The sequence below is a fragment of the Salvelinus namaycush genome, unplaced genomic scaffold (assembly GCF_016432855.1).
Source record: "Salvelinus namaycush isolate Seneca unplaced genomic scaffold, SaNama_1.0 Scaffold195, whole genome shotgun sequence".
Taxonomy (NCBI): Eukaryota; Metazoa; Chordata; class Actinopteri; order Salmoniformes; family Salmonidae; genus Salvelinus; species Salvelinus namaycush.
Window position 1 is genome coordinate 47599 of NW_024058730.1, and position 72089 is coordinate 119687.

The window sequence follows — 72089 nt, forward strand, 5'->3', positions numbered from 1 at the left end:
TCTTTCACTTAGAGGTAGTGGTCTGTTCACATTATTAACAGAATATCTCTCTGAAACAGTTGTCAAATCAAATCAAATTGTATTTTTCACATGTGCCGAATACAACAGGTGTAGACCTTACAGTGAAATGCTTACTTACAACCCCTTAACCAACATTGCAGTTCAAGAAAAAGAGTTAATAAAATATATAACAAATAAACTAAAGTATAAAATCTAATCTAATCAATAAAAAGTAACACAAGAAATGTACATAACAATAACGAGGCTCTATACAGGGTGTACCGGTACCGAGTCAATGTGGCCCAGGGAAAAAGAATAGAAGACACCAAAAAAATTCCATCCCTAACTATAACATTTTCAGACAAGATAGAACTGCCAAAGGGGGTGGTGTTGCAATCTACTGCAGAGATAGCCTGCAGAGTTCTGTTTTACTATCCAGGTCTGTACCCAAACAATTCGAGCTTCTACTTTTAAAAATCCACCTTTCCACAAACAAGTCTCTCACCTTTGCCGCTTGCTATAGACCACCCTCTGCCCCCAGCTGTTCCCTGGACACCATATGTGAATTGATTGCCCCCCATCTATCTTCAGAGCTCGTGCTGCTAGGTGACCTAAACTGGGACATGCTTAACACCCCGGCCATCCTACAATCTAAGCTTGATGCCCTCAATCTCACACAAATTATCAATGACCCCACCAGGTACAACCCCAAATCGGGCACCCCCATAGATATCATCCTAACCAACTTGCCCTCCAGATACACCTCTGCTGTTTTCAACCAAGATCTCAGCGATCACTGCCTCATTGCCTGCATCCGTAATGGGTCTGCGGTCAAACGACCACCCCTCATCACTGTCAAACGCTCCCTAAAACACTTCAGCGAGCAGGCCTCTCTAATCGACCTGGCCCGGGTATCCTGGAAGGATATTGACCTCATCCCGTCAGTAGAGGATGCCTGGTTATTCTTTAAATGTGCCTTCCTCACCATCTTAAATAAGCATGCCCCATATTTTTTTTTTTTAACCAGGAACATATATAGCCCTTGGTTCTCTCCAGACCTGACTGCCCTTGACCAGCACAAAAACATCCTGTGGCGTTCTGCATTAGCACCGAATAGCCCCCGTGATATGCAACTTTTCAGGGAAATTAGGAACCAGTATACACAGGCAGTTAGGAAAGCTAAGGCTAGCTTTTTCAAGCAAATATTTGCATCCTGTAGCACAAACTCAAAAAAGTTCTGGGACACTGTAAAGTCCATGGAGAACAAGAGCACCTCCTCCCAGCTGCCCACTGCACTGAGGCTAGGAAACACTGTCACCATCGATAAATCGACTATAACTGAGAATTTCAATAAGCATTTTTCTACGGCTGGCTATGCTTTCAACCTGGCTACCCCTACCCCGGTCAACAGCACTGCACCCCCCACAGCAACTCGCCCAAGCCTCCCCCATTTCTCCTTCACCCAAATCCAGATAGCTGATGTTCTGAAAGAGCTGCAAAATCTGGACCCCTACAAATCAGCAGGGCTAGACAATCTGGACCCTCTCTTTCTCAAACGATCTGCCGAAATTATTGCAACCCCTATTACTAGCCTGTTCAACCTCTCTTTCGTATCGTCTAAGATTCCCATAGATTGGAAAGCTGCCGCAGTCATCCCCCTCTTCAAAAGGGGAGACACTCTAGACCCAAACTGCTACAGACCTATATCTATTCTACCCTGCCTTTCTAAGGACTTTGAAAGCCAAGTTAACAAACAGATTACCGACCATTTCGAATCCCACCGTACCTTCTCCGCTATGCAATCTGGTTTTAGAGCTGTTCATGGGTGCACCTCAGCCACGCTCAAGGTCCTAAACGATATCTTAACCGCCATCGATAAGAGACATTACTGTGCAGCCGTATTCATCGACCTGGCCAAGGCTTTTGACTGTCAATCACCACATTCTTATCGACAGACTCAACAGCCTTAGGTTTCTCAAACGATTTCCTCGCCTGGTTTACCAACTACTTCTCTGATAGAGGTGAGTCTGTCAAATCTGAGGGTCTGTTGTCCGGACCTCTGGCAGTCTCTATGGGGGTGCCACAGGGTTCAATTCGCGGGCCGACTCTCTTCTCTGTATACATCAATGATGTCGCTCTTGCTGCTGGTGATTCTCTGATCCACCTCTACGCAGACAACACCATTCTGTATACTTCTGGCCCTTCTTTGGACACTGTGTTAACTAACCTCCAGACTAGCTTCAATGCCATACAACTCTCTTTCCGTGGCCTCCAACTGCTCTTAAATGCAAGTAAAACTAAATCCATGCTCTTCAACCGATCGCTGCCCGCACCTGCCCGCCCGTTAATTACTTAAAAATCATACAATGTGATTTTCTGGATTTTTGTTTTAGATTCCGTCTCTCACAGTTGAAGTGTACCTATGATAAAAATTACAGACCTCTACATGCTTTGTAAGTAGGAAAACCTGCAAAATCGGCAGTGTTTCAAATACTTGTTCTCCCCACTGTATATACTGTACTCTATATCATCTACTGCATCTTGCCATCTTTATGTAATACATGTATCACTAGCCACTTTAAACTATGCCACTTTATGTTTATATACCCTACATTACTCATCTCAGATGTATATACTGTACTCCATACCATCTACTGCATCTTGCCTATGCCGTTCTGTACCATCACTCATTATATATCTTTATGTACATACTCTGTATCCCTTTACACTTGTGTGTATAAGGTAGTAGTTGTGGAATTGTTAGGTTAGATTACTCGTTGGTTATTACTGCATTGTCGGAACTAGAAGCACAAGCATTTCGCTACACTCGCATTAACATCTGCTAACCATGTGTATGTGACAAATAAAATTTGATTTGTGAAGTCTTAGTCCACATATGATGTACATGGAGGCCCTGTTGATAGTTCTGCACAGTGTTATTGTAGCTTTAGGCCTATGAGGCCCCAGTAAAAGCAGCAATGTTATGACACAGCTATGGCCAGGGGCCTAACTTTGGTTTCAGATCTGTTCTCCTGTCACTACAGTGGTTTCAGATGTGTTATCCTGTCACTACAGTGGGTTCAGATGTGTTATCCTGTCACTACAGTGGATTCAGATGTGTTATCCTGTCACTACAGTGGTTTCAGATGTGTTATCCTGTCACTACAGTGGATTCAGATGTGTTATCCTGTCACTAAAGTGGTTTCAGAGGTGTTATCCTGTCACTACAGTGGTTTCAGAGGTGTTATCCTGTCACTACAGTGGGTTCAGATGTGTTATCCTGTCACTACAGTGGTTTCAGATGTGTTATCCTGTCAGTACAGTGGGTTCAGAGGTGTTATCCTGTCACTACAGTGGTTTCAGATGTGTTATCCTGTCACTACAGTGGTTTCAGAGGTGTTATCCTGTCACTACAGTGGTTTCAGAGGTGTTATCCTGTCACTACAGTGGTTTCAGAGGTGTTATCATGTCACTGCAGTGGTTTCAGATGTGTTATCCTGTCAGATGTGTTATCCTGTCACTACAGTGGTATCAGATGTGTTATCCTGTCACTACAGTGGTTTCAGAGGTGTTATCCTGTCACTACAGTGGTTTCAGATGTGTTATCCTGTCACTACAGTGGTTTCAGAGGTGTTATCCTGTCACTACAGTGGTTTCAGAGATGGTATCCTGTCACTACAGCGGTTTCAGATGTGTTATCCTGTCACTACAGTGGTTTCGGAGGTGTTATCCTGTCAGATGTGTTATGCTGTCACTACAGTGGTTTCAGAGGTGTTATCCTGTCAGATGTGTTATGCTGTCAGTACAGTGGGCATTTCCTCTGTGGACCTCTCTTTGTTCAGAGATTGCAGGCAAATCACACTTCAGGCAAAATCCAACATTTACATATTTCCTGTAAACATTGTTTTTCTTCCTTCCCAAGGTTACATTATGCAAATGACCTTGACCCAGATGTTATAGGGCTACGAAAGCCCGAACTTCATTCAAAGCTTCAAAGACCATTAGGGAATTTAAAACGATTACATGTATGTAGTTCCTTTAATTAGTGACAGTATCTTCAACAGCAGCACTGAGCCCTGCACAGAACCACTGTGGAGAGATTTCCATCAACATGTTGGATGAAGTTTATTTTAGACTGTCAGGCCATGAGATCTTCATTGTGTCTTTAGTAGAACATTACAAAAAATTCAGTTTACTTTCCTAAAATTCAGTGTTCAAGGTTACACTGCTTCAATGTCTGTAAGGATTCTCTATTTGGTTCATTTGTGTGCAGGTAAAAACAGGAGATCTGTCTAATAACCAGCCAGTGTATACAGGTGGTGGGATGGGTATACAAGTGAGCTAAGGAAGCCTCTCTGATTGGTGGGCTGGCTGTAGAGTGGAGCTAAGGAAGCCTCTCTGATTGGTGGGCTGGGTGTACAGGTGAGCTAAGGAAGCCTTTCTGATTGGTGGGTTGGGTGTAGAGGTGAGGAGCCAGGATGAGGTAGTTTGTAGTAATAAGTGCAGCGACAGGCTCAGCTCCACTCCACACTGACTGAGTACTGGGACGTCATGCAGAGGAAGAGCAGCTTCACTGGGCTCCTCATCACTGCTCTGTTTGCAGTGGTCTCCTGTTGTCTGAACAAACAGTTCCACTATGTGGAGGAAGGAGAAAAGAACTGGGAAAAGGCTCAGCAGTACTGCAGAGAGAAGTACATTGACCTGGCCTTCATCAGCAACCAAGACGAAGTAGATGAGGTCAATCACATATCAAGAACGGATGATGTTTGGATTGGTCTGTACAGAGATCCCTCTCACCCAACAGAGTGGAAGTGGTCTGGAGGGTGGAACTCATCATTCAGGTTCTGGGAGCAAGACCAGCCAGACAATCACAATGGCAACCAGGACTGTGTCAGGTTGAGGAACCATGAGATGAATGATAAGCAATGCACTGAACAATATCCCTTCTTGTGCTTTGATCTGAACGTGGTCCTGGTGAAGGAGAAGAAGACATGGGAAGAGGCTCTGGAGCACTGCAGGGAGCACTACACTGACCTCACCGGCCTGCTCTCTGAGAATGAGCAGCTCCTCGTCCAGAGAATGATGAATTCAAAGGGGGCCCAGACAGACCATGTGTGGACGGGACTGCGCTTCCTGGCCAGCGCGTGGCTGTGGGTGAACGGGGACCCGCTGGAGTATCAGGCCTGGACCGGGGGGAGGCTGCCCCACTGCCCCGCCCAACACCTCCGCTGTGGGACCCTGCCCAGAGAGGGAGAGCTTTGGGGAACCAGGGGCTGTGAGGAGAGGAAGAACTTCCTCTGCTCCACATGAGGGACTCCTAGCGGAGCCAGGCATTTACACCTTTGGTGATAACTGAAGTAAAAACATATAAAAGATCAATATTTACTACGAGCAATAATTTCAATTTAAATGTTATTTAACCAGAAAGACCTCTTTCCCAAGGTGTGTTCTCTGTTTGACTATAGGTATAAACACCGCATTTAAAACTAAATGGTCATTAAACCTGTAGTGATTAAAATAATGGACATTTTACTCTATACTGTTGTAGCAAATGTAGAATACTTAGCAGGTACTGTACAACCAACTCTGTTCTACTGTAACACTGTAATAAACACTGTTAGGAAGAGCCCTCTTTCTGTCTTCATCATTTGATTCATAGCTAAGGAATACAAAACACTTTTTAGAATGTCTAAGGTATCTTTTTTGTCTGCATGTTCCTGTAAGAGATGATTTTAGGACAATGATAAAGGAGGAAAGTGGTACTAAGCCATGTCAGGCAGTTATACACAGAGTCCTTCTAAAACCAGGAGGAAATATTAGGCCTACATTATCGTTGCGTCTATTATAGGCATTAGTTGAAGCTCAGTGTTAAATTCAAATCTCCCTACAATCATACCTAAGCCAATATGACACCATTTTCGATTAAAATTCGCAAACAACTTGATTGGAGGTACACCCTCCGTCTCTTCTCGTCATGAGCAGTTTGTCCGTTACAGAGAACCACATACCGGATTTTTAACATTGTCTTTAGCATTAGGGTCTTCAGACAATTTTTTTGCCCAGAACTAGCTCAATATTTAGGCGTTGTTTAAGAACAAGACTACAGCGTCCACAAAGTGACCATTATACTTGCCACATTTCGGGCTCAATACGTTTGTAGGGTCAACCGTGTTGATTACATTTATGATTTATTGCTCTCACGTGAAAATTTTTGTCCGTTATGGATCAACGATGTGCTACCTTTTTGTAGCATTTCTGACAATGCTAACATCTTTTCAGCCAGAATCTGAAGAGTTCTGACACCGGGTCTGTTGCTCGGCAACAGCACAGCTGCTTGCACTATGCTGTCATAAGAAGTGTATGGAACAAACCTATATACACTGCTCAAAAAAATAAAGGGAACACTTAAACAACACAATGTAACTCCAAGTCAATCACACTTCTGTGAAATCAAACTGTCCACTTAGGAAGCAACACTGATTGACAATAAATTTCACATGCTGTTGTGCAAATGGAATAGACAACAGGTGGAAATTATAGGCAATTAGCAAGACACCCCCAATAAAGGAGTGGTTCTGCAGGTGGTGACCACAGACCACTTCTCAGTTCCTATGCTTCCTGGCTGATGTTTTGGTCACTTTTGAATGCTGGCGATGTTTTCACTCTAGTGGTAGCATGAGACGGAGTCTACAACCCACACAAATGGCTCAGGTAGTGCAGCTCATCCAGGATGGCACATCAATGCGAGCTGTGGCAAGAAGGTTTGCTGTGTCTGTCAGCGTAGTGTCCAGAGCATGGAGGCGCTACCAGGAGACAGGCCAGTACATCAGGAGACGTGGAGGAGGCCGTAGGAGGGCAACAACCCAGCAGCAGGACCGCTACCTCCGCCTTTGAACAGGAAGAGCACTGCCAGAGCCCTGCAAAATGACCTCCAGCAGGCCACAAATGTGCATGTGTCTGCTCAAACGGTCAGAAACAGACTCCATGAGGGTGGTATGAGGGCCCGACGTCCACAGGTGGGGGTTGTGCTTACAGCCCAACACCGTGCAGGACGTTTGGCATTTGCCAGAGAACACCAAGATTGGCAAATTCGCCACTGGCGCCCTGTGCTCTTCACAGATGAAAGCAGGTTCACACTGAGCACGTGACAGACGTGACAGAGTCTGGAGACGTCGTGGAGAACGTTCTGCTGCCTGCAACATCCTCCAGCATGACCGGTTTGGTGGTGGGTCAGTCATGGTGTGGGGTGGCATTTCTTTGTGGGGCCGCACAGCCCTCCATGTGCTCGCCAGAGGTAGCCTGACTGCCATTAGGTACCGAGATGGGATCCTCAGACCCCTTGTGAGACCATATGCTGGTGCGGTTGGCCCTGGGTTCCTCCTAATGCAAGACAATGCTAGACCTCATGTGGCTGGTGTGTGTCAGCAGTTCCTGCAAGAGGAAGGCATTGATGCTATGGACTGGCCCGCCCGTTCCCCAGACCTGAATCCAATTGAGCACATCTGGGACATCATGTCTCGGTCCATCCACCAACGCCACGTTGCACCACAGACTGTCCAGGAGTTGGCGGATGCTTTAGTCCAGGTCTGGGAGGATATGCCTCAGGAGACCATCCGCCACCTCATCAGGAGCATGCCCAGGCGTTGTAGGGAGGTCATACAGGCACGTGGAGGCCACACACACTACTGAGCCTCATTTTGATTTGTTTTAAGGACATTACATCAAAGTTGGATCAGCCTGTAGTGTGGTTTTCCACTTTAATTTTGAGTGTGACTCCAAATCCAGACCTCCATGGGTTGATACATTTGATTTCCATTGATCATTTTTGTGTGATTTTGTTGTCAGCACATTCAACTATGTAAAGAAAAAAGTATTTAATAAGAATATTTCATTCATTCAGATCTAGGATGTGTTATTTTAGTGTTCCCTTTATTTTTTTGAGCAGTGTATATAACTAGCTCTATGGTGATATTCAAGTTGAGGTTAATCAATAAATGCAAGATATATTGATTAGCTAGGTAGCTAACGTTAGCTTTCTTGTACAAAGTCCAGTGGTTAGCCTCAGTAGCTAGCTAATACCAGTCAGCTGAAAGCTAGCTAGCTATCAAACAGGCAAATAAAGGTAGCTAGACAATAAAATGTACATTTGTTTTTATTAATTAGGTAGCATGCTAACTAGTTAGTAATGTTATACCAGTCAGGTGAGAACTAACGTTGGCTAGGTAGCTAACCAACAAACAAGGAAAGCTAGCTATATTTTTCCAATTAATGTTTTTCATATTAGGCTGAAGTCATCATGTGTAAGCTGTTGATGTAGACACATGCATGTAATTGGAGCACAAATAAGATAGCAAACATCCTTGGCTGCTATGATAGCCAGTTAACGTAGACTAGCTAGGTAACGTTAGCTAACGTAACATTGTCATTATTATGAAACACATTTGTGCTGACGGATTAACACAGTGGCAAATTACTTTTCAGTGTGTGCACCCAGGTAAAACCACATTAGAATCATTAAGGGGGGTTAGATTAATCTGGCCCAGGTACCGTGTCGGCATGTTTTGCACTAGCTAAAAATGTATCGCATTCGATTTGGAACTGGGCTGCCACCGGAAGTGAGCCTGGTGCCCGCTCTGTCTGGTGGCGAAGTCGGCTCAAAACAAAAGTGACGTAATAAACACGTGTAGTAATGAGCAGTGGTGTAAGGTAGTAACGTAAAAAATACTTTAAAGTACTACTTAAGTCTTTTTTTTGGGGGGGGGGGGGGGTATCTGTTCTTTATTATTTATATTTTTGACAACTTTTACTTTTACTTCACTACATTCCTAAAGAAAATAATGTACTTTTTACTCCATAGATTTTCCCTGACACCCAAAAGTACTCCTCTCCTTTCCAAAATTACATTTTGAAAGCTTAGCAGGACAGGAAAATGGTCCAATTTACAAACTTATCAAGAAAAACAGGAAAATGGTCTAATTTACAAACTTATCAAGAAAACAAATCAAATCCCTTGTCATCCCTACTGCCTCTGATCTGGCAGACTCACTAAACAAAAAAGTGTGCCCCTGGCTATCTGTAAATTAAAAACAAAAAATGGTGTCTTCTGGTTTGCTTAATATAACGATTTTTAAATATTTTTTTACTTTTGATACTTAAGTATATTTAAAACTAAATACTTTTAGACTTTTACTCAAGTAGTATTTTACTGGGTGACTTTCACTTTTTGTGGAGTCATTTTCTATTAAGCCATCTTATGACAATTGGGTACTTTTCCCACCACTGGTAGTGAGTAGAATTCTGTGTTTTCATATGGAAAAGGGATTGCTTTTGATGAAAATGCTTTATCTACCTTCTCTCCCCACTTTCGCCCGATTGTGTACCACGTGCCAGATTAATCGAATCACCTCTCTACTTGCTTATTGTGCAACCATGCTGTGCGCAGTCAAAAGAAAATGACATGATCGCTAACGTGATTAATTTGGTCTGTTTTCAACAAATCAACTGCTTTAGACTTTAGTTTTTTTTAACCAAGCAAGATAAATAAACGAACAAATCTTTGAACTAACGCTTCAAGACTGTCCATTTTAAATGGTCTGTCGAAATCAGTGTTTTATTTGTGGTTTTAACAGCCCCCTTCCAACACACACAAACACTTATTTTCATTTATTAGGTGGCTCTTAAAATAGCCTTTGGGTTCGTGGAGAGGCAGGCAAGTGGCAGCGTTGTTCAGGCAAGACACATGCAGTAGTTCACACCACCACGCTGGTGGTGTGAACTACTGCATGTGTCTTGCTAGAACAGAGGAGAGACCAGCTCTCAGACTCTCAAGGAAAGACGTTGTTGCCCTCATCCGTGAGATACACGCCCTCGCTACGGTACTGCCTAGGGACACAGTGCTTTATGGCAGAGTGGGGGATTGTGGGAATGAGCCTGTCACTGAGAAATGCAAACTGGCTCATGCGGAACTGACAAATGGACGTATGCCAATTCAAATGCACGCAGTAAACACGGTACATTGTACACCATCAGTACTTAAAATGTATGTTCTGTTTCCAAATCTGTGAGTTCTCCCACTTGTTTTCATATTTATACTGCCATTTATAAATGAGGACACGTGTTTTACTGGAGTTGGAAAGTTGTGTACAGCATCACTTAGGACATGTGTGCTGTTTTACTGGAGTTGGAAAGTTGTGTACAGCATCACTTAGACCATGTGTAGCTGAAGTGTGTAGGGTTTAGAGCACCTATCCAATTTCACATGTGTAAATATGTCTATCATTTTTCTTAAGAGTTTTGTACTTGTCTAATGATTTTGTATTTTGCAGGTGTTTCTCAGCAGTTTGTCATTTGTTGCAGCGTTTGTTTCAGGAGTTATAAAAAATTGCTCTTGACGTTCCACAGGGTTATGCAGGATGTTCTGTTCATACCCAGTTCTACCACACCTGATTCTACTACTCAGCTGTTCATCAAGACCTCAGCTGTTCATCAATACCTCAGATGTTCATCAAGACCTCAGCTGTTAATCAAGACCTCAGATGTTCATCAAAGACCTCAGATGTTCATCAAAGACCTCCGATGTTCATCAAAGACCTCCGATGTTCATCAAGACCTCTGATGTTCATCAAGACCTCAGATGTTCATCAAAGACCTCAGATGATCATCAAAGACCTCAGATGTTCATCAAAGACCTCCGATATTCATCAAGACCTCAGATGTTCATCAAAGACCTCAGATGTTCATCAAAGACCTCAGATGTTCATCAAAGACCTCAGATGTTCATCAAAGACCTCCGATGTTCACCAAGACCTCAGGTGTTTATCAAGACCTCTGATGTTCATCAAGACCTCTGATGTTCATCAAGACCCCAGCTGTTCATCAAGACCTCAGCTGTTCATCAAGACCTCAGCTGTTCATCAAGACCTCAGCTGTTCATCAAGACCTCAGCTGTTCATCGAGACAATGACTAGTAGAATCAGGTGTGGTAGAACTGGGCTTGAATATGAAAGCCTACATAAACCTGTATCTTGTCAAGAGCAGTTGTGGCCATCCCTGAATTGTATTTACAAAGTTGACTATATCTGATGAATGTACATTTGTTAGTGATAACTCACTTTTGTTTACAGGTGTAGTACTAGGCCTTTCTTCAGTAAACTTTAAGGTACATTTTCATGTTGATTATTTGTGTATTATCCAGGAGCTTGCTCGATTGTCTTAACGTAGGTAAGGGACTATTTTTCCAGTTTATTACATATTAGCTTTAATTGGTTTCTCTCTTCTCTATGGAAAATCAGCTGTTAATATTAAATAAATACTGAGAACTACATTATGTATCAGGTTTGAAGGTAATACCCAAATGCAGACTGTGTTGAAGCAACAATGTCTATTACAGCAACAGGGGACGCCAAACGACAGGTCAAGGCAGGCAGGGGTCGATAATCCAGAGTGGTGGAGCAAAGGTACAGGATGGCAGGCAGGCTCAGGGTCAGGCAAAGGTAGGTAATCCAGAGTAGGGGCGAAGGTATAGGACGGCAGGCAGGGGCAGGCAGGCGGGCTCAGAGTCATGACAGGCAAGGGTCAAAACCAGGAGAGCGAGAAAAAAGAGAGACTGAAAAAGCAGGAGCTGAGACAAAACACTGGTTGACTTGATAAACAAGACCAACTGTCAACAGACAAACAGAGAACACAGGTATAAGTACCCAGGGGATAATTGGGAAGATGGGCGACACCTGGACGGGGGTGGTGAAACAAGGACAGGTGAAACAGATCAGGGAGTGACATTATGTCTGTTGTCATTATTGTGTACTTTTACTTAACGTTTACTGCTGTGTTAAGCTGTATTATAATGCTGTATTATAATGTTGGATAATCATCTTCCGGTGAAAAAAACAAGGAAATTAAAAACCAAAAACTACATTTTAAGTGACAATAGGCATTGGTCTGATGCCGAAAAATAAAGGAAATTCACATGGGGACAACAATGCCTTTTCCACCCATGCTCTACCAAGGTTTTCCATGAAATAGGCTGTTTGAGGGGTTTGAATCCTAAGCAACCTGCCTACACATCGCTGGAAGTACAATACCAACATAGTAGGTCAAAGCTGTGGGCTGGAAAACCTTGGTAGAGCATGGGTGGAATAGGCATTGTGGTGCTCATGTGAATTTCCTTACTTTTTCGGCTTCAGACCGATGCCTATTCTCACTTAAAATGTTGTTTTTGTTTTTTGATCTTGGACTTCTTTCTTCAATTACTGACAGTATCTTCAACATCAACACAGCAGCACTGAGCCCTGCACAGATCCACTGTGGAGCGATATCCATCAACATTTTAGATACAATTTATTTTGGACCATTGGACTGTGATAGATTGTCCATGTATCTAGGGCAACACTTTACTTTTTAGATACAGGCCTTACTTTACAGCAGTATTCCAGGTTGGGAAAGAACAGTGTGTGTTTTTTTAATGTGTTTTTAAGGAAGATTTATTTGGTTGTTTATTTGTGTACAACAACATAAAAGCTATCTAATTGGTTGCCCATCTGTAGGTGAGCTAAGGAAGCGTTCTAATTGGTCAGTTTGGTGAACAGGTGAGTTAAGGAATCCACTCTGATTAGTGGGCTGGGATCAGTATAAAGTATATATGGTGGTCATAAGAGCAGCAGCAGGCTCAGCTCCACTCCACACTGACTGAGTACTGGGACATCATGCAGAGGAAGAGCAGCTCCACTCCACACTGACTGAGTACTGGGACATCATGCAGAGGAAGAGCAGCTCCACTCCACACTGACTGAGTACTGGGACGTCATGCAGAGGAAGAGCAGCTCCACTCCACACTGACTGAGTACTGGGACATCATGCAGAGGAAGAGCAGCTTCACTCCACACTGACTGAGTACTGGTACATCATTCAGAGGAAGAGCAGCTCCACTCCACACTGACTGAGTACTGGGACATCATGCAGAGGAAGAGCAGCTCCACTCCACACTGACTGAGTACTGGGACATCATGCAGAGGAAGAGCAGCTCCACTCCACACTGACTGAGTACTGGTACATCATTCAGAGGAAGAGCAGCTCCACTCCACACTGACTGAGTACTGGGACATCATGCAGAGGAAGAGCAGCTCCACTCCACACTGACTGAGTACTGGGACATCATGCAGAGGAAGAGCAGCTTCACTCCACACTGACTGAGTACTGGTACATCATTCAGAGGAAGAGCAGCTCCACTCCACACTGACTGAGTACTGGGACATCATGCAGAGGAAGAGCAGCTCCACTCCACACTGACTGAGTACTGGGATGTCATTCAGAGGAAGAGCAGCTCCACTCCACACTGACTGAGTACTGGGACATCATGCAGAGGAAGAGCAGCTTCACTGGGCTCCTCATCACTGCTCTGTGTGCAGAGGTCTCTGATCTGCTGGTAGAAGACAGGTACTCTATAGTGCTGACTGCTGGAAGAAGACAGGTACTCTATAGTGCTGACAGAAGACAGGTGCTCTATAGTGCTGACTGCTGGAAGAAGACAGGTACTCTATAGTGCTGACTGCTGGAAGAAGACAGGTGCTCTATAGTGCTGACAGAAGACAGGTGCTCTATAGTGCTGACTGCTGGCAGAAGACAGGTGCTCTATAGGGCTGACTGCTGGAAGAAGACAGGTGCTCTATAGGGCTGACTGCTGGAAGAAGACAGGTGCTCTATAGTGCTGACAGAAGACAGGTGCTCTATAGGGCTGACTGCTGGCAGGAGACAGGTACTCTATAGTGCTGACAGAAGACAGGTGCTCTATAGGGCTGACTGCTGGCAGGAGACAGGTACTCTATAGTGCTGACAGAAGACAGGTACTCTATAGTGCTGACAGAAGACAGGTGCTCTATAGGGCTGACAGAAGACAGGTGCTCTATAGGGCTGACTGCTGGAGGGAGACAGGTGCTCTATAGTGCTGACTGCTGGCAGAAGACAGGTACTCTATAGTGCTGGCAGAAGACAGGTGCTCTATAGGGCTGACTGCTGGAAGAAGACAGGTGCTCTATAGGGCTGACTGCTGGAAGAAGACAGGTACTCTATAGTGCTGACAGAAGACAGGTGCTCTATAGTGCTGACAGAAGACAGGTGCTCTATAGGGCTGACTGCTGGCAGGAGACAGGTGCTCTATAGGGCTGACTGCTGGCAGGAGACAGGTACTCTATAGTGCTGACAGAAGACAGGTACTCTATAGTGCTGACAGAAGACAGGTGCTCTATAGGGCTGACAGAAGACAGGTGCTCTATAGGGCTGACTGCTGGAGGGAGACAGGTGCTCTATAGTGCTGACTGCTGGCAGAAGACAGGTACTCTATAGTGACTGCTGGCAGAAGACAGGTGCTCTATAGTGATGACTGCTGGCAGAAGACAGGTGCTCTATAGTGCTGACTGCTGGCAGGAGACAGGTACTCTATAGTGCTGACTGCTGGCAGAAGACAGGTGCTCTATACTGCAGACTGCTGGTAGAAGACAGGTGCTCTATAGTGCTGACTGCTGGCAGAAGACAGGTGCTCTATAGGGCTGACTGCTGGAAGAAGACAGGTGCTCTATAGGGCTGACTGCTGGAAGAAGACAGGTGCTCTATAGTGCTGACTGCTGGCAGAAGACAGGTGCTCTATAGGGCTGACTGCTGGAAGAAGACAGGTGCTCTATAGGGCTGACTGCTGGCAGAAGACAGGTGCTCTATAGTGCTGACTGCTGCCAGAAGACAGGTACTCTATAGTGCTGACTGATGGCAGGAGACAGGTGCTCTATAGTGCTGACTGCTGGCAGAAGACAGGTGCTCTATAGTGCTGACTGCTGGCAGAAGACAGGTGCTCTATAGGGCTGACTGCTGGAAGAAGACAGGTAATCTATAGTGCTGACTGCTGGTAGAAGACAGGTGCTCTATAGTGCTGACTGCTGTCAGAAGATAGGTGCTCTATAGTGCTGACTGCTGGCGGGAGACAGGTACTCTATAGTGCTGACTGCTGGTAGAAGACAGGTGCTCTATAGTGCTGACTGCTGGAGGGAGACAGGTGCTCTATAGTGCTGACTGCTGGCAGAAGACAGGTGCTCTATAGTGCTGACTGCTGGCGGAAGACAGGTGCTCTATAGTGCTGACTGCTGGCGGGAGACAGGTACTCTATAGTGCTGACTGCTGGTAGAAGACAGGTACTCTATAGTGCTGACTGCTGGCGGGAGACAGGTACTCTATAGTGCTGACTGCTGGCGGGAGACAGGTACTCTATAGTGCTGACTGCTGGCGGGAGACAGGTACTCTATAGTGCTGACTGCTGGCGGGAGACAGGTACTCTATAGTGCTGACTGCTGGAGGGAGACAGGTACTCTATAGTGCTGACTGCTGGAGGGAGACAGGTACTCTATAGTGCTGACTGCTGGAGGGAGACAGGTACTCTATAGTGCTGACTGCTGGCGGGAGACAGGTACTCTATAGTGCTGACTGCTGGAGGGAGACAGGTACTCTATAGTGCTGACTGCTGGAGGGAGACAGGTACTCTATAGTGCTGACTGCTGGCGGGAGACAGGTACTCTATAGTGCTGACTGCTGGCGGGAGACAGGTACTCTATAGTGCTGACTGCTGGCGGGAGACAGGTACTCTATAGTGACGACTGCTGGCGGGAGACAGGAGCTCTATAGTGACGACTGCTGGAGGGAGACAGGTACTCTATAGTGCTGACTGCTGGAGGGAGACAGGAGCTCTATAGTGACGACTGCTGGAGGGAGACAGGAGCTCTATAGTGACGACTGCTGGAGGGAGACAGGAGCTCTATAGTGACGACTGCTGGAGGTTGACAGGTACTCTATAGTGCTGACTGCTGGAGGGAGACAGGAGCTCTATAGTGACGACTGCTGGAAGGAGACAGGAGCTCTATAGTGACGACTGCTGGAGGGAGACAGGTACTCTATAGTGCTGACTGCTGGCAGAAGACAGGTACTCTATAGTGCTGACTGCTGGCGGGAGACAGGAGCTCTATAGTGACGACTGCTGGAGGGAGACAGGAGCTCTATAGTGCCGACTGCTGGCGGGAGACAGGCCCTCTATAGTGACTGCTGGAGGGAGACAGGCCCTCTATCGTGACGACTGCTGGAGGGAGACAGGAGCTCTATAGTGACTGCTGCTGGAGGGAGACAGGAGCTCTATAGTGACTGCTGCTGGAGGGAGACAGGAGCTCTATAGTGACGACTGCTGGAGGGAGACAGGAGCTCTATAGTGACTGCTGGAGGGAGACAGGAGCTCTATAGTGACTGCTGGAGGGAGACAGGAGCTCTATAGTGACTGCTGGAGGGAGACAGGCCCTCTATAGTGACTGCTGGAGGGAGACAGGCCCTCTATCGTGACGACTGCTGGAGGGAGACAGGAGCTCTATAGTGACTGCTGCTGGAGGGCGACAGGAGCTCTATAGTGACTGCTGCTGGAGGGCGACAGGAGCTCTATAGTGACGACTGCTGGAGGGAGACAGGAGCTCTATAGTGACGACTGCTGGAGGGAGACAGGAGCTCTATAGTGACGACTGCTGGAGGGAGACAGGAGCTCTATAGTGACTGCTGGAGGGAGACAGGAGCTCTATAGTGACTGCTGGAGGGAGACAGGAGCTCTATAGTGACTGCTGGAGGGTGACAGGAGCTCTATAGTGACTGCTGGAGGGAGACAGGCCCTCTATCGTGACGACTGCTGGAGGGAGACAGGCCCTCTATCGTGACGACTGCTGGAGGGAGACAGGAGCTCTATAGTGACTGCTGGAGGGAGACAGGAGCTCTATAGTGACTGCTGGAGGGAGACAGGAGCTCTATAGTGACTGCTGGAGGGAGACAGGAGCTCTATAGTGACTGCTGGAGGGAGACAGGCCCTCTATAGTGACTGCTGGAGGGAGACAGGCCCTCTATAGTGACTGCTGGAGGGAGACAGGCCCTCTATAGTGACTGCTGGAGGGAGACAGGCCCTCTATCGTGACGACTGCTGGAGGGAGACAGGAGCTCTATAGTGACTGCTGGAGGGAGACAGGCCCTCTATAGTGACTGCTGGAGGGAGACAGGCCCTCTATAGTGACTGCTGGAAGAAGACAGGTGCTCTATAGTGACTGCTGGAAGAAGACAGGTACTCTATAGTGACTGCTGGAGGGAGACAGGAGCTCTATAGTGACTGCTGGAAGAAGACAGGCCCTCTATAGTGCTGACTGCTGGCGGGAGACAGGAGCTCTATAGTGACGACTGCTGGAGGGAGACAGGAGCTCTATAGTGACGACTGCTGGAGGTTGACAGGTACTCTATAGTGCTGACTGCTGGAGGGAGACAGGAGCTCTATAGTGACGACTGCTGGAAGGAGACAGGAGCTCTATAGTGACGACTGCTGGAGGGAGACAGGTACTCTATAGTGCTGACTGCTGGCAGAAGACAGGTACTCTATAGTGCTGACTGCTGGCGGGAGACAGGAGCTCTATAGTGACGACTGCTGGAGGGAGACAGGAGCTCTATAGTGCCGACTGCTGGCGGGAGACAGGCCCTCTATAGTGACTGCTGGAGGGAGACAGGCCCTCTATCGTGACGACTGCTGGAGGGAGACAGGAGCTCTATAGTGACTGCTGCTGGAGGGAGACAGGAGCTCTATAGTGACTGCTGCTGGAGGGAGACAGGAGCTCTATAGTGACGACTGCTGGAGGGAGACAGGAGCTCTATAGTGACTGCTGGAGGGAGACAGGAGCTCTATAGTGACTGCTGGAGGGAGACAGGAGCTCTATAGTGACTGCTGGAGGGAGACAGGCCCTCTATAGTGACTGCTGGAGGGAGACAGGCCCTCTATCGTGACGACTGCTGGAGGGAGACAGGAGCTCTATAGTGACTGCTGCTGGAGGGCGACAGGAGCTCTATAGTGACTGCTGCTGGAGGGCGACAGGAGCTCTATAGTGACGACTGCTGGAGGGAGACAGGAGCTCTATAGTGACGACTGCTGGAGGGAGACAGGAGCTCTATAGTGACGACTGCTGGAGGGAGACAGGAGCTCTATAGTGACTGCTGGAGGGAGACAGGAGCTCTATAGTGACTGCTGGAGGGAGACAGGAGCTCTATAGTGACTGCTGGAGGGTGACAGGAGCTCTATAGTGACTGCTGGAGGGAGACAGGCCCTCTATCGTGACGACTGCTGGAGGGAGACAGGCCCTCTATCGTGACGACTGCTGGAGGGAGACAGGAGCTCTATAGTGACTGCTGGAGGGAGACAGGAGCTCTATAGTGACTGCTGGAGGGAGACAGGAGCTCTATAGTGACTGCTGGAGGGAGACAGGAGCTCTATAGTGACTGCTGGAGGGAGACAGGCCCTCTATAGTGACTGCTGGAGGGAGACAGGCCCTCTATAGTGACTGCTGGAGGGAGACAGGCCCTCTATAGTGACTGCTGGAGGGAGACAGGCCCTCTATCGTGACGACTGCTGGAGGGAGACAGGAGCTCTATAGTGACTGCTGGAGGGAGACAGGCCCTCTATAGTGACTGCTGGAGGGAGACAGGCCCTCTATAGTGACTGCTGGAAGAAGACAGGTGCTCTATAGTGACTGCTGGAAGAAGACAGGTACTCTATAGTGACTGCTGGAGGGAGACAGGAGCTCTATAGTGACTGCTGGAAGAAGACAGGCCCTCTATAGTGCTGACTGATGGCAGAAGAGAGAGCAGCACCTTGATCAATGGTATGATCCTCTTGTCCAGTAACTATCTCTCAGCTCCACATTGTACTCTGGTAAGCTTGGTGGCATGTCCACCGTATTTCTTTAAAAAACCTACCCATTCCTTTTAGAAGTGTCTTGGTCGGGAGAAAGAGCAATGGAGTTCAATCAAGCATCCATCCAAATGTCAAGGGTCTATTAATTTTCTCTCTGAATAATAAACAACATCCTGTAATAGATAGGAGAGCAGGAACATGTCTACATACAGCAACAGTTTGTGACAATAATGCTAATCTGAACTCGGACCCAGAGACACACAGCAAGCAGAGGTAAAGGTAAATCCAGAACATTTACTTAGGTCTTCACAGAAAACAAGGCAGCAGCACCATAATCAAACATGAGCCCTATAAGCAACGATGCAGGCCAACAGAGGAACCTAAATAGCAAGGCAACCAGGTGAACAGAGAGGGTAATTAAACACAGGTGAAACCAATAAGAAATAATCACTGTAACCCTGGAAACTAGAAAACAAGGTAAGGGTGCCCTCTAGTGATAGCCTAAGGAAACAACACTCAAATAGACAGAAACTGTGACACTGTTAACCCAAGTTACACATTCACATCAGTAAATCAGCAGTATTACAAGTCTAACACTCTATAGACTTGATTGGTCAGCATATAGGGACTACATTGGTCAGTATATTCATTCAGTAAATCAACAGTTAACCCATGTAACTCATTCACATCAGTAAATCAACAGTTAACCCATGTAACTCATTCACATCAGTAAATCAACAGTTAACCCATGTAACTCATTCACATCAGTAAATCAGCAGTATCACAAGTCTAACACTCTATAGACTTGATTGGTCAGCATATAGGGACTACATTGGTCAGTATATTCATTCAGTAAATCAACAGTTAACCCATGTAACACATTCACATCAGTAAATCAACAGTTAACCCATGTAACTCATTCACATCAGTAAATCAGCAGTATCACAAGTCTAACACTCTATAGACTTGATTGGTCAGCATATAGGGACTTCATTGGTCAGCATATAATCTCGTCACCCATGACTCAATCTCAGCTGTCTGTCACGAGTAACTATCAGTATATAGACATCATTGCTCAAAAGGCATACTTGCTTTCTTCTTGAAATATTTGCAAAGTCAGAGTGAAATAAAGGCTTTTTTTACAGAAGTGAATCACGTTTGTTGAGTCATTGAGGCTAATAAGTTACAAGACATAATGTCCCCACATGATTTAGTTATTGATTATGTAACATCTATTCAAACCACAGGTTCTAGGTTCATGTATAGAGAAACATGTAACATCTATTCAAACCACAGGTTCTAGGTTCATGTATAGAGAAACAGTCCGCATGCAGACTGTATATATGTTTTAAATGCAACATTTATTAAATGATTAGGATTGTTTGTAATGGGTACTGTGCACAACATGTTCCTTGTTCTACTTTTACCGAGGTGCTATCACTTCCTACAGCACAACAGTACCTTCACATAGGCAGGTATGAGGTGCTATCACTTCCTACAGCACAACAGTACCTTCACATAGGCAGGTATGAGGTGCTATCACTTCCTACAACACAACAGTACCTTCACATAGGCAGGTATGAGGTGCTATCACTTCCTACAGCACAACAGGGCCTTCACATAGGCAGGGCCGAGGTGCTATCACTTCCTACAACACAACAGTACCTTCACATGGGCAGGGCCAAGGTGCTATCACTTCCTACAACACAACAGTACCTTCACATGGGCAGGGCCGAGGTGCTATCACTTCCTACAGCACAACAGGGCCTTCACATAGCAGGGCTGAGGTGCTATCACTTCCTACAACACAACAGGGCCTTCACATAGCAGGGCCGAGGTGCTATCACTTCCTACAGCACAACAGGGCCTTCACATAGCAGGGCTGAGGTGCTATCACTTCCTACAACACAACAGGGCCTTCACATAGCAGGGCTGAGGTGCTATCACTTCCTACAGCACAACAGTACCTTCACATAGGCAGGTATGAGGTGCTATCACTTCCTACAGCACAACAGGGCCTTCACATAGGCAGGGCCGAGGTGCTATCACTTCCTACAACACAACAGTACCTTCACATGGGCAGGTATGAGGTGCTATCACTTCCTACAACACAACAGGGCCTTCACATAGGCAGGTATGAGGTGCTATCACTTCCTACAACACAACAGGGCCTTCACATAGGCAGGGCTGAGGTGCTATCACTTCCTACAGCACAACAGGGCCTTCACATAGGCAGGGCCGAGGTGCTATCACTTCCTACAGCACAACAGGGCCTTCACATAGGCAGGTATGAGGTGCTATCACTTCCTACAACACAACAGGGCCTTCACATAGGCAGGGCTGAGGTGCTATCACTTCCTACAGCACAACAGGGCCTTCACATAGGCAGGGCTGAGGTGCTATCACTTCCTACAGCACAACAGGGCCTTCACATAGGCAGGGCTGAGGTGCTATCACTTCCTACAACACAACAGGGCCTTCACATAGCAGGGCTGAGGTGCTATCACTTCCTACAACACAACAGGGCCTTCACATAGCAGGGCTGAGGTGCTATCACTTCCTACAACACAACAGGGCCTTCACATAGCAGGGCTGAGGTGCTATCACTTCCTACAACACAACAGGGCCTTCACATAGCAGGGCTGAGGTGCTATCACTTCCTACAGCACAACAGGGCCTTCACATAGGCAGGGCTGAGGTGCTATCACTTCCTACAGCACAACAGGGCCTTCACATAGGCAGGGCTGAGGTGCTATCACTTCCTACAACACAACAGGGCCTTCACATAGGCAGGGCTGAGGTGCTATCACTTCCTACAGCACAACAGGGCCTTCACATAGGCAGGGCTGAGGTGCTATCACTTCCTACAGCACAACAGGGCCTTCACATAGCAGGGCTGAGGTGCTATCACTTCCTACAGCACAGCAGGGCCTTCACATAGGCAGGGCTGAGGTGCTATCACTTCCTACAGCACAACAGGGCCTTCACATAGGCAGGGCTGAGGTGCTATCACTTCCTACAGCACAACAGGGCCTTCACATAGGCAGGGCTGAGGTGCTATCACTTCCTACAGCACAACAGTACCTTCACATAGCAGGGCTGAGGTGCTATCACTTCCTACAGCACAACAGGGCCTTCACATAGCAGGGCTGAGGTGCTATCACTTCCTACAGCACAACAGGGCCTTCACATAGGCAGGGCTGAGGTGCTATCACTTCCTACAGCACAACAGGGCCTTCACATAGGCAGGTATGAGGTGCTATCACTTCCTACAACACAACAGTACCTTCACATAGGCAGGTATGAGGTGCTATCACTTCCTACAGCACAACAGGGCCTTCACATAGGCAGGGCTGAGGTGCTATCACTTCCTACAGCACAACAGGGCCTTCACATAGGCAGGGCTGAGGTGCTATCACTTCCTACAGCACAACAGGGCCTTCACATAGGCAGGGCTGAGGTGCTATCACTTCCTACAGCACAACAGGGCCTTCACATAGGCAGGGCTGAGGTGCTATCACTTCCTACAGCACAACAGGGCCTTCACATAGGCAGGGCTGAGGTGCTATCACTTCCTACAGCACAACAGGGCCTTCACATAGGCAGGGCTGAGGTGCTATCACTTCCTACAGCACAACAGGGCCTTCACATAGGCAGGGCTGAGGTGCTATCACTTCCTACAGCACAACAGGGCCTTCACATAGGCAGGGCTGAGGTGCTATCACTTCCTACAGCACAACAGGGCCTTCACATAGGCAGGTATGAGGTGCTATCACTTCCTACAGCACAACAGTACCTTCACATAGGCAGGTATGAGGTGCTATCACTTCCTACAGCACAACAGGGCCTTCACATAGGCAGGGCTGAGGTGCTATCACTTCCTACAGCACAACAGGGCCTTCACATAGGCAGGTATGAGGTACTATCACTTCCTACAGCACAACAGGGCCTTCACATAGGCAGGGCTGAGGTGCTATCACTTCCTACATAGGCAGGTATGAGGTGCTATCACTTCCTACAACACAACAGTACCTTCACATAGGCAGGTATGAGGTGCTATCACTTCCTACAGCACAACAGTACCTTCACATAGGCAGGTATGAGGTGCTATCACTTCTTACAGCACAACAGGGCCTTCACATAGGCAGGGCTGAGGTGCTATCACTTCCTACATAGGCAGGTATGAGGTGCTATCACTTCCTACAGCGCAACAGGGCCTTCACATAGGCAGGTATGAGGTACTATCACTTCCTACATAGGCAGGTATGAGGTGCTATCACTTCCTACATAGGCAGGTATGAGGTGCTATCACTTCCTACAACACAACAGTACCTTCACATAGGCAGGTATGAGGTGCTATCACTTCCTACAGCACAACAGTACCTTCACATAGGCAGGTATGAGGTGCTATCACTTCTTACAGCACAACAGGGCCTTCACATAGGCAGGGCTGAGGTGCTATCACTTCCTACATAGGCAGGTATGAGGTGCTATCACTTCCTACAACACAACAGTACCTTCACATAGGCAGGTATGAGGTGCTATCACTTCCTACAACACAACAGTACCTTCACATAGGCAGGGCTGAGGTGCTATCACTTCCTACAACACAACAGTACCTTCACATAGGCAGGGCTGAGGTGCTATCACTTCCTACAGCACAACAGTACCTTCACATAGGCAGGTATGAGGTGCTATCACTTCCTACAGCACAACAGTACCTTCACATAGGCAGGGCTGAGGTGCTATCACTTCCTACAGCACAACAGTACCTTCATATAGGCAGGGCTGAGGTGCTATCACTTCCTACAGCACAACAGTACCTTCACATAGGCAGGGCTGAGGTGCTATCACTTCCTACAGCACAACATTACCTTCACATAGGCAGGTATGAGGTGCTATCACTTCCTACAGCACAACAGTACCTTCACATAGGCAGGTATGAGGTGCTATCACTTCCTACAGCACAACATTACCTTCACATAGGCAGGTATGAGGTGCTATCACTTCCTACAGCACAACAGTACCTTCACATAGGCAGGTATGAGGTGCTATCACTTCCTACAGCACAACAGTACCTTCACATAGGCAGGGCTGAGGTGCTATCACTTCCTACAGCACAACAGTACCTTCACATAGGCAGGGCTGAGGTGCTATCACTTCCTACAGCACAACAGGGCCTTCACATAGGCAGGTATGAGGTGCTATCACTTCCTACAGCACAACAGTACCTTCACATAGGCAGGTATGAGGTGCTATCACTTCCTACAGCACAGCAGGGCCTTCACATAGGCAGGGCCGAGGTGCTATCACTTCCTACAACACAACAGTACCTTCACATGGGCAGGGCCAAGGTGCTATCACTTCCTACAACACAACAGTACCTTCACATAGGCAGGTATGAGGTGCTATCACTTCCTACAGCACAACAGTACCTTCACATAGGCAGGTATGAGGTGCTATCACTTCTTACAGCACAACAGGGCCTTCACATAGGCAGGGCTGAGGTGCTATCACTTCCTACATAGGCAGGTATGAGGTGCTATCACTTCCTACAGCACAACAGGGCCTTCACATAGGCAGGTATGAGGTACTGCCACTTCCTACAGCACAACAGGGCCTTCACATAGGCAGGGCTGAGGTGCTATCACTTCCTACATAGGCAGGTATGAGGTGCTATCACTTCCTACAACACAACAGTACCTTCACATAGGCAGGTATGAGGTGCTATCACTTCCTACAGCACAACAGTACCTTCACATAGGCAGGTATGAGGTGCTATCACTTCTTACAGCACAACAGGGCCTTCACATAGGCAGGGCTGAGGTGCTATCACTTCCTACATAGGCAGGTATGAGGTGCTATCACTTCCTACAACACAACAGTACCTTCACATAGGCAGGTATGAGGTGCTATCACTTCCTACAACACAACAGTACCTTCACATAGGCAGGGCTGAGGTGCTATCACTTCCTACAACACAACAGTACCTTCACATAGGCAGGGCTGAGGTGCTATCACTTCCTACAGCACAACAGTACCTTCACATAGGCAGGTATGAGGTGCTATCACTTCCTACAGCACAACAGTACCTTCACATAGGCAGGGCTGAGGTGCTATCACTTCCTACAGCACAACAGTACCTTCACATAGGCAGGGCTGAGGTGCTATCACTTCCTACAGCACAACAGTACCTTCACATAGGCAGGGCTGAGGTGCTATCACTTCCTACAGCACAACATTACCTTCACATAGGCAGGTATGAGGTGCTATCACTTCCTACAGCACAACAGTACCTTCACATAGGCAGGTATGAGGTGCTATCACTTCCTACAGCACAACATTACCTTCACATAGGCAGGTATGAGGTGCTATCACTTCCTACAGCACAACAGTACCTTCACATAGGCAGGTATGAGGTGCTATCACTTCCTACAGCACAACAGTACCTTCACATAGGCAGGGCTGAGGTGCTATCACTTCCTACAGCACAACAGTACCTTCACATAGGCAGGGCTGAGGTGCTATCACTTCCTACAGCACAACAGTACCTTCACATAGGCAGGGCTGAGGTGCTATCACTTCCTACAGCACAACAGTACATTCACATAGGCAGGGCCGAGGTGCTATCACTTCCTACAACACAACAGTACCTTCACATAGGCAGGGCTGAGGTGCTATCACTTCCTACAGCACAACAGTACCTTCACATAGGCAGGGCTGAGGTGCTATCACTTCCTACAGCACAACAGTACCTTCACATAGGCAGGGCTGAGGTGCTATCACTTCCTACAGCACAACAGTGCCTTCACATAGGCAGGTATGAGGTGCTATCACTTCCTAGATAGGCAGGTATGAGGTGCTATCACTTCCTACATAGGCAGGTCCAGACTTCAGGTTTACTTGTAGCTGACCAAGTTCACAAAACTTCAACTAAAAATAGTGACAAACAAAACTTCTGAATGAATTGCATTTACAAAGAAATAGTCATTGCAATATAAATACAAAAATGAAAAGACATTAACTTTAACGGAGGTAGGATTGGCTTGGATACCCATTTGCCACTCTTCAAACACATGGAACAAACTGCAATTCAAAGGAAAATACATTACTGCAGTGGCATAACTTCACAGAATATCACGTGGAATATTGTCCAACTAAAACACAGAGAGGAATGAAGAAGCATATCTTATCAGAAAACTCTCAACCACATCCCAAACACAAAATAGTTGCTCTCACAAATAAACTAGGGCCTACAGCACAACGCAGTACATCAGGAACTAAACGAAAAGCTCTCATCTGAACTGGTGTAAGGGGTGAGTTTTTATACCATTTCACATTAGAGGCCCAGGGGAAACACAGATCAACACTATGGTTCTTATCCTGATATATCCTATCCTATCCTGATACATCCTATCCTATCCTGATATATCCTATCCTATCCTGATATATCCTATCCTATCCCGATACATCCTATCCTATCCTGATATATCCTATCCTATCCTGATACATCCTATCCTATCCTGATATATCCTATCCTATCCTGATACATCCTATCCTATCCTGATATATCCTATCCTATCCTGATACATCCTATCCTATCCTGATATATCCTATCCTATCCTGATATATCCTATCCTAATATATCCTATCCTGATATATCTATTCTATCCGATCCTGATATATCCTATCCTATCCTGATATTTCCTATCCTATCCTGATACATCCTATCCTATCCTATCCTATCCTGATATATCCTATCCTATCCCGATACATCCTATCCTATCCTGATATATCCTATCCTATCCTGATACATCCTATCCTATCCTGATATATCCTATCCTATCCTGATACATCCTATCCTATCCTGATATATCCTATCCTATCCTGATACATCCTATCCTATCCTGATATATCCTATCCTATCCTGATATATCCTATCCTTATACATCATATCCTGATATATCCTATCCTGATATATCCTATCCTGATATATCCTATCCTTATACACCATATCCTGATATATCCTATCCTAATACATCCTATCCTGATATATCCTATCCTGATATATCCTATCCTGATATATCCTATCCTGATATATCCTATCCTTATACACCATATCCTGATATATCCTATCCTAGTACATCCTATCCTGATATATCTTATCCTGATATATCCTATCCTGATATATCCTATCCTAATATATCCTCTCCTGATATATATATTCTATCCTGATACATCCTATCCTATCCTGATATATCCTATCCTATCCTGATATATCCTATCCTATCCTGATACATCCTATCCTATCCTGATACATCCTATCCTATCCTGATACATCCTATCCTATCCTGATATATCCTATCCTATCCTGATACATCCTATCCTATCCTGATATATCCTATCCTATCCTGATACATCCTATCCTATCCTGATATATCCTATCCTATCCTGATACATCCTATCCTATCCTGATATATCCTATCCTATCTTGATATATCCTATCCTTATACATCATATCCTGATATATCCTATCCTGATATATCCTATCCTGATATATCCTATCCTTATACACCATATCCTGATATATCCTATCCTAATACATCCTATCCTGATATATCCTATCCTGATATATCCTATCCTGATATATCCTATCCTTATACACCATATCCTGATATATCCTATCCTATCCTGATACATCCTATCCTATCCTGATATATCCTATCCTATCCTGATACATCCTATCCTATCCTGATATATCCTATCCTATCCTGATACATCCTATCCTATCCTGATATATCCTATCCTATCCTTATACATCCTATCCTGATATATCCTATCCTGATATATCCTATCCTGATATATCCTATCCTTATACACCATATCCTAATACATCCTATCCTGATATATCCTATCCTGATATATCCTATCCTAATATATCCTATCCTGATATATCTATTCTATCCTATCCTGATATATTCTATCCTTATACACCATATCCTGATATATCCTATCCTATCCTTATACATCATTTCCTGATATATCCTATCCTATCCTGATATATCCTGTCCTATCCTGATACATCCTATCCTGATATATCCTATCCTATCCTGATATATCCATTCTATCATATCCTGATATATTCTATCCTATCCTGATATATCCTATCCTGTCCCACAATATACATGACTTGTAGCCTATGCAGTACAAAGCCATCAAGACAATTTTATTGTCTGCAAACAGTGTCAAATATGAAATATATTTATGTCAAATTCTGGACTGCATTGACGATACATTGTGTCTTGGTTTGGCAGGGACAGAGCACATCACAGGAGGTTGGCGGTAATGGCTGGAGTGGAATCAGTGGAATTATATTCGCTCAGTTCCAGACATTATTATGAGCCGTCCTCCCCTCAGCAGCCTCCACTGGTGCACATTAATCAACATTTCAGTAAAAGTGCTGGTTTTAGCCAGCCTGCTAATTTTCAACTGTAGTCCCTGGACAGGTTACCCACAATTTGATAGACACACATCTCTGACAGCATGCCAGCACGGATTGGGTGCGTTCAAGAAATACAAATTTGAAGACCGTTAGCGCTTTTGCAGACATTGTAAATCTATGACATTCAGCGCAGGTCTGGGCCAAATGTGTGTATCTGGAACGCACCCATTTACAATGCGCATGCGCAGCTGCCTTAACTCCTGGAACGCACCCATCATCACATGATTTTGACTCGACGTCGACATTGTCAGGTGATAAAATTCTGTTGTTGTTATCTCAGGTCAAATTGTCCAGTCATTGTGCTGGCGGATCGGGTTGTAGCTAAAGTTATTCTGCAACTGTAAAATGAAGGTTTTGTACCTGTGTCTTTTCGCGGCACTTGCTTTGGCATCTGATGCACTCGTCCGGTAAGTAAAGTCAAGTTATATTAGCCGAGCTAGCTTGTCAGCTAGAAAAGCAATGATCTTCAAACAGTTGAGCTAACGTTACCAGTTACGTCCTCAATCAAATAGCTAGCTAGTATTACAAAATAGATAGGCCTAGCTAGGTTTGTAAATATTTACTTTGCTGAATGAATAGTGAAGACGACCTGGGGCTACAAAGTGACGATAGCTAAATGTGATCAAGTCGCGATAGAGAAAAGTGTTGTTGTTTTTTTATTCCCATTAGCTAGTGTTAAGTTTCTCGCCCGAGCAAACATGTGACAATGTCAAAATAGATATCCCAAACACGATTTAAGGCTGGTTTACAGACCGTCTGACCTGTGTCATGTAGTAGTAAATTAGATTAAGGCTGGTTTACAGACCGTCTGACCTGTGTCATGTAGTAGTAAATTAGATTAAGGCTGGTTTATAGACCGTCTGACCTGTGTCATGTAGTAGTAAATTAGATTAAGGCTGGTTTACAGACCGTCTGACCTGTGTCATGTAGTAGTAAATTAGATTAAGGCTGGTTTACAGACCGTCTGACCTGTGTCATGTAGTAGTAAATTAGATTAAGGCTGGTTTATAGACCGTCTGACCTGTGTCATGTAGTAACACAACTGTCGTAGCGAAATCATGAACATTTATATTGTCGTCCGACATCAAACTTGTCGCATTAAATCAGCACAGCAGCCCGGTGCTCCAAATTGTATACTTTCTCTATTTTAACATAAATAAACCCATCCGTTAAAGTTAATTAATGGTAACCCAGGCAACTAAAAGCTATTTTCTAAACAATGTTTTGGTTCGTTGCTAGCTAACTAATCGGCTAGCTAGTTCAAATAACGGTAATGACTATAGTATAGCTGACGTCTTAACTTCAGCTATTTTTTATTCATTATTACAGGAAACTAAACCCACAACATTATTTACAAGGTAGTGGTGAATTTACAGAAAATGGTGGGATGAAATAAAAGTAGGTCATTCTATCGGAGGATTTTATAACTCCTGCATCAACTTGTCACAGTACGATTTGGTCTGGTTGCGGTGGCTGTCCGGTAACCACGACAACGGACGTTGCGACAGTTGCAGATAACATTTTTAAGTGTCGTTTAGACCAGTGACACTTGTCCCATTATAAATGTCTACAGACATGTCGTTAGACCAATTATAAACTGGCCTTAACCTGTCTGATAACATAACCATCTGCTTCGTCAATTGAACTGGGACCTTCCTATGTATTCTTGTCATGTTGTCTTTGATTAATGTATGCCTCATTGATTGTTATATTGTTCATTTTTCCCATTCGGCAATGTCCTTGTAAAACAGATATTACACATAGCTAGGTTACCACATGCAGCACTTGTTCTAGCTAGCAAAGGATGTTGGCACCAGTGTTCTTCACTGTGTCTGTCTGAGATTAGGAGACCTGACACTATTCAGAAGTTGTTTCCCAGCAGGAACTAGGTTGAGTAGATACTGGACAGGGCTGACCAGTAGGCCTGCTGAGATTCTGCTTGACCTACCAACTGTTCAGGGCTGGCTAACCATTTCAAAGGAGTTCTCTAATGGATTCTCTCTCGCTATGTCTCCCTCTCTTTCCCTCCCCCTGTATCTATCTCTCTTCCCCTTTCTCTCCTTCTCTCTCTCTCCTACAGAATTCCGTTGAGGAAGTTCCGTTCCATCAGGCGTACCCTGACTGACTCGGGGAGGGCAGCAGAAGAGCTGTTGGCCGGGAAGGAACACACTAAGTACAGTAACCTGGGCTTCCCCTCCTCCAGCAATGGACCCACTCCAGAAACCCTGAAGAACTTTATGGATGTAAGAAGATCCTCTAGTCACTACTAACCAGGGACCTGGGAGTGGACTAGTTACCCTTTGGGATGTGTCCCAGATGGCTCCCTATGTAGTGCACTACATTTGATCAGAGCCGTGCTATGGACCCTGGTCAAAAGTAGTGCACTTTAATAGGAAGTAGGGTGCCATTTGGGATGTAGGTGACCTGTGCCAATGGAGTGGTCACCCTTGACTTCCCTAATGCACTGTAGCACAAGCTAAAAGCCAGGTAGGCAGGCCAGGAGAAAACCAACAAAGAATCTCTTGTCGCCAGTCCGGCCTTTCCTTCTAGTCCTCCTAGCTAGCTGAATTAGTAGCGTTACAAGGCAAAGCCCAATCCCCCTCCCTGTCCTGAAGGGAAGATCTCTTCTGATTTCACATTTCCCATTAAAGTTGGGTAATCAGATTTGTTAGTTTCTATGTGTGACGGAACAAGAATGTTTGTCATATGACAAGTAACTCAGCTTCCCATCAGTGTTGGGTCTAGTGATGGGATCGTTTTCTCTGTGTGACCGAACAGGAACTAGGAATAGTTGGTCATATGACCGGTGACTGAGAGCAAGGAAGGCCTGATCTTCTAAGCTCCCTGAGCCTGATCAGCTGACAATTTGTAGACATAATGTACGGTTTATCCTCGGCAAATCCACTAGGCTATGTGTTGTTTAATCTAAACACCCCAAAAAAATAGGGCCTTGTACACTCTAGGGACAGTTTATTTTTTTTTAGGTCACCATCTAGTACTGGGTCAGACCCCCCCCCCCCCCTTGCATACAGAACATCTCGAATTATTCGGGGCACTGGCTGTTGCTCAATTGGTATCAAGGGACTTAACGTGTGCCATGAAAACATTCAATGGAACAGTAACTGAATGCCTCGATGCCGGTCTGCCTGCTTTATATAGCAAGCCCTGGCCACTTGACTCACTATCTGTAGGAGGAAAACATATTAGTGGTGTACCTAATAAACTGGCCAACGAGTGTGTTGATGAGATCAGTTCCCCAGCATTGGATAAACATTCTGAGTAGCCTACACAGTACAGTAATCGTTCTGGTTTCTGAGTGTTTTGTCCGGGACTCTGATAGTTCCTTCCACCGAGCTGAGTGATGCGCAAACACAGGAAACGGTTGTGGTTTCCACTGTTTCCTAGACTCTCACAGAAAGAGTTGCGATACTGTTTCCTAAACTCTCACAGAAAGTGAGTTGCGATACTGTTTCCTAGACTCTCACAGAAAGAGAGTTGCGATATGTTGATTAATCCAACGGTCGGTACAAGGTTACACACACACACACACACACACACATCTACCATATAAAATGTAATGCAATTCCTCCTATGAAGCTTGAAAAGTTTGAATTGTGAATGAATACAGTTTTAAACATGGAAGGGTTTCAGCCACTTCATAACAACTTGCAGAGTAATTGAACTTTCACGTCAAACCACTTGGATATCAACCAACCACAATACAACAACAGTAAATGAATGAACCTGTTGTCCCTTCAATAGTCAGCTCAATAATTAAGAGAAAGGTTGTGTCCAAAAATGGCTCCCTATTCCAAACAAGGCTCTGGTCTAAAGTAGTGCACTATATAAGGAATAGGGTCCTGGTCTAAAGTAGTGCACTATATAGGAAGTTGGGCCATTTGTTGCGCACACACTAAGACTGCTGATCTAATCACAATGAAGTGGTCGAGCAGTCTCAAGAGATTGAATTGACTGAAGAGGTTCATTTCCTATGAGTCCTAGAAAGAGGAAGTTGAGTCACGTTTTGTTAAATGTTGAGTAATGGTTCATTCTCTGCTTGCAACAGAAGGTTAGTTTGACTGTTAGAACGTGACTAGGAGAAGAGAAATCACTGAGACCTATTGGATTGACCGAAGATATATAAAGTGCTAGATTGGAGTCCTAGAAAGAGGGAAGTTGACTCATCGGTTTAAACTGTGTAATTATTATTTGCTCTTGAACAGAAGGTGACTTGTATGTTCAACAGCATGACTAGGGAAAAGAGATCACTCTGACCTGTTTTACTATCAGACAAACAGTTTCTGACACTGGCAGAGCCAACTTTTCTGTTAGTCTTGGAAGTAGAATGGACTGAACTAATCACATGACGTGCATGAACAGACAAGTTTAGGTAGATCGTGCCAGATGTGTTCAGGCCAGCTCAACCTGTTGGAAGGGATTGCCTTCACTGTATCCCTACAACGTGACAATAGCAAAGCATAGTGGTGCTTGTTCTTCTGAGGGACTAGGTATATGAAGAACCAGCAGAAACTGGGCCTCCTTCCTCCACCAGTTTGGAGTCCACTTTAATGTAAAGATCCTACTACCTGCTTTCTAGTCCGAGAGCAGTCTGCTTGATTGGGGTCCTTGAAACCACAGTTGTTTTTATTTCATGCAGCCGTGTGTGTGTGTGTTTTCCAGGCTCAGTACTACGGTGAGATCGGCCTGGGGACTCCCGTCCAGACATTCACTGTGGTGTTTGATACAGGCTCCTCCAACTTGTGGGTCCCTTCTATCCACTGCTCCTTCACAGACATCGCCTGCTGTAAGTCTACACTACACTGACTCAATCCCATATGTATTGATACAGTTATCACGTCCTCTCAGATCCTCCACAAGTCCATAGGGGTCTAGGGTTGCGTTTTGGGAAGGGGCCATTGACTCGTACACACATGACTGGAGCTAGAAGGACCTACTCACCTCCAGAACACTGATTTTTATAAGCAGCATAAATATTAACAAGCTGTATGTTCCTCTTAGTCCAATTCTAGTTTTAATCTGTTTCTAAGAGTCCTCTGTTTTATTGTTTCTTAGTTTGTTCTTTCTGCCAAATGCCTCTCCTCCATTTAGTTGAATGCCTCAACGTGTTTTTCCTTCTAGGTTATATAACCATTAATCTGTCAAATGGCCAATATCAAAGTGACCCTTCCCTTCTCTCTGTGTGTCAGTGCTTCACCACAAGTATAACGGTGCCAAGTCCAGCACGTATGTAAAGAATGGAACGGCCTTCGCCATCCAGTATGGGTCTGGCAGTCTGTCTGGGTACCTCAGCCAAGACACATGCACGGTAGGTTCCAAGGTTACACTCTTGTTGAATAGGCCTAGCATCTAAAAAAGGTGCCGTATAAATCAAATCCATTGTACTATTCTCCAAAGCAATAACCTTTTTTTTTTAAGGCAGTTTTTTGTGTGTTCTTAATGATTTTAAACAGCGTTTCCGCTTTTCTGCCTGAAATGTATTTTATTTGACGATATAAAAATACAATCTCTCTGTGTTAGGTATATAGATGGTTTTTAATGGATGTGCTGCTCATCTCTGGTAGATTGGAGGCCTGTCCATAGAGGAACAGGGGTTCGGTGAGGCCATCAAGCAGCCTGGTATAGCCTTCATCGCTGCTAAGTTTGATGGCATCCTGGGCATGGCCTACCCCCGTATCTCTGTGGACGGGGTCGCTCCACCGTTCGACAACATCATGAGCCAGAAGAAAGTAGAGCAGAACGTCTTCTCCTTCTACCTCAACAGGTGAGACGGAGAGGAGTGCCTCACCTATTTAGTTTTTGTCTCCGGAGTCCTTTTTGGAGATTTAGGCCTGGTTTCCTGGACACGGATTAAGCCTAGTACTGAACTAAAAAGCCCATGTCTATTGAAATAGCTGGTTATTTTTATTTAACCTTTTATTTAACTAGGCAAGTCGGTTAAGAACAAATTATTATTTACAATGACGGCCTACCAAAAGGCCTCAAGTACCAGGTTTAATCTGTATCCAGGAAACTAGCACAACAAGTCTGAGTTTGTTTCTGCTCCGCAAAGACATTTATAAAAATAGTAAAATGACTGTTTGGTCCTGTGTGTGTTAGGAACCCAGACTCTGAGCCCGGCGGTGAGCTCCTACTGGGAGGAACTGACCCCAAGTACTACAGTGGAGACTTCCAATACCTCAACGTCAGCCGCCAGGCCTACTGGCAGATCCACATGGACGGGTGAGGGCTCTTCCTTGACCCGTTGTTTATATGCTGCCACTTCTGCCGCTGCTTGTGTTAGTTAGTGTATTCTAACGCCACCATAACAATCTACATTAACCATCTGTTGTTGGTGGACACTATATTAGTATGTCTGTGGTCAGTTCTGTGTCAGAATTATTCCGTTTACAACGTTTTTGAGGACTCTTTGAGCAGGTGAAATGGACGCCACAAACATTTTGTGAATACCCACCGCATTCCCTTGAGAATCTCAGGAAACTTACCCGCGACCTCTGGCTCCACACGTCAAACAGAAGCTTCTGGAAAACAACATTCTGCGAGCTAGAAGCCTTCTAAGAGGAACCAAGGCTGGCCGAGGTAAACGAAGATTTGCCCTGTTGGTTTCAGTCTCATGTAGAAGTGCCAAGAGACTTAACTACAATTAAGAAAGCATAAGATGCTAAATCTCCCCACTGTCTGCTAAATATCCTAACCTGCAATTCTATATCTTTGCAAAACTAAGTCAATGAGTTTGAACTTCTGCTCAGATCATCCAGGACAGAAATTGGTTGTTTAACAGAAACATGGACACATGAGAACATTCAAGATGAGTCTCTAAACAGAGGCTGTTCAGAAAGGACAGAAATCTGTCTCAATGTGAAAGGAAGAGTGGATGTATGCTTATAGTCCCCAGGTTAGGAGACGGGCGGACCTAAAGAGATGAGGTTGTGTCTGGATACAGTTGCGGCTAATGAGAAGAAACTGCCACAGGAAGCCATTGGATGATCTCATGAACACCATCGACTCTGAAGTTGAAGTCGCCTAAAGCAGGTGTTGTCTTATGTGGGGACTTCAATCATCTACCTACCAAGGCCCTCATCAAATCCCACCCAGGTTTAAAACAGGCTGACAAAAACAATGACTAACAATGTACCTTCAGTCTGGAAGACCACTAACACCCCCCTCCTTAGTTACCACCTATCAACTGGGCTCTGTACCTTCAGTCTGGAAGACCACTAACACCCCCTCCTTAGTTACCACCTATCAACTGTTCTCTGTACCTTCAGTCTGGAAGACCACTAACACCCCCTCCTTAGTTACCACCTATCAACTGGGCTCTGTACCTTCAGTCTGGAAGACCACTAACACCCCCCTCCTTAGTTGCCACCTATCAACTGGTCTCTGTACCTTCAGTCTGGAAGACCACTAACACCCCCCTCCTTAGTTGCCACCTATCAACTGGTCTCTGTACCTTCAGTCTGGAAGACCACTAACACCCCCCCCCCCCCCCCCTCCTTAGTTACCACCTATCAACTGGTCTCTGTACCTTCAGTCTGGAAGACCACTAACACCCCCCTCCTTAGTTACCGCCTATCAACTGGTCTCGTTCCTGAGGTCCTGGAGGGAAAAGGGATTGTCCAAAAAAAATCTGCCCTAAAAAATCTGCCCTAACCAGCTCCACTAATCCCGGGTGGACGGCCTGTTCCAGGTGGAACCAGCTCCACTAATCCCGGGTGGACGGCCTGTTCCAGGTGGAACCAGCTCCACTAATCCCGGGTGGACGGCCTGTTCCAGGTGGAACCAGCTCCACTAATCCCGGGTGGACGGCCTGTTCCAGGTGGAACCAGCTCCACTAATCCCGGGTGGACGGCCTGTTCCAGGTGGAACCAGCTCCACTAATCCCGGGTGGACGGCCTGTTCCAGGTGGAACCAGCTCCACTAATCCCGGGTGGACGGCCTGTTCCAGGTGGAACCAGCTCCACTAATCCCGGGTGGACGGCCTGTTCCAGGTGGAACCAGCTCCACTAATCCCGGGTGGACGGCCTGTTCCAGGTGGAACGTGCACAAAAAGGGTAAGCAAGATGGTAACAAAACGGAGACATCCCACTGACCCTTCCACCACTACAGTCACAGAGGTCAAGCAGCAGTAAGATTGGTCACTGACATGATGCACCAACCTGACCACCCTGATCTACTACCACAGAGAAGAGGAGACGGTACTGGACCCTCCTCTACATGATCTACTACCACAGAGAAGAGGAGACGGTACTGGACCCTCTACATGATCTACTGGCACAAAGAAGAGGAGACGGTACTGGACCCTCCTCTACATGATCTACTACCACAGAGCAGAGGAGACGGTACTGGACCCTCCTCTATATGATCTACTACCACAGAGAAGAGGGGACGGTACTGGACCCTCCTCTACATGATCTACTACCACAGAGAAGAGGAGACGGTACTGGACCCTCCTCTATATGATCTACTACCACAGAGAAGAGGAGACGGTACTGGACCCTCCTCTACATGATCTACTACCACAGAGAAGAGGAGACGGTACTGGACCCTCCTCTATATGATCTACTACCACAGAGAAGAGGAGACGGTACTGGACCCTCCTCTACATGATCTACTACCACAGAGAAGAGGAGACGGTACTGGACCCTCCTCTATATGATCTACTACCACAGAGAAGAGGAGACGGTACTGGACCCTCCTCTACATGATCTACTACCACAGAGAAGAGGAGACGGTACTGGACCCTCCTCTACATGATCTACTACCACAGAGAAGAGGAGACGGTACTGGACCCTCCTATACATGATCTACTACCACAGAGAAGAGGAGACGGTACTGGCAAAGTCCTCCAGAGTCAACTACACAGCATCAAATTTGTTTACCGTAGCCACTGCAATCAGACATTTTAATGGCCAAATGTGACTTTAAACAAATTTCTTGTCATTGAGGACCTTTTTAAATTGAATGTTTTATATATTTTTTTATCTTGTTTTAAAGTATTGTCGAGATGTAACTGTGCATTCTGCAAAATTCTGTTGTGTGGACTGCGAGCATGAATGAAATCAACACTGTTTTCACTATGTAGGGAGGGAACTGTAAACCTAAATGACTTATTGGTTTAGTGTTTTAAATAGAGAAGCCTGTGAAAAGGCAGTTACTGCTCTGAGGACAATATATCTAGTGTTACCTTGTGTAACCATGCAGCCCTGCTTCCACAAAGGGAGCTGGATTCAACCCTGTGTGTGTTTGTACAGGATGGCTGTGGGGAGCCAGCTGAGTCTGTGTAAGGGAGGCTGTGAGGCCATCGTGGACACCGGCACGTCCCTCATCACCGGCCCCGTGGCCGAGGTCAAGGTCCTGCAGAAGGCCATCGGAGCAACCCCACTCATCCAGGGAGAGGTAAGACACAGGATCAACCCCACTCATCTAGTTCAACACTGTGGTCCCCGACTACAGCTATGTTCCTCCTCTAGTTCAACACTGTGTTCCCCGACTACAGCTACGTTCCTCCTCCTCTAGTTCAACACTGTGGTCCCCGACTACAGCTACGTTCCTCCTCCTCTAGTTCAACACTGTGGTCCCCGACTACAGCTACGTTCCTCCTCCTCTAGTTCAACACTGTGGTCCCCGACTACAACTACGTTCCTCCTCCTCCTCTAGTTCAACACTGTGGTCCCCGACTACAGCTACGTTCCTCCTCCTCTAGTTCAACACTGTGGTCCCCGACTACAGCTACGTTCCTCCTCTAGTTCAACACTGTGGTCCCCGACTACAACTACGTTCCTCCTCCTCCTCTAGTTCAACACTGTGGTCCCCGACTACAACTACGTTCCTCCTCCTCCTCTAGTTCAACACTGTGGTCCCCGACTACAGCTACGTTCCTCCTCCTCTAGTTCAACACTGTGGTCCCCGACTACAGCTACGTTCCTCCTCCTCTAGTTCAACACTGTGGTCCCCGACTACAGCTACGTTCCTCCTCTAGTTCAACACTGTGGTCCCCGACTACAGCTACGTTCCTCCTCCTCTAGTTCAACACTGTGGTCCCCGACTACAACTACGTTCCTCCTCCTCCTCTAGTTCAACACTGTGGTCCCCGACTACAGCTACGTTCCTCCTCCTCTAGTTCAACACTGTGGTCCCCGACTACAGCTACGTTCCTCCTCCTCTAGTTCAACACTGTGGTCCCCGACTACAGCTAAATGAAGTCCCTCTTGACCTGGCCCGTCTCCTATTACTTAGAGAACTGTACTCCACTTTATTTCCTGAATACAGTAGCACCTTCACTGAATGTTTCTGCTTGTGTTTCAGTACATGGTGAACTGTGATAAGATTCCCACCATGCCTGTCATCACATTCAACCTGGGAGGACAGTCCTACAGTCTGACTGCAGAGCAGTACGTCCTCAAGGTGAGTCTCTCACTATCTTTATTTTTTTCTCTCCTCTCTGTCTCTATCTGGAGATTCTACATTGTTTTGCTACATGTAAATGTGCAGTGGAGGCAGATATCCAGCAGAGGTCGGTAGAGTCTAATTCAACAGTGTCCGCTCAGTCACTATACCACACAAACAGGGCATTGTTTAGTTCACTCAGCCATTCTCAGAACCATGGAAGACAACGTACATTGATTTGAATGTTTGTCTCAGAATGTAATTGTTATTTCAACAATTATTACTGCCTAATAATGGCCTATTGAACTTTCCTTACAAACCGTCCCTCTGTTGTCTACAATGTTAGTATTTTTGTCGTTTGGTCATTACATATCAGGCACTTGTTCATTAGTGCACACCGTAGCAAAACATTGTGCAACAGAAAACAAAAATGAGCATTTCAGCAATGAACAAGTTCAGATAGATAGTACCCCTCTGTTTCAAACTGTTACGTGCTTACTGGACACGATCTGGGCCCCGTATGGGACTGTGTGCGTCTCTGTATTGCTTCCCCCTTCTGCTCTGCGTCTGACGGTATTCCTTTCCTCCTCCAGGAGAGCCAGGCTGGTAAGACCATCTGCCTGAGTGGCTTCATGGGCCTGGACATCCCCGCCCCCGCCGGGCCGCTGTGGATCCTGGGAGATGTATTCATTGGCCAATACTACACTGTGTTTGACCGTGACAACAACAGGGTGGGCTTCGCTAAGTCCAAGTAGAACTACAACCATGGCTACGTCCTCTTTCTCCACTATCCATCATCTACCCTTCTCTTGAAGTCCAAGTAGAACTACAACCATGGCTACGTCCTCATTCTCCACTATCCATCATCTACCCTTCTCCTGAAGTCCAAGTAGAACTACAACCATGGCTACGTCCTCATTCTCCACTATCCATCATCTACCCTTCTCCTGAAGTCCAAGTAGAACTACAACCATGGCTACGTCCTCATTCTCCACTATCCATCATCTACCCTTCTCCTGAAGTGTACACTTGTTCTGCACACTACTTGTCATGGATTTGGAGAATTGGGAAGCAGTCAATGTTTTGCGGTACGTTTTAAAGTGGATGAAGATTTTAGACAGGCAAAATCAAAGTGTGGGGGAAAGACACTACTTGTAACTTGCACAAGCTTTCCGTTGCTTTAATGAAATCTTTTAAACTAGCAATTAGATTTGTGTCGAGTTCAAATGCACTGATCTAAACAAGCATTAATTAGAGTTATTTGCTGTGAAAGTGAAGCAGAAAACATGGTGTTGGAGGTACAGGATCGGGAGTCAAAGATGACTATCAGAACAGACCGTTTGAGTGTTACCATCTCTGAGTGATCTGCTGTACGTGTTAAATCAGGGACTTGTTTTTTTTAAAGCAACCGAACAATGTAACATTTTAATTTGCGTTTTGTAGGCAATGGACCTATTGTCAATTACTTTTAAGATGTATCTTCAAATGATTGGATTCAATAAAATGATTGTAAAAAGTGAAGTGCTCCTTTCTCTGAATGTCACTGTCGTTCCCCCTTCTACTAGATGCTGTACAGTAGGGGTACTCCACTCCTGGTTCAGAAGATCAGCTCACACAAATGTCAAAGGTCAGGATTGATATTGTCATTTATCAGCGTAGTAACAAACCCCCACCAAGTGACCCATGTGACCCCCAAACTGGTCACACCCCTCTTGTTAGTGGAGATAATTTAGAAGCTAATTTCCTGCAGTTCTACACATTTTGACCTGCCTTGTGTTCATATGATACCCGAGTGACTCAACATCAATGGGGGGCCACTGGGGATGAGGCCTCTGGTCATTGTGATCTGGATGACTACATGATTTTAGATGGGTAAGTTAGGCTAACCAGCTATCTAGTTAACATGACCAGTAGTTGATGAACTGGACATTTCAGACAGGTTATAAACAGCTCTATAAGATCCGTCTGTGAATGACATAAGAGGAAACACTGCTCAAGCACAACCAAATTACAAAATTAAAACCTTGTACATTTTTCCCCACATCAGTCACTTCAATCAAACTGTATTATTTGATCAAACATCTCTAATAACCAGGGTTGGGGTCCAGTCAGATTCATAGAATAAACCACATTAGAAATGTTCCCCTTTCTAAAAGGCATTGAAGAGAATTGGAATGTCTGTGTACTTCCTGAATTGACCACAAGCCTGCTTTAATAACTCATAAATAGTATAAAATGTCAGAATTTGTATCCACATACTTTACATACTGTAATAAGGTTATTACATTTCATACTTTTTCTTCAAACATAAATACAATTGTAATACAACATGTCCTCAATTTGTTTAGTGTTCAGTAGACGTGTTCTCCTTCCAAACTTTATTTCAGTGGTAAAAAAAAATGTCCTCATTTTAAATAGTATTTTTTTCCCTCATTAGTAATGCTCGTAAAATCTTTCCCAAGGACTTGATGGATTCGCTCTCAGAACAATCATTAAAAGATACCAAGTTAAAAAAGTATTGTATCCAACTTGATCCCCTTCTTGTGGTTCTTCATGGAAATTGTCTTTATATATTGAATAACTCACCATATATTGAAAGGAATAACTCCCCATGTATTGAATTTAATATCTCACCATAGTGTGATGGAAGCCACATAATGTAGACACACACTTATCCAAAAAGGTCAATTCCCTCCAATCTGTGAACTAATATTCTAGAATCCCACTCTGGAATCAGGTTTTCCCTTGATGATGGAAACTCCACTTCTTTTCCTGGCTGGGGTTTGTTCTGTAGAGCGGTCCGGCTGGGGTTTGTTCTGTAGAGCGGTCCGGCTGGGGTTTGTTCTGTAGAGCGGTCCGGCTGGGGTTTGTTCTGTAGAGCGGTCCGGCTGGGGTTTGTTCTGTAGAGCGGTCCGGCTGGGGTTTGTTCTGTAGAGCGGTCCGGCTGGGGTTTGTTCTGTAGAGCGGTCCGGCTGGGGTTTGTTCTGTAGAGCGGTCCGGCTGGGGTTTGTTCTGTAGAGCGGTCCGGCTGGGGTTTGTTCTGTAGAGCGGTCCGGCTGGGGTTTGTTCTGTAGAGCGGTCCGGCTGGGGTTTGTTCTGTAGAGCGGTCCGTTCGTACTGGACATCTTCACATACCTTCTTGTTTTACTCTGTTTTCTTCTGTTTAGTGCCTCAACATCCTAGAGACTAGGACCCAGATATCCTCTCCCTGTAGACTATAACCCAGATATCCTCTCCCTATAGACTATAACCCAGATATCCTCTCCCTATAGACTATAACCCAGATATCCTCTCCCTGTAGAATATAACCCAGATATCCTCTCCCTATAGAATATAACCCAGATATCCTCTCCCTGTAGAATATAACCCAGATATCCTCTCCCTATAGACTATAACCCAGATATCCTCTCCCTGTAGACTATAACCCAGATATCCTCTCCCTATAGACTATAACCCAGATATCCTCTCCCTATAGACTATAACCCAGATATCCTCTCCCTATAGACTATAACCCAGATATCCTCTCCCTATAGACTATAACCCAGATATCCTCTCCCTGTAGAATATAACCCAGATATCCTCTCCCTGTAGACTATAACCCAGATATCCTCTCCCTATAGAATATAACCCAGATATCCTCTCCCTGTAGAATATAACCCAGATATCCTCTCCCTGTAGACTATAACCCAGATATCCTCTCCCTATAGAATATAACCCAGATATCCTCTCCCTGTAGAATATAACCCAGATATCCTCTCCCTGTAGAATATAACCCAGATATCTTCTCCCTATCGACTATATCCCAGATATCCTCTCCCTATAGACTATAACCCAGATATCCTCTCCCTGTAGACTATAACCCAGATATCCTCTCCCTATAGACTATAACCCAGATATCCTCTCCCTATAGAATATAACCCAGATATCCTCTCCCTATAGAATGTAACCCAGATATCCTCTCCCTATAGAATATAACCCAGATATCCTCTCCCTATAGAATATAACCCAGATATCCTCTCCCTATAGAATATAACCCAGATATCCTCTCCCTATAGACTATAACCCAGATATCCTCTCCCTGTAGACTATAACCCAGATATCCTCTCCCTGTAGAATATAACCCAGATATCCTCTCCCTGTAGACTATAACCCAGATAACCTCTCCCTGTAGACTATAACCCAGATAACCTCTCCCTGTAGACTAGAACCCAGATATCCTCTCCCTATAGACTAGAACCCAGATATCCTCTCCCTATAGACTATAACCCAGATATCCTCTCCCTGTAGAATATAACCCAGATATCCTCTCCCTGTAGACTATAACCCAGATATCCTCTCCCTGTAGAATATAACCCAGATATCCTCTCCCTGTAGACTATAACCCAGATAACCTCTCCCTGTAGACTATAACCCAGATATCCTCTCCCTGTAGACTATAACCCAGATATCCTCTCCCTATAGACTATAACCCAGATATCATCTCCCTGTAGAATATAACCCAGATATCCTCTCCCTGTAGAATATAACCCAGATATCCTCTCCCTGTAGAATATAACCCAGATATCCTCTCCCTATAGACTATAACCCAGATATCCTCTCCCTGTAGAATATAACCCAGATATCCTCTCCCTATAGACTATAACCCAGATATCCTCTCCCTGTAGAATATAACCCAGATACCTCTCCCTATAGACTATAACCCAGATATCCTCTCCCTGTAGAATATAACCCAGATACCTCTCCCTATAGAGTATAACCCAGATATCCTCTCCCTATAGAATATAACCCAGATATCCTCTCCCTGTAGACTATAACCCAGATATCCTCTCCCTGTAGACTATAACCCAGATATCCTCTCCCTATAGACTATAACCCAGATATCCTCTCCCTATAGAATATAACCCAGATATCCTCTCCCTATAGACTATAACCCAGATATCCTCTCCCTGTAGACTATAACCCAGATATCCTCTCCCTATAGACTATAACCCAGATATCCTCTCCCTATAGAGTATAACCCAGATATCCTCTCCCTGTAGACTATAACCCAGATATCCTCTCCCTATAGAGTATAACCCAGATATCCTCTCCCTATAGACTATAACCCAGATATCCTCTCCCTATAGAATATAACCCAGATATCCTCTCTCTGTAGAATATAACCCAGATATCCTCTCCCTATAGAATATAACCCAGATATCCTCTCCCTATAGAATATAACCCAGATATCCTCTCCCTATAGAATATAACCCAGATATCCTCTCCCTATAGAATATAACCCAGATATCCTCTCCCTATAGACTATAACCCAGATATCCTCTCCCTATAGACTATAACCCAGATATCCTCTCCCTATAGACTATAACCCAGATATCCTCTCCCTATAGACTATAACCCAGATATCCTCTCCCTGTAGACCGTAACCCAGATATCCTCTCCCTATAGAATATAACCCAGATATCCTCTCCCTGTAGACTATAACCCAGATATCCTCTCCCTATAGAATATAACCCAGATATCCTCTCAACCCTCCTTCACTTTTTCCTCTTTAGTAGCTGAATCAGACTCTCCATGGCTCTCCTGGTCGCCATGCCCACCATCGATCTCTGTCTGACTAGACATGCTCCTGTCTCCCCCCTCCATCTCCTCCATGTCCAACACCTCCTCCTCAGTCTCCGCCTCCTGACCCAGAGTATCCGGGATGATCTCCACCTCGATCCCAGACGCATCCTCGTTCTCCTTAAACCACACTGACTTCCCTCCTTCCTTCCTTCCCCCCTTGGCGAGGATGGACCTCATCCCGTCCTTGTCTCCTCCTTCTCCTCTCCCACCTCCCCTAGCAGGGCTGCTGGCCGGGCTGGGCTTGGCATGGTGGTTGTGGTTGGCGTACAGGCCGCAGAAGCCACAGTGGCGGTCGCTCCGGCGTCGCTCCAGGGGGATGGCCCTGCCTCTGTCCCCAGGGACTGTAGCACCTCGGCCCCTCTTGTCTACCGGCTCTGGGCGTCTGGGTCCGCCGCGCAGGGCATCACCCTCGGTACCCTGGTAGCCATCGTTGGTGTACTGCAGGGTGTCCTTGGGTCTCCCTTGGGGCCTCGCCATCTTCAGACATGGAGCCAAACACTACAGACAGGACAGAAGACAGGACAGCAACCATGTCAAATCTGTCAAGTACAAGGATCACAGGATCAGGGCTTTATGTGTTGTGTATATCACTTGGTTGAATAAATAGTAACAAAATAAATAATACAAGTAGATAAATAGTCATAAATAATAGCAATAAAGTTGTCCAACGAGTTAAAAACTAAAGCACTAGAGAGAGAGAAAACTGTCATTTACACAGAAGTTAATGAACCATTGATCTCTAGGCATTGTTCAATGTCACAGACGCTTCTGCCTTCCTATAGCGTTAGGTTAATTTATTCTGCTTTAACACACAGAGCCCTTCTGTGAAGTACTACTCATAAATATTCAGTGAAGCTGTTCAATTCGATCAGGATAAATGCCTTGTTCACAGGCCTTCCATCAGCGTCTAATCCTGTCCAGGGTGTTTCAACCAGCCATCACTGCTCCATCCAACAGCCCCGGCTAGCCTGCTAACCTGGTCCCACATCTGTTTGTTAAGTCCTGCCAAGGTGTTGGCAAGACAACACAAACTGTTCTGACACTAGGTTACCTTCCTGTTAGGGCTAATGGCCGCCTCAAAAACACTTGCAGGACAGGTCTTTCACCAAGTGTCATGCTGCGGAACTTCCTCAATACCAGCATCCCACTGGGAGAAACCCAGATGAACGGCCTTCCAACTGGTGATTACTAGTGGGGAAACTCTATCGTCTCTGACTTCTCCCTCATACTGACCTCTGATGTCACATCCCACTGGGAGAAACCCACATGAACGGCCTTCCAACTGGTGATTACTAGTGGGGAAACTCTATCGTCTCTGACTTCTCCCTCATACTGACATCTGATGTCACATCCCACTGGGAGAAACCCACATGAACGGCCCTCCAACTGGTGATTACTAGTGGGGAAACTCATCTATCATCTCTGACTTCTCCCACATACTGACCTCTGATGTCACATACTAAAGGAAATGACCTCTATAACAATTTTGGCAGTTAAATACAACAAAACATTATTCATGCAAACAATAATCTATTAATATGGTTTTTGAACACTATAATTGGTTTGCGTGTCTGAAAGCTGTGCTGTTAGTGTGTGGTTGACGCAGCTTGTTTGCCATTAGAATTTAAAGCACATCAAGGCGTACAACTCGTTGATCCCAGTTTACAAGTAGTATTTTGGGAGTTTCCCAGTTGTCTTGAACGCAGCATCAGTTCTGAGCTGAACTCACAGAACGGTGCTCACCTCAGTTATCTTATCCAGGTTGGCGCCTCCTTTCTTCAGGCGGGAGATCAGGAAGCCAATCACGATGAAGCAGAGAACCAAGATGGCTGCCATGACCAATCCTAGCAGAGCCATGTCCCCCGCCCGGTACCCTGCCCCCGAGGGCAAAGGAACCGCCACAGCTGTAGAGGGTCAGAGGTCAGGGAAAATAGTCAGTCAAGGCAACCAGTCAAGATATCAATCAACCAATCAAGACATCAATTCAAGATATCAATCAACCAATCAAGATATCAAATCAAGATATCAATCAACCAATCAAGATATCAAATCAAGATATCAATCAACCAATCAAGTGTTCAATCAACCAATATATTAATCATCACAATAGTATAATAATACAGCCTTTAATATGGAGAGTACAGATCCTGCTGTTGGTAGGAGTAGATCATCACCAATAATACAGCCTTTAATATGGAGAGTACAGATCCTGCTGTTGGTAGGAGTAGATCATCACCAATAATACAGCCTTTAATATGGAGAGTACAGATCCTGCTGTTGGTAGGAGTAGATCATCACCAATAATACAGGCTTTAATATGGAGAGTACAGATCCTGCTGTTGGTAGGAGTAGATCATCACCAATAATACAGCCTTTAATATGGAGAGTACAGATCCTGCTGTTGGTAGGAGTAGATCATCTGAACAGTCAGTCGTCCACCATCAGGGGCTCATGTCCCTTTGCTGTGAGTTAACCTGCCCTTGTGGTGCTATGTGAAAGTCTTACCTGGTATAACCAGGACAGAGAGGGCCGCTGTACCAAACTCCCCTGTAGACAGGTCCATAGCACGTATCTACACACACATCACAAGGAAAAATACATTATTATCATGCCCTCTCTGCAACCCCTCCAGCGTTAACCAAAACATTCATCAAAACAATTATAGTAGTCTAGTAAGAGGCAGGTAACCACTCGGCTGCAGAGCGAAGGACTCTGCCTTTACAACCCTCTTCAGAAGAACAATGATGCAGGTAACCACTCAGCTGAAGGACTCTGCCTTTACAACCCTCTTCAGAAGAACAATGAGGCAGGTAACCACTCAGCTGCAGAGCGAAGGACTCTGTCTACACAACCCTCTTCAGAAGAACAATGAGGCAGGTAACCACTCAGCTGCAGAGCGAAGGACTCTGCCTTCACAACCCTCTTCAGAAGAACAATGATGCAGGTAACCACTCACCTGCAGAGCGAAGGACTCTGCCTTTACAACCCTCTTCAGAAGAACAATGAGGCAGGTAACCACTCGGCTGCAGAGCGAAGGACTCTGCCTTTACAACCCTCTTCAGAAGAACAATGATGCAGGTAACCACTCAGCTGAAGGACTCTGCCTTCACAACCCTCTTCAGAAGAACAATGAGGCAGGTAACCACTCAGCTGCAGAGCGAAGGACTCTGTCTACACAACCCTCTTCAGAAGAACAATGAGGCAGGTAACCACTCAGCTGCAGAGCGAAGGACTCTGCCTTCACAACCCTCTTCAGAAGAACAATGATGCAGGTAACCACTCACCTGCAGAGCGAAGGACTCTGCCTTTACAACCCTCTTCAGAAGAACAATGAGGCAGGTAACCACTTGGCTGCAGAGCGAAGGACTCTGTCTTCACAACCCTCTTCAGAAGAACAATGATGCAGGTAACCACTCAGCTGAAGGACTCTGTCTTCACAACCCTCTTCAGAAGAACAATGATGCAGGTAACCACTCAGCTGCAGAGCGAAGGACTCTGTCTACACAACCCTCTTCAGAAGAACAATGAGGCAGGTAACCACTCAGCTGCAGAGCGAAGGACTCTGTCTTTACAACCCTCTTCAGAAGAACAATGAGGCAGGTAACCACTCAGCTGCAGAGCGAAGGACTCTGTCTACACAACCCTCTTCAGAAGAACAATGAGGCAGGTAACCACTCAGCTGCAGAGCGAAGGACTCTGTCTACACAACCCTCTTCAGAAGAACAATGAGGCAGGTAACCACTCAGCTGAAGGACTCTGTCTTCACAACCCTCTTCAGAAGAACAATGATGCAGGTAACCACTCAGCTGAAGGACTCTGTCTTCACAACCCTCTTCAGAAGAACAATGATGCAGGTAACCACTCAGCTGCAGAGCGAAGGACTCTGTCTTCACAACCCTCTTCAGAAGAACAATGAGGCAAGTAACTACTCAGCTGAAGGACTCTGTCTTCACAACCCTCTTCAGAAGAACAATGATGCAGGTAACCACTCAGCTGCAGAGCGAAGGACTCTGCCTTTACAACCCTCTTCAGAAGAACAATGAGGCAGGTAACCACTCAGCTGCAGAGCGAAGGACTCTGTCTACACAACCCTCTTCAGAAGAACAATGAGGCAGGTAACCACTCAGCTGAAGGACTCTGTCTTCACAACCCTCTTCAGAAGAACAATGATGCAGGTAACCACTCAGCTGAAGGACTCTGTCTACACAACCCTCTTCAGAAGAACAATGATGCAGGTAACCACTCAGCTGCAGAGCGAAGGACTCTGCCTTCACAACCCTCTTCAGAAGAACAATGAGGCAGGTAACCACTCAGCTGCAGAGCGAAGGACTCTGTCTACACAACCCTCTTCAGAAGAACAATGAGGCAGGTAACCACTCAGCTGCAGAGCGAAGGACTCTGTCTACACAACCCTCTTCAGAAGAACAATGAGGCAGGTAACCACTCAGCTGCAGAGCGAAGGACTCTGCCTTTACAACCCTCTTCAGAAGAACAATGATGCAGGTAACCACTCAGCTGAAGGACTCTGCCTTTACAACCCTCTTCAGAAGAACAATGAGGCAGGTAACCACTCAGCTGAAGGACTCTGTCTTCACAACCCTCTTCAGAAGAACAATGATGCAGGTAACCACTCAGCTGAAGGACTCTGTCTTCACAACCCTCTTCAGAAGAACAATGATGCAGGTAACCACTCAGCTGCAGAGCGAAGGACTCTGTCTTCACAACCCTCTTCAGAAGAACAATGAGGCAAGTAACTACTCAGCTGAAGGACTCTGTCTTCACAACCCTCTTCAGAAGAACAATGATGCAGGTAACCACTCAGCTGCAGAGCGAAGGACTCTGCCTTTACAACCCTCTTCAGAAGAACAATGAGGCAGGTAACCACTCAGCTGCAGAGCGAAGGACTCTGTCTACACAACCCTCTTCAGAAGAACAATGAGGCAGGTAACCACTCAGCTGAAGGACTCTGTCTTCACAACCCTCTTCAGAAGAACAATGATGCAGGTAACCACTCAGCTGAAGGACTCTGTCTACACAACCCTCTTCAGAAGAACAATGATGCAGGTAACCACTCAGCTGCAGAGCGAAGGACTCTGCCTTCACAACCCTCTTCAGAAGAACAATGAGGCAGGTAACCACTCAGCTGCAGAGCGAAGGACTCTGTCTACACAACCCTCTTCAGAAGAACAATGAGGCAGGTAACCACTCAGCTGCAGAGCGAAGGACTCTGTCTACACAACCCTCTTCAGAAGAACAATGAGGCAGGTAACCACTCAGCTGCAGAGCGAAGGACTCTGCCTTTACAACCCTCTTCAGAAGAACAATGATGCAGGTAACCACTCAGCTGAAGGACTCTGCCTTTACAACCCTCTTCAGAAGAACAATGAGGCAGGTAACCACTCACCTGCAGAGCGAAGGACTCTGCCTTTACAACCCTCTTCAGAAGAACAATGAGGCAGGTAACCACTCAGCTGCAGAGCGAAGGACTCTGCCTTTACAACCCTCTTCAGAAGAACAATGAGGCAGGTAACCACTCAGCTGCAGAGCGAAGGACTCTGTCTACACAACCCTCTTCAGAAGAACAATGATGCAGGTAACCACTCAGCTGCAGAGCGAAGGACTCTGCCTTCACAACCCTCTTCAGAAGAACAATGAGGCAGGTAACCACTCAGCTGCAGAGCGAAGGACTCTGTCTACACAACCCTCTTCAGAAGAACAATGAGGCAGGTAACCACTCAGCTGCAGAGCGAAGGACTCTGTCTACACAACCCTCTTCAGAAGAACAATGAGGCAGGTAACCACTCAGCTGCAGAGCGAAGGACTCTGCCTTTACAACCCTCTTCAGAAGAACAATGAGGCAGGTAACCACTCACCTGCAGAGCGAAGGACTCTGCCTTTACAACCCTCTTCAGAAGAACAATGAGGCAGGTAACCACTCAGCTGCAGAGCGAAGGACTCTGCCTTTACAACCCTCTTCAGAAGAACAATGAGGCAGGTAACCACTCAGCTGCAGAGCGAAGGACTCTGTCTACACAACCCTCTTCAGAAGAACAATGATGCAGGTAACCACTCACCTGCAGAGCGAAGGACTCTGCCTTCACAATCCTCTTCAGAAGAACAATGATGCAGGTAACCACTCAGCTGAAGGACTCTGTCTACACAACCCTCTTCAGAAGAACAATGATGCAGGTAACCACTCAGCTACAGAGCGAAGGACTCTGTCTACACAACCCTCTTCAGAAGAACAATGAGGCAGGTAACCACTCAGCTGCAGAGCGAAGGACTCTGTCTACACAACCCTCTTCAGAAGAACAATGAGGCAGGTAACCACTCAGCTGCAGAGCGAAGGACTCTGCCTTTACAACCCTCTTCAGAAGAACAATGAGGCAGGTAACCACTCAGCTGCAGAGCGAAGGACTCTGCCTTTACAACCCTCTTCAGAAGAACAATGAGGCAGGTAACCACTCAGCTGCAGAGCGAAGGACTCTGCCTTTACAACCCTCTTCAGAAGAACAATGAGGCAGGTAACCACTCAGCTGCAGAGCGAAGGACTCTGCCTTTACAACCCTCTTCAGAAGAACAATGAGGCAGGTAACCACTCAGCTGCAGAGCGAAGGACTCTGTCTACACAACCCTCTTCAGAAGAACAATGATGCAGGTAACCACTCAGCTGAAGGACTCTGTCTTCACAACCCTCTTCAGAAGAACAATGATGCAGGTAACCACTCAGCTGCAGAGCGAAGGACTCTGCCTTTACAACCCTCTTCAGAAGAACAATGAGGCAGGTAACCACTCAGCTGCAGAGCGAAGGACTCTGTCTACACAACCCTCTTCAGAAGAACAATGAGGCAGGTAACCACTCAGCTGCAGAGCGAAGGACTCTGTCTACACAACCCTCTTCAGAAGAACAATGAGGCAGGTAACCACTCGGCTGCAGAGCGAAGGACTCTGCCTTTACAACCCTCTTCAGAAGAACAATGAGGCAGGTAACCACTCGGCTGCAGAGCGAAGGACTCTGTCTTCACAACCCTCTTCAGAAGAACAATGAGGCAGGTAACCACTCAGCTGCAGAGCGAAGGACTCTGTCTTTACAACCCTCTTCAGAAGAACAATGATGCAGGTAACCACTCAGCTGAAGGACTCTGTCTTCACAACCCTCTTCAGAAGAACAATGAGGCAGGTAACCACTCAGCTGAAGGACTCTGTCTTCACAACCCTCTTCAGAAGAACAATGAGGCAGGTAACCACTCAGCTGCAGAGCGAAGGACTCTGTCTACACAACCCTCTTCAGAAGAACAATGAGGCAGGTAACCACTCAGCTGCAGAGCGAAGGACTCTGTCTACACAACCCTCTTCAGAAGAACAATGAGGCAGGTAACCACTCAGCTGCAGAGCGAAGGACTCTGCCTTTACAACCCTCTTCAGAAGAACAATGAGGCAGGTAACCACTCAGCTGCAGAGCGAAGGACTCTGCCTTCACAACCCTCTTCAGAAGAACAATGAGGCAGGTAACCACTCAGCTGCAGAGCGAAGGACTCTGTCTACACAACCCTCTTCAGAAGAACAATGAGGCAGGTAACCACTCAGCTGAAGGACTCTGTCTTCACAACCCTCTTCAGAAGAACAATGATGCAGGTAACCACTCAGCTGAAGGACTCTGTCTTCACAACCCTCTTCAGAAGAACAATGATGCAGGTAACCACTCAGCTGCAGAGCGAAGGACTCTGTCTTCACAACCCTCTTCAGAAGAACAATGAGGCAAGTAACTACTCAGCTGAAGGACTCTGTCTTCACAACCCTCTTCAGAAGAACAATGATGCAGGTAACCACTCAGCTGCAGAGCGAAGGACTCTGCCTTTACAACCCTCTTCAGAAGAACAATGAGGCAGGTAACCACTCAGCTGCAGAGCGAAGGACTCTGTCTACACAACCCTCTTCAGAAGAACAATGAGGCAGGTAACCACTCAGCTGAAGGACTCTGTCTTCACAACCCTCTTCAGAAGAACAATGATGCAGGTAACCACTCAGCTGAAGGACTCTGTCTACACAACCCTCTTCAGAAGAACAATGATGCAGGTAACCACTCAGCTGCAGAGCGAAGGACTCTGCCTTCACAACCCTCTTCAGAAGAACAATGAGGCAGGTAACCACTCAGCTGCAGAGCGAAGGACTCTGTCTACACAACCCTCTTCAGAAGAACAATGAGGCAGGTAACCACTCAGCTGCAGAGCGAAGGACTCTGTCTACACAACCCTCTTCAGAAGAACAATGAGGCAGGTAACCACTCAGCTGCAGAGCGAAGGACTCTGCCTTTACAACCCTCTTCAGAAGAACAATGATGCAGGTAACCACTCAGCTGAAGGACTCTGCCTTTACAACCCTCTTCAGAAGAACAATGAGGCAGGTAACCACTCAGCTGAAGGACTCTGTCTTCACAACCCTCTTCAGAAGAACAATGATGCAGGTAACCACTCAGCTGAAGGACTCTGTCTTCACAACCCTCTTCAGAAGAACAATGATGCAGGTAACCACTCAGCTGCAGAGCGAAGGACTCTGTCTTCACAACCCTCTTCAGAAGAACAATGAGGCAAGTAACTACTCAGCTGAAGGACTCTGTCTTCACAACCCTCTTCAGAAGAACAATGATGCAGGTAACCACTCAGCTGCAGAGCGAAGGACTCTGCCTTTACAACCCTCTTCAGAAGAACAATGAGGCAGGTAACCACTCAGCTGCAGAGCGAAGGACTCTGTCTACACAACCCTCTTCAGAAGAACAATGAGGCAGGTAACCACTCAGCTGAAGGACTCTGTCTTCACAACCCTCTTCAGAAGAACAATGATGCAGGTAACCACTCAGCTGAAGGACTCTGTCTACACAACCCTCTTCAGAAGAACAATGATGCAGGTAACCACTCAGCTGCAGAGCGAAGGACTCTGCCTTCACAACCCTCTTCAGAAGAACAATGAGGCAGGTAACCACTCAGCTGCAGAGCGAAGGACTCTGTCTACACAACCCTCTTCAGAAGAACAATGAGGCAGGTAACCACTCAGCTGCAGAGCGAAGGACTCTGTCTACACAACCCTCTTCAGAAGAACAATGAGGCAGGTAACCACTCAGCTGCAGAGCGAAGGACTCTGCCTTTACAACCCTCTTCAGAAGAACAATGATGCAGGTAACCACTCAGCTGAAGGACTCTGCCTTTACAACCCTCTTCAGAAGAACAATGAGGCAGGTAACCACTCACCTGCAGAGCGAAGGACTCTGCCTTTACAACCCTCTTCAGAAGAACAATGAGGCAGGTAACCACTCAGCTGCAGAGCGAAGGACTCTGCCTTTACAACCCTCTTCAGAAGAACAATGAGGCAGGTAACCACTCAGCTGCAGAGCGAAGGACTCTGTCTACACAACCCTCTTCAGAAGAACAATGATGCAGGTAACCACTCAGCTGCAGAGCGAAGGACTCTGCCTTCACAACCCTCTTCAGAAGAACAATGAGGCAGGTAACCACTCAGCTGCAGAGCGAAGGACTCTGTCTACACAACCCTCTTCAGAAGAACAATGAGGCAGGTAACCACTCAGCTGCAGAGCGAAGGACTCTGTCTACACAACCCTCTTCAGAAGAACAATGAGGCAGGTAACCACTCAGCTGCAGAGCGAAGGACTCTGCCTTTACAACCCTCTTCAGAAGAACAATGAGGCAGGTAACCACTCACCTGCAGAGCGAAGGACTCTGCCTTTACAACCCTCTTCAGAAGAACAATGAGGCAGGTAACCACTCAGCTGCAGAGCGAAGGACTCTGCCTTTACAACCCTCTTCAGAAGAACAATGAGGCAGGTAACCACTCAGCTGCAGAGCGAAGGACTCTGTCTACACAACCCTCTTCAGAAGAACAATGATGCAGGTAACCACTCACCTGCAGAGCGAAGGACTCTGCCTTCACAATCCTCTTCAGAAGAACAATGATGCAGGTAACCACTCAGCTGAAGGACTCTGTCTACACAACCCTCTTCAGAAGAACAATGATGCAGGTAACCACTCAGCTACAGAGCGAAGGACTCTGTCTACACAACCCTCTTCAGAAGAACAATGAGGCAGGTAACCACTCAGCTGCAGAGCGAAGGACTCTGTCTACACAACCCTCTTCAGAAGAACAATGAGGCAGGTAACCACTCAGCTGCAGAGCGAAGGACTCTGCCTTTACAACCCTCTTCAGAAGAACAATGAGGCAGGTAACCACTCAGCTGCAGAGCGAAGGACTCTGCCTTTACAACCCTCTTCAGAAGAACAATGAGGCAGGTAACCACTCAGCTGCAGAGCGAAGGACTCTGCCTTTACAACCCTCTTCAGAAGAACAATGAGGCAGGTAACCACTCAGCTGCAGAGCGAAGGACTCTGCCTTTACAACCCTCTTCAGAAGAACAATGAGGCAGGTAACCACTCAGCTGCAGAGCGAAGGACTCTGTCTACACAACCCTCTTCAGAAGAACAATGATGCAGGTAACCACTCAGCTGAAGGACTCTGTCTTCACAACCCTCTTCAGAAGAACAATGATGCAGGTAACCACTCAGCTGCAGAGCGAAGGACTCTGCCTTTACAACCCTCTTCAGAAGAACAATGAGGCAGGTAACCACTCAGCTGCAGAGCGAAGGACTCTGTCTACACAACCCTCTTCAGAAGAACAATGAGGCAGGTAACCACTCAGCTGCAGAGCGAAGGACTCTGTCTACACAACCCTCTTCAGAAGAACAATGAGGCAGGTAACCACTCGGCTGCAGAGCGAAGGACTCTGCCTTTACAACCCTCTTCAGAAGAACAATGAGGCAGGTAACCACTCGGCTGCAGAGCGAAGGACTCTGTCTTCACAACCCTCTTCAGAAGAACAATGAGGCAGGTAACCACTCAGCTGCAGAGCGAAGGACTCTGTCTTTACAACCCTCTTCAGAAGAACAATGATGCAGGTAACCACTCAGCTGAAGGACTCTGTCTTCACAACCCTCTTCAGAAGAACAATGAGGCAGGTAACCACTCAGCTGAAGGACTCTGTCTTCACAACCCTCTTCAGAAGAACAATGAGGCAGGTAACCACTCAGCTGCAGAGCGAAGGACTCTGTCTACACAACCCTCTTCAGAAGAACAATGAGGCAGGTAACCACTCAGCTGCAGAGCGAAGGACTCTGTCTACACAACCCTCTTCAGAAGAACAATGAGGCAGGTAACCACTCAGCTGCAGAGCGAAGGACTCTGCCTTTACAACCCTCTTCAGAAGAACAATGAGGCAGGTAACCACTCAGCTGCAGAGCGAAGGACTCTGCCTTCACAACCCTCTTCAGAAGAACAATGAGGCAGGTAACCACTCAGCTGCAGAGCGAAGGACTCTGCCTTTACAACCCTCTTCAGAAGAACAATGAGGCAGGTAACCACTCAGCTGAAGGACTCTGTCTTCACAACCCTCTTCAGAAGAACAATGATGCAGGTAACCACTCAGCTGAAGGACTCTGCCTTTACAACCCTCTTCAGAAGAACAATGAGGCAGGTAACCACTCAGCTGCAGAGCGAAGGACTCTGCCTTTACAACCCTCTTCAGAAGAACAATGAGGCAGGTAACCACTCAGCTGCAGAGCGAAGGACTCTGCCTTTACAACCCTCTTCAGAAGAACAATGAGGCAGGTAACCACTCAGCTGCAGAGCGAAGGACTCTGCCTTCACAACCCTCTTCAGAAGAACAATGATGCAGGTAACCACTCAGCTGAAGGACTCTGCCTTTACAACCCTCTTCAGAAGAACAATGAGGCAGGTAACCACTCACCTGCAGAGCGAAGGACTCTGTCTACACAACCCTCTTCAGAAGAACAATGAGGCAGGTAACCACTCAGCTGCAGAGCGAAGGACACTGCCTTTACAACCCTCTTCAGAAGAACAATGAGGCAGGTAACCACTCAGCTGCAGAGCGAAGGACTCTGTCTACACAACCCTCTTCAGAAGAACAATGAGGCAGGTAACCACTCAGCTGCAGAGCGAAGGACTCTGTCTACACAACCCTCTTCAGAAGAACAATGATGCAGGTAACCACTCAGCTGAAGGACACTGCCTTTACAACCCTCTTCAGAAGAACAATGAGGCAGGTAACCACTCGGCTGCAGAGCGAAGGACTCTGTCTACACAACCCTCTTCAGAAGAACAATGATGCAGGTAACCACTCAGCTGAAGGACTCTGTCTTCACAACCCTCTTCAGAAGAACAATGAGGCAGGTAACCACTCAGCTGAAGGACTCTGTCTACACAACCCTCTTCAGAAGAACAATGATGCAGGTAACCACTCAGCTGCAGAGCGAAGGACTCTGTCTACACAACCCTCTTCAGAAGAACAATGAGGCAGGTAACCACTCAGCTGAAGGACTCTGTCTACACAACCCTCTTCAGAAGAACAATGATGCAGGTAACCACTCAGCTGAAGGACTCTGTCTACACAACCCTCTTCAGAAGAACAATGATGCAGGTAACCACTCAGCTGAAGGACTCTGTCTACACAACCCTCTTCAGAAGAACAATGAGGCAGGTAACCACTCAGCTGCAGAGCGAAGGACTCTGTCTACACAACCCTCTTCAGAAGAACAATGATGCAGGTAACCACTCACCTGCAGAGCGAAGGACTCTGTCTTCACTATCCTCTTGAGAAGAACAAACCCTTCGGTTGTCACGTTGACATAACTGCTGTACTGCACCTCATATCTCATGTCTGGGTTTACACCCTAAAACACACACACACACAAATAAACACCCACACACAAACAAGCTGATTAAAGTTGTGTGTCAGTGTTTCAAATCCCACACAGAACAGAAGCGTAACTACCCAGAATTGAAGGTAATTGTGTCATTTCTAGGACTTTCACGGTGCCAGACGAGTATGTCTCTACTGTATATGAGACGTGACATTACATTTAGAGGTCCCATGAACAAACACAGACTGAGATTGTAAGACAAGTGTCTGCTAAAATGATTCAAATGTAAATGTTGATCTCTTTTTGACTCTTACGGTGGCAAAGTCCTCGTCTCTGGCCCTGACCCTGAAGGGTCTGTTGGAGGTTCTGTCTCGTAGGATCATGGTCTCTGGGACTGAGTTACTGTAGATGTATCCTTCATAACGCTCCTTCTCGAACCGAGGAGGGTTCCTGCTCTTCCTCAGCACCTCGATGGTGACCTGAGTCACCGCAAACTGGTCCCTGTTGGTGACCTGGGAGGCCTGGGAGAGATCGGAGAGATTGGAGAGATGGAGAGACGGAGAGATCGGCGAGATGGAAGAGATGGAAGAGATGGAGAGATGGAGAGATGGGAGAAGTGGGTGAGATGGGAGAGAGTATTGTCCATCTCCAGTCCCAGAGGGCCTAGTGTCTGCAGGTTATCACTCCCCCCTTGTGATTAAGGTCATTGATTGTTTAGGAACTCCTGTTGTGGAAATTCTAACCAAGTGATTAAGACTTTGTTAATTCTTCAAACAATTAACCTTTATTTAATAAGAATTGCAATAATGTAGCTGGTTGATCCCAACACTCTGAAGTGTGATGCCGAGAGCTCAATCATACAGAGAATAGAGAGGTCTTTTATAGCAAAGATACAACCCCTTAGTCTACATGTCAAACAACAGATGTGTGGAATGGGTCAGAAGGTGAGGCTTGGTATATGAGAAAGGAGCCAGATAGCATTTGCTGTGAAGACTGTTCTAATTGTATAGAAACCAGGGTTTGGTCCCATCATGATCCCACTATTTATAAAGGCAACATCTAATGGACTCTATGTGCCATTAACACAAACCTTTTTTTAAGTAGGCAAGTCAGTTAAGAACATATTCTTATTTACAATGACGGCCTAGGAACAGTGGGTTAACTGCCTTGTTCAGGGGCAGAACAACAGATTTTTACCTTGTCAGCTCAGGGATTTGATCTAGCAACCTTTTCTCTTACTGGCCCAATGCTCTAACCACTAGTTTACCTGCTGCCCCCAAAACTTGCTCTAGTTCCTGAGTGTCATCATTATCATGAAAATGTCATTTGGTAACTCATATACGTAGGCCAACTAGATGAGGATCAGATTCTCTCTCAGGATCAGAGGGTTCCTCCTCTCCATTCAGCAGGAACATGATGAGAAGAACCTGGTCTTAGGGGCCAAACCCTGCTTTCTATACAATTACAACAGTCTTCACAGCAAATGCTATCTGGCTCGGGGGGATACTCCTTTCTCATATACTGCACCAAGCCTCACCTTTTGACCCATTCCACACATCTGCTGTCCGGTGCACGGGAGTTACATTAGATGCAGCTGGGGAAGCCATACTCCACTAGACAGAGAAGAGTGGATCCCCGCCCTGGCTGGGAGCGTCAGCAGAATGGATACGTCATTTCGAACAGAATTATGGGTGAGACTAATGTTTCTTGAAAACAATCGATAAAGAAATCACGGGATCCTAAAGGGGCTGCTGTGAATCTACGTGGACCTGCGGGTTGCCATCATAGAGAATGATGTGGGGTTCTGAAAAAGGAACGACTACGACTAGTTAAAAGCCTAGGGTGAGGGATTATGAAAAAGGAATACCTACGACTAGTGAAACTAGTAAGATCATCTAAAAGCCTAGGGTTTGGAGTTCTGGAAACGAGTGAAGTTAGGACTGATTAAAAGCCTAGGCTGTGGGATTTCTGAGAGATACCCATGACTAATGAAATCAGTGAAAAAATAGTATGTAAATAATAAAATATAGGTAATGCCCTGGGTTAGTATAGTAAGATGTAAATGTATGAGTTACGGTATCCCAGGAACTAACCCTGAGATAGAAATGAGAAAATATTCCTGCAGGTTATATTGTAGAAAACTATTTGATTATTGTGTTTTGGGAACAGTACAGTGTGAATGTGATATGAGAGTTACTGGATAATAAAAGATGACTATAACGTTATTGATGGATTCTGTGAATATATATATAAAAAAAATGAATAATTGTATGTGTGTGTTGTAATGAAACAGGCAGGGAGCAGGCCTCGAACCCTCGACCTTCTAACCCGAGGTCCGGCGCGCTATCGACTGTGCCTCAAAAGCACGCTCGAGCGGGCAGGGTCGATTCCCGCGTTTATAAACCCAGGGTCGTTACAGTATAATCGACTACTGGAGATTTAATCAAGTAATAATGGAAATTATAATGATATGCAACTTTTTAAAAACTCATACGTAGATGTACATAAGGGGTATAACATTTTTTTTAAATAAAAACTATTCTGAAAAGGTGCAGAGTGGTCCCTTTATGGATAATTTGATAAAGATAAGGTTATTAAGCATTGACCATTGTATGACTGTCTAAAGGTTCTGGGAAATAGATTTTTTTTTTTAAATTCAATTAAAGATTGGCGTATGTTCACTTTTGGTAAAAGTACGGGGGAATTGATTTAGCCTAACCAATAAAACGATAAAAAGCTTATGGGATTTTTTCCGTCCTGGTAATACATTTTGGGGAAAACCTGCCCATAATGCCTGAAAATGAGTTTTTCTACCTCTCTCTTTTTCGCAGCAAGAGAGGAGTTGCTACATCTTATCGAATAAGCCCTTTTTCTATAAAGAGAATTCAGATGGAATATCGACGTAGCTGGGAACGACGTAAAAAGCCCAAAGTAGGTTTTCTATCAAAATAATTGTCATTGCGGAGCAAATGTGATGTAATACGGGAATTTCAATATGTCGCAAGAGAAAATATAACCCGCTTTTATTCAACTCGCCAGATCTGTTTCCAAATCAATGGATGTCCATCTACTCGTTTGACTGCCATGATTGTAAATAAATCCCTTTGCGCATGTAACATTTCTGCAAAGGAACACTTGGACAAACTGGTAATTGTGTCGTTATTATTTGGCAGATGTTAAGACTACAAACTATTATAAATGGTCTATTTGCGGAATTTACTTGTCATTTCAATAGCATTGGGTCTGTGTTACTGACTCAAATCTGTGTTTCTGATTGTAATTCAACTGTTGCCATGGTTTTCTTAGCTAGATACAACAGCCGGTGTTTGTTTTAACATGTAAACTGAACGATTATCAGCTCGCTCAATTCAAATGAACAGACTGATTTATTCAACGTGAATAGCAAGGCGATTTCGAGGTCATTTGTTTTTTTGTGTTGCCTAACAGCCTGGTGGAATAGGCTACTGAGAACGGTGTCGTAATTTCAATCCCTGAATTAAATATTCATAATATGGATATGAACTGAATATATCCTTGTCAACAACAGCCAGTGTTTGTTTTATTACCTGTAGTTGAATCAGAAGGGACTGTTACCTACATCTAATGCATTTTAAATCGGCAAATTGCGACAGAGCTGTAACCATGACGGATCGGCAAATTGCGACAGAGCTGTAACCATGACGGATTGGTAAATTGCGACAGAGCTGTAACCATGACGGATCGGCAAATTGCGACAGAGCTGTAACCATGACAGATCGGTAAATTGCGACAGAGCTGTAACCATGACAGATCGGTAAATTGCGACAGAGCTGTAACCATGACGGATCGGTAAATTGCGACAGAGCTGTAACCATGACAGATCGGTAAATTGCGACAGAGGTGTAACCATGACGGATCGGTAAATTGCGACAGAGCTGTAACCATGACAGATCGGTAAATTGCGACAGAGCTGTAACCATGACGGATCGGTAAATTGCGACAGAGCTGTAACCATGACAGATCGGTAAATTGCGACAGAGCTGTAACCATGACGGATCGGCAAATTGCGTCAGAGCTGTAACCATGACGGATGGGCAAATTGCGACAGAGCTGTAACCATGACTGATCGGCAAATTGCGTCAGAGCTGTAACCATGACGGATCGGCAAATTGCGACAGAGCTGTAACCATGACAGATCGGTAAATTGCGACAGAGCTGTAACCATGACAGATCGGTAAATTGCGACAGAGCTGTAACCATGACGGATCGGTAAATTGCGACAGAGCTGTAACCATGACAGATCGGTAAATTGCGACAGAGGTGTAACCATGACGGATCGGTAAATTGCGACAGAGCTGTAACCATGACAGATCGGTAAATTGCGACAGAGCTGTAACCATGACGGATCGGTAAATTGCGACAGAGCTGTAACCATGACAGATCGGTAAATTGCGACAGAGCTGTAACCATGACGGATCGGCAAATTGCGTCAGAGCTGTAACCATGACGGATCGGCAAATTGCGACAGAGCTGTAACCATGACGGATCGGCAAATTGCGACAGAGCTGTAACCATGACGGATCGGTAAATTGCGACAGAGCTGTAACCATGACGGATCGGTAAATTGCGACAGAGCTGTAACCATGACGGATCGGTAAATTGCGACAGAGCTGTAACCATGACGGATCGGCAAATTGCGTCAGAGCTGTAACCATGACGGATCGGCAAATTGCGACAGAGCTGTAACCATGACGGATCGGCAAATTGCGACAGAGCTGTAACCATGACGGATCGGCAAATTGCGACAGAGCTGTAACCATGACGGATCGGCAAATTGCGTCAGAGCTGTAACCATGACGGATCGGTAAATTGCGACAGAGCTGTAACCATGACGGATCGGTAAATTGCGACAGAGCTGTAACCATGACGGATCGGTAAATTGCGACAGAGCTGTAACCATGACGGATCGGTAAATTGCGACAGAGCTGTAACCATGACGGATCGGTAAATTGCGACAGAGCTGTAACCATGACGGATCGGTAAATTGCGACAGAGCTGTAACCATGACGGATCGGTAAATGGCGACAGAGCTGTAACCGTGACGGATGGGTAAATTGCGTCAGAGCTGTAACCGTGATCATGACAAAACAAGGCTACAACTGCAATGGGTTGAAGTAGTGGGCAGTAAGAGGCTCTAGTATTGTGAACTATTTTAGCTCCCATCAAAATGTATCTTTTCCATTAGGAATTGGCTGATGTATTTTATACATTTGACGCATTACATGTTAAATCTTAAAATAATAGACATGTAATAAGTGTGAAGCAGATGTGTGGAATGGGTCAAAAAGTGAGGCTTGGTATATGAGAAAGGAGTATCCCCCCCAGACAGATAGCATTTGTTGTGACGACTGTTCCAATCGTATAGAAAGCAGGGTTTGGCCCCTAAGACGAGGTTCTTCTCATCAGCTATCCATTCCAGAGACATTTACTTCCTGGTACCTCATAGCACAGAAACGGCAGCTCATTCTATGTAATGCAGGCTGTAGGTTCTATCACCGAGCCATCGTAAATCAATTGCCAGCACCAAGGCCCAGAGGCCCAACTCAGTCCACACAGACACAGAAGAGAGAGTACTGAGAAACCTTATTCGATGAATAAACAGTATTAAAACATAATCTTGTACCAAACTCCCTTAACCCCGTTGTCTAGGTCTTAATTGGACATTAGTTTTAACTCCCACCTTGTGATTAAGGTAATTCAGTCTAGTAGAGGGAGGTGGTCTATCTAGTAGAGAGAGGGAGGTAGTCTAGTCCTTGTATTTTCCTGTTATTTTACCAGGTAAGTTGACTGAGAAACACATTCTCATTTACAGCAACAACCTGGGGAATAGTTACAGGGGAGAGGAGGGGGATGAATGAGCCAATTGTAAGCTGGCGATGATTAGTTGACGATGATGGTATGTGGGAGAGCTTGGACATTTTAGCCAGGACACCAGGGTTTACACCCCTACTCTTATGATAAGTGCCATGGGATCTTCAGTGACCACAGAGAGTCAGGACACCTGTTTAACGTCCCCCTACACAGGGCACTGCCCTGTGGCATTGGGATATTTTTTTTTTAGACAAGAATAAAGAGTGCCTCCTAGTGGCCCTCCAACATCACATCCAGCAGCACCTGGTCTCCCATCCAGGGACCGACCAGGACCAACCCTGCTTAGCTTCAGAAGCAAGCCAGCAGTGGGATGCAGGGTGGTATGCTTGCTTGCTGTCGGTAGTCTCCTGTGACAGACTGACCAGGGTGGTATGCTGCTGGCGGTCTGTAGTCTCCTGTGACAGACTGACCAGGGTGGTATGCTGCTTGCTGTCGGTAGTCTCCTGTGACAGACTGACCAGGGTGGTATGCTGCTGGCGGTCTGTAGTCTCCTGTGACAGACTGACCAGGGTGGTATGCTGCTGGCGGTCTGTAGTCTCCTGTGACAGACTGACCAGGGTGGTATGCTGCTTGCTGTCGGTAGTCTCCTGTGACAGACTGACCAGGGTGGTATGCTGCTGGCGGTCTGTAGTCTCCTGTGACAGACTGACCAGGGTGGTATGCTGCTTGCTGTCGGTAGTCTCCTGTGACAGACTGACCAGGGTGGTATGCTGCTTGCTGTCTGTAGTCTCCTGTGACAGACTGACCAGGGTGGTATGCTTCCTTGCTGTCGGTAGTCTCCTGTGACAGACTGACCAGGGTGGTATGCTGCTGGCGGTCGGTAGTCTCCTGTGACAGACTGACCAGGGTGGTATGCTGCTGGCGGTCGGTAGTCTCCTGTGACAGACTGACCAGGGTGGTATGCTGCTGGCGGTCGGTAGTCTCCTGTGACAGACTGACCAGGGTGCTATGCTTGCTGTCGGTAGTCTCCTGTGACAGACTGACCAGGGTGGTATGCTTGCTGTCGGTAGTCTCCTGTGACAGACTGACCAGGGTGGTATGCTGCTGGCGGTCGGTAGTCTCCTGTGACAGACTGACCAGGGTGGTATGCTGCTTGCTGTCGGTAGTCTCCTGTGACAGACTGACCAGGGTGGTATGCTGCTTGCTGTCGGTAGTCTCCTGTGACAGACTGACCAGGGTGGTATGCTGCTGGCGGTCGGTAGTCTCCTGTGACAGACTGACCAGGGTGGTATGCTGCTGGCGGTCTGTAGTCTCCTGTGACAGACTGACCAGGGTGGTATGCTGCTGGCGGTCTGTAGTCTCCTGTGACAGACTGACCAGGGTGGTATGCTGCTTGCTGTCGGTAGTCTCCTGTGACAGACTGACCAGGGTGGTATGCTGCTGGCGGTCGGTAGTCTCCTGTGACAGACTGACCAGGGTGGTATGCTGCTGGCGGTCTGTAGTCTCCTGTGACAGACTGACCAGGGTGGTATGCTGCTTGCTGTCGGTAGTCTCCTGTGACAGACTGACCAGGGTGGTATGCTGCTGGCTGTCTGTAGTCTCCTGTGACAGACTGACCAGGGTGGTATGCTGCTGGCGGTCGGTAGTCTCCTGTGACAGACTGACCAGGGTGGTATGCTGCTTGCTGTCTGTAGTCTCCTGTGACAGACTGACCAGGGTGGTATGCTGCTTGCTGTCTGTAGTCTCCTGTGACAGACTGACCAGGGTGGTATGCTGCTGGCGGTCTGTAGTCTCCTGTGACAGACTGACCAGGGTGGTATGCTGCTTACTGTCGGTAGACTCCTGTGACAGACTGACCAGGGTGGTATGCTGCTTGCTGTCTGTAATCTCCTGTGACAGACTGACCAGGGTGGTATGCTGCTGGCGGTCTGTAGTCTCCTGTGACAGACTGACCAGGGTGGTATGCTGCTTGCTGTCGGTAGTCTCCTGTGACAGACTGACCAGGGTGGTATGCTGCTGGCTGTCTGTAGTCTCCTGTGACAGACTGACCAGGGTGGTATGCTGCTTGCTGTCTGTAGTCTCCTGTGACAGACTGACCAGGGTGGTATGCTTGCTTGCTGTCTGTAGTCTCCTGTGACAGACTGACCAGGGTGGTATGCTGCTTGCTGTCTGTAGTCTCCTGTGACAGACTGACTAGGGTGGTATGCTGCTTGCTGTCGGTAGTCTCCTGTGACAGACTGACCAGGGTGGTCTGCTGCTGGCGGTCGGTAGTCTCCTGTGACAGACTGACCAGGGTGGTATGCTGCTGGCGGTCTGTAGTCTCCTGTGACAGACTGACCAGGGTGGTATGCTTGCTGTCGGTAGTCTCCTGTGACAGACTGACCAGGGTGGTATGCTGCTTGCTGTCGGTAGTCTCCTGTGACAGACTGACCAGGGTGGTATGCTGCTGGCGGTCTGTAGTCTCCTGTGACAGACTGACCAGGGTGGTATGCTGCTGGCGGTCGGTAGTCTCCTGTGACAGACTGACCAGGGTGGTATGCTGCTTGCTCTCGGTAGTCTCCTGTGACAGACTGACCAGGGTGGTATGCTTGCTTGCTGTCGGTAGTCTCCTGTGACAGACTGACCAGGGTGGTATGCTGCTGGCGGTCGGTAGTCTCCTGTGACAGACTGACCAGGGTGGTATGCTGGCGGTCTGTAGTCTCCTGTGACAGACTGACCAGGGTGGTATACTGCTGGCGGTCGGTAGTCTCCTGTGACAGACTGACCAGGGTGGTATGCTGCTGGCGGTCGGTAGTCTCCTGTGACAGACTGACCAGGGTGGTATGCTGCTGGCGGTCGGTAGTCTCCTGTGACAGACTGACCAGGGTGGTATGCTGCTGGCGGTCGGTAGTCTCCTGTGACAGACTGACCAGGGTGGTATGCTGGCGGTCTGTAGTCTCCTGTGACAGACTGACCAGGGTGGTATGCTGCTTGCTGTCGGTAGTCTCCTGTGACAGACTGACCAGGGTGGTATGCTGCTTGCGGTCGGTAGTCTCCTGTGACAGACTGACCAGGGTGGTATGCTGCTGGCGGTCTGTAGTCTCCTGTGACAGACTGACCAGGGTGGTATGCTGCTTGCGGTCGGTAGTCTCCTGTGACAGACTGACCAGGGTGGTATGCTGCTTGCTGTCAGTAGTCTCCTGTGACAGACTGACCAGGGTGGTATGCTGCTGGCGGTCTGTAGTCTCCTGTGACAGACTGACCAGGGTGGTATGCTGGCGGTCGGTAGTCTCCTGTGACAGACTGACCAGGGTGGTATGCTGCTGGCGGTCTGTAGTCTCCTGTGACAGACTGACCAGGGTGGTATGCTGGCGGTCGGTAGTCTCCTGTGACAGACTGACCAGGGTGGTATGCTGCTTGCTGTCGGTAGTCTCCTGTGACAGACTGACCAGGGTGGTATGCTGGCGGTCGGTAGTCTCCTGTGACAGACTGACCAGGGTGGTATGCTGCTTGCTGTCGGTAGTCTCCTGTGACAGACTGACCAGCGCAGGCAACATTTGGTTCTGGGTTTCCAGATTACTATGTCATCAACTAGAATTCTTCTCAAACCCAAATGGGATCAGATCAAGTCACCACAATCTATTTTATATTAGTGACTTTTAGATATATATTTTTTAGAAGTCTATAGCTACTTTATGAACTATGTGTTTATAAAATGTTTTTCTGAAACCCAAAATTATGTTCTAGTAAGAAGATCTCATTCATCATCATTTGAAATGATCCATGATCTGAAGATCCATTACAATGTTGAACACAATCATAGCTTTCACTCGATTATATGCCAAAAGAAGAAATGGAGTACACAGATGGAAATATAGATTGAAAAGACATCTCTTACCAGGACAGTGAGGGTTATTGGGCCTGCTATGTCTGCCGCTTTGGCCATGGAGATGTTCCCCGTCTCCTCGTCGATCTGGAAGATGCTGCCTTCATTCCCTGGGAGAGAAAGATACAAACCATGAAGTCAAGATCAGTCTGCTATGAGATACAGAGGAGAAACCATGAAGTCAAGATCAGTCTGCTATGAGATACAAAGGAGAAACCATGAAGTCAAGATCAGTCTGCTATGAGATACAGAGGAGAAACCACGAAGTCAAGATCAGTCTGCTATGAGATACAGAGGAGAAACCATGAAGTCAAGATCAGTCTGCTATGAGATACAGAGGAGAAACCACGAAGTCAAGATCAGTCTGCTATGAGATACAGAGGAGAAACCACGAAGTCAAGATCAGTCTGCTATGAGATACAGAGGAGAAACCATGAAGTCAAGATCAGTCTGCTATGAGATACAGAGGAGAAACCATGAAGTCAAGATCAGTCTGCTATGAGATACAGAGGAGAAACCATGAAGTCAAGATCAGTCTGCTATGTGATACAGAGGAGAAACCATGAAGTCAAGATCAGTCTGCTATGAGATACAGAGGAGAAACGATGAAGTCAAGATCAGTCTGCTATGAGATACAGAGGAGAAACCATGAAGTCAAGATCAGTCTGCTATGAGATACAGAGGAGAAACCATGAAGTCAATATCAGTCTGCTATGAGATACAGAGGAGAAACCATGAAGTCAAAATCAGTCTGCTATGAGATACAGAGGAGAAACCATGAAGTCAAGATCAGTCTGCTATGAGATAGAGGAGAAACCATGAAGTCAAGATCAGTCTGCTATGAGATACAGAGGAGAAACCATGAAGTCAAGATCAGTCTGCTATGAGATACAGATGAGAAACCATGAAGTCAAGATCAGTCTGCTATGAGATACAGAGGAGAAACCATGAAGTCAAGATCAGTCTGCTATGAGATACAGAGGAGAAACCATGAAGTCAATATCAGTCTGCTATGAGATACAGAGGAGAAACCATGAAGTCAAGATCAGTCTGCTATGAGATACAGAGGAGAAACCATGAAGTCAATATCAGTCTGCTATGAGATACAGAGGAGAAACCATGAAGTCAAGATCAGTCTGCTATGAGATACAGAGGAGAAACCATGAAGTCAATAACAGTCTGCAATGAGATACAGAGGAGAAACCATGAAGTCAAGATCAGTCTGCTATGAGATACAGAGGAGAAACCACGAAGTCAAGATCAGTCTGCTTTGAGATACAGAGGAGAAACCATGAAGTCAAGATCAGTCTGCTATGAGATACAGAGGAGAAACCACGAAGTCAAGATCAGTCTGCTATGAGATACAGAGGAGAAACCACGAAGTCAATATCAGTCTGCTATGAGATACAGAGGAGAAACCATGAAGTCAAGATCAGTCTGCTATGAGATACAGAGGAGAAACCACGAAGTCAAGATCAGTCTGCTATGAGATACAGAGGAGAAACCATGAAGTCAAGATCAGTCTGCTATGAGATACAGAGGAGAAACCATGAAGTCAAGATCAGTCTGCTATGAGATACAGAGGAGAAACAAGTACGATGATATCTGATCATGTATGATATATTTTTATAATATAGAAAACGTTGTGGTCATATGCACATCCTTCAATAAAACGTCAGTGCACGGCTGATAACGTAAAGAGAACAGGAAGTCCCTGACATTGTATATGCTCCCAATTACCACCTTTACTGACAACGTCTCCATCTTCGTAAGGTAAAATAAAACATATTGATATTTTGGAGAAACCCTATTTTTTAGATTACTGTGGGGATGACAGCAAAACTAGATTACTGTGGAGAGAACATTAAAACTAGATTACTGTGGAGAGAACATTAAAACTAGATTACTGTGGAACATTAAAACTAGATTACTGTGGGGAGAACATTAAAACTAGATTACTGTGGAGAGAACATTAAAACTAGATTACTGTGGAGAGAACATTAAAACTAGATTACTGTGGAGAGAACATCAAAACTAGATTACTGTGGAACATTAAAACTAGATTACTGTGGGGAGAACATTAAAACTAGATTACTGTGGAGAGAACATTAAAACTAGATTACTGTAGAGAGAACATTAAAACTAGATTACTGTGGAGAGAACATTAAAACTAGATTACTGTGGAGAGAACATTAAAACTAGATTACTGTGGAGAGAACATTAAAACTAGATTACTGTGGAGAGAACATTAAAACTAGATTACTGTGGAGAGAACATTAAAACTAGATTACTGTGGAGAGAACATTAAAACTAGATTACTGTGGAGAGAACATTAAAACTAGATTACTGTGGAGAGAACATTAAAACTAGATTACTGTGGGGAGAACATTAAAACTAGATTACTGTGGAGAGAACATTAAAACTAGATTACTGTGGAGAGAACATTAAAACTAGATTACTGTGGAGAGAACATTAAAACTAGATTACTGTGGAGAGAACATTAAAACTAGATTACTGTGGAGAGAACATTAAAACTAGATTACTGTGGAGAGAACATTAAAACTAGATTACTGTGGAGAGAACATTAAAACTAGATTACTGTGGAGAGAACATTAAAACTAGATTACTGTGGAGAGAACATTAAAACTAGATTACTGTGGAGAGAACATTAAAACTAGATTACTGTGGAGAGAACATTAAAACTAGATTACTGTGGAGAGAACATTAAAACTAGATTACTGTGGAACATCAAAACTAGATTACTGTGGAGAGAACATTAAAACTAGATTACTGTGGAGAGAACATTAAAACTAGATTACTGTGGAGAGAACATTAAAACTAGATTACTGTGGAGAGAACATTAAAACTAGATTACTGTGGCGAGAACATTAAAACTAGATTACTGTGGAGAGAACATTAAAACTAGATTACTGTAGAGAGAACATTAAAACTAGATTACTGTGGAGAGAACATTAAAACTAGATTACTGTGGAGAGAACATTAAAACTAGATTACTGTGGAGAGAACATTAAAACTAGATTACTGTAGAGAGAACATTAAAACTAGATTACTGTGGAGAGAACATTAAAACTAGATTACTGTGGAGAGAACATTAAAACTAGATTACTGTGGAGAGAACATTAAAACTAGATTACTGTGGAGAGAACATTAAAACTAGATTACTGTGGAGAGAACATTAAAACTAGATTACTGTGAGGAGAAGATCAAAGACCTGTTGTACCTCTAAGTATCCTGTAGCTGATCAGCTCACTCCTGTTTCTGTCTCCATCCTTGGCGTATAACGGACCAGGCTCCAGAGATAAAGCACCATCCTGTGGACAACAACAGACCTGGGTCAAATACATACTGGATGTCAAATACTTGAGCTGCACTTGGTTGAGTTTGCCCTGTTTAATGGAACCAATTGAATAGTCCCAAAAGTGCAAACTCTAAGCTAAATCAAACTCACGCGATTACTAAAATACACCGTAAGTACTCTACAAGTGGATGTTGCACTTCTATAAGATGTACGATGTGGACTGATGAAGCAGAACGGGTCAACTTTAATAACAAGAAGAAGAGACGTTCCTCTCTCTGCTAAATTACACAGATATACTGTAACACACACCTCTCTGTTCAGGTACACAGATATACTGTATTACACACCTCTCTCTGTTCAGGTACACAGATATACTGTAATACACACCTCTCTCTGTTCAGGTACACAGATATACTGTAATACACACCTCTCTCTGTTCAGTTACACAGATATACTGTAACACACACCTCTCTCTGTTCAGGTACACAGATATACTGTAATACACACCTCTCTCTGCTACGTTACACAGATATACTGTAACACACACCTCTCTCTGTTCAGGTACACAGATATACTGTAATACACACCTCTCTCTGTTCAGTTACACAGATATACTGTAACACACACCTCTCTCTGTTCAGGTACACAGATATACTGTAACACACACCTCTCTCTGTTCAGGTACACAGATATACTGTAACACACACGTCTCTCTGTTCAGTTACACAGATATACTGTAACACACACCTCTCTCTGTTCAGGTACACAGATATACTGTAATACACACCTCTCTCTGTTAAGTTACACAGATATACTGTAACACACACCTCTTTCTCTGTGAGGTTGACCTTTGCCCTGTAGCCGGAGCTGACACACAGTTTGGCTATCCCCAGGTTGGTTCTGACACAGGGCTGGAACCACGGTGGACGGTTGTCAACGTCCTTCACGTTAACCGTGATGGTCACCACGGCAGTGAACGAAGGCTCGCCAGACTCAGAAACGTTGTACGTGTCCTGGGAAATGGTATTCATAGATTGTCAAGGAAGGTCAAAGGGCATTGAGCTGAGGACAGCAGATCCTGTTTCTCTACTATATAGGATTATGTTATTTTACAGATTCTAGTATATTTCTGGAATACTTTACCGATTCTAGCATATTCATTAAATATTTTACAGATTCTAGTATATTTCTTGAATATTTTACAGATTCTAGTATATTTCTTGAATACTTTACAGATTCTAGTATATTCATTGAATATTTTACAGATTCTAGTATATTTCGGGGATATTTTACAGATTCTAGTATATTTCTTGAATAGTTTACAGATTCTAGTATATTTATTGAATATTTTACGGATTCTAGTATATTTATTGAATACTTTACAGATTCTAGTATATTTATTGAATACTTTACAGATTCTAGTATATTTCTTGGATATTTTACAGATTCTAGTATATTTCTTGAATACTTTACAGATTCTAGTATATTTCTTGAATACTTTACAGATTCTAGTATATTTCTTGAATATTTTACAGATTCTAGTATATTTCTTGAATATTTTACAGATTCTAGTATATTTATTGAATATTTTACAGATTCTAGTATATTTCTTGAATACTTTACAGATTCTAGTATATTTCTTGAATACTTTACAGATTCTAGTATATTTATTGAATATTTTACAGATTCTAGTATATTTATTGAATATTTTACAGATTCTAGTATATTTATTGAATACTTTACAGATTCTAGTATATTTCTTGAATACTTTACAGATTCTAGTATATTTCTTGAATATTTTACAGATTCTAGTATATTTATTGAATAGTTTACAGATTCTAGTATATTTCTTGAATACTTTACAGATTCTAGTATATTTCTGGAATATTTTACAGATTCTAGTATATTTTTTGAATACTTTACAGATTCTAGTATATTTCTAGAATACTTTACAGATTCTAGTATATTTCTTGAATACTTTGTAATCCCATTTGACATCAACAGTAGGGCAGAATGTAAAGAACAGTATACCTGTACATGTAAGACAAGGGAGATCTTTTGGACGGAGTCGT

At 45.7% G+C, this 72089-nt stretch overlaps 1 protein-coding gene across 2 annotated transcripts; it reads left to right on the plus strand.

Moving 5' to 3' along the window:
* The first annotated feature begins 28481 nt into the window (after positions 1-28481).
* LOC120037872 (cathepsin D-like) lies at positions 28482-40160 on the plus strand. Of its 2 annotated transcripts, XM_038983838.1 has the most exons (10): positions 28482-28639; positions 30313-30475; positions 32913-33036; positions 33440-33558; positions 33815-34014; positions 34350-34472; positions 37505-37649; positions 38559-38657; positions 39233-39384; positions 39454-40160. In XM_038983838.1, the coding sequence occupies exons 1-10, from the start codon at positions 28578-28580 to the stop codon at positions 39461-39463; spliced, it is 1197 nt and encodes a 398-aa protein (XP_038839766.1). In that variant the 5' UTR covers positions 28482-28577; the 3' UTR covers positions 39464-40160. The 2 variants fall into 2 exon arrangements, with proteins under 2 accessions (XP_038839766.1, XP_038839764.1); XM_038983836.1 differs by having other exon boundaries at positions 28483-28639; positions 39233-40160.
* The last annotated feature ends 31929 nt before the right edge of the window (positions 40161-72089 follow it).

Coding starts and splice junctions, on each gene's coding strand:
- LOC120037872 (XM_038983838.1), top strand. CDS start 28,578: ATGAAGGTTTTGTACCTGTGTCTTTTCGCGGCACTTGCTTTGGCATCT. Junction 30,476..32,912: donor CCCTGAAGAACTTTATGGAT/GTAAGAAGATCC, acceptor TGTGTTTTCCAG/GCTCAGTACTACGGTGAGAT. Junction 34,015..34,349: donor TTCTCCTTCTACCTCAACAG/GTGAGACGGAGA, acceptor TGTGTGTGTTAG/GAACCCAGACTCTGAGCCCG.